The sequence below is a fragment of the Amblyomma maculatum genome, chromosome 3, assembly GCF_055883805.1.
Source record: "Amblyomma maculatum isolate TAMU_Amacu chromosome 3, ASM5588380v1, whole genome shotgun sequence".
Taxonomy (NCBI): Eukaryota; Metazoa; Arthropoda; class Arachnida; order Ixodida; family Ixodidae; genus Amblyomma; species Amblyomma maculatum.
In genome coordinates this window covers 14,525,880-14,597,968 of record NC_139346.1, presented here as the reverse complement: position 1 = coordinate 14,597,968, position 72,089 = coordinate 14,525,880, and the positions used below count along the sequence as shown (strand labels likewise).

Sequence of the window (72,089 nt, the reverse complement as noted above, 5' to 3'; positions counted from 1 at the left end):
TAGGTATAATTGGACGACGTCGTTAGCTTTTCGTAAAACTTTGAACACTTGAAAAAGCTGCGGACAGTGCTGGATGCCATCAAGTCATAACACTGACAATAAAATCAGAAAAGTGCTACTTCACCAACGAGGAGCTGTCATTCTTGGGCCATATCGTTAGCAAGAATTGCGTTCGTCCCTATCCGCAGAAATATCCTGCGATCGCCTAGCTTCCACAGGCCTCCGACAAGAAAGCCATGCGCAGATTCCTTGGGCTGTGCGCTTACTACCGCTAATTTGTGAGGAACGTTTCGCGCATCGCCGAACCGTTGACACAACTTACAATGCCTGATATGCCTTTCAGTTGGGGAGCGCCGCAAGTGGAAGCTTTCAAGCAACTTAAGCACAACTTACAGACCCCTCCTGTCTTCAAGCACTTCGTCAAAAACGCTGAGACCGACATACATACCGACGCATGCAGCGTTGGCATATGCGCAGTCCTCGAATAGAGAAATGATGGACAGGAAGTAGTTATAGCATACGCCAGCAGTTCACTGTCGAAAGCCGAAGCGAACTACTCGATGACTGAGAAAGAGGGCCTCGCGATCATCTGCGCTACTTCAAAGTTCCGTCCGTATTTATACGGCTGACCATTCAAGGTGGTAAGCGATCACCACGCTTTCTGCTGGCTGGCAAATTTGAAAGACCCTCCGGCAACCTTGCCCGATGAAGCCTACGTCTTCAAGATTTCGATATCACAGTCATCTCCAAGTCCAGCCGCAAGCACTCCGATGCAGACTGCCTGTCACGAGCCCCGTTGATGTGTCGCCGAAAGAAGACGACGAAGGCGCCTTTTTGAGACCGCTAAGCGCCAGCAGTTTCGCAGAATAACAGCGATCACACCCTGAGCTGAAAGACCTAGCCGATTCCATAGAAGGAAAAACCGCTTCCCTCCTTCTGTGTTCAAGCATAAGCTGTCGGCCTTTGCGTTACAAATCTTCGTCCTTCTGAATATCATTCCATCCAACAGAATGGCATACCTTCTTTGTGTGCCTATAAACCTCAGAGAGGACATCCTACATGCGTGTCAAAATGAGCCAACGGCAGGACATCTCGGCCTTGCACACACGTTGCACCAAATCCGGGATAAGTAATATTGCCCACCGTTAGCTGCCGTTGTTACCCATTACGTCAAAACCTGCCGTGTGGCTACCGGTCTTGTAGCCACTACGTGACTCGCAGGGTCTGTATGACTCTTGAATAACGCCCTTTTCCAGCATATCCCGAACCTGCTCACTGATGACCTGGCGTTCTGTTGGCGACACTCTGTTCGGCTTCTGTCGAATTGGGTGTGAGTAGCCTGTGTTAATGCGATGCCGGGTACGTGTCACGGGATGGATGGATAAAACTTTATTTGAGCAAAGGAGTTTGGGACTCGCAGATCCCTGGGCCCCCGCACGGCCCCACTGTACTCAAGCGTTCATGCCCCGAAGGTCCACGGGAATGCACCGTGAGCCGCTGGGCTCCGAAAAATCAATGATGGAAGAATACTTGACTAGTAAGGCCTCCAACACGTCACGCTGTTCACTAGTTAGAGAGCGGCTGATCATCCGATGCAGTTGTGAGTCAGGGGCTGGAGCGGCCGCGCTTTCGCCAGGTGCATCAGTAACCAAAGCCACCGATGGGGCGTCGTCTTGGCTGCACGTCGCAATCTTCATATTCACAGTCAAACCTACTGGTTGCGAAGAACAATTGACGGCCCACAGCCGTGAGCAGCCCTTGACCACCGACAGTAGGCAATGAGGAACCAGAATGTATTTCTTTGCACAGTTAGAATGAAGCGGTGCCACTGTAGCGTCGAAGGTGTCCGAAGCACGGCTGGGGCACAAACCTGGGACGCACACCATAGACAGGGCTGGCACATTGGTATCCTGTGTTACGCAGAACACATCCTCACGCACGTGTGGCTCCTCTAAAAGTCCAGAAGGAAGAGAACCATCAACGCAGAGTTCCCCAGAGCGGCAGTCGACCGTAGCGCCACACATTCTCAAAAAGTCAATACCTAGAATTATGTCATGCGTGCATCGCGAAAGCACTGCAAAATCCGCTGCGAATACCGTTCCACCCAGGGACACCGAAGCACTACACATTCCCAGGGGACACAACACCTCACCACCCGCGCCATGAAAATTCCCATTTCTCTCCCAAACAAACATAACTTTGCGTCCGAACCGCTTCTTAAACTATAAACTCATTATTGAAATGGTTGCCCCGGTATCCACTAAAGCCATTGTCGCCACACCATCCACAAGCACATAGACCGTGTTCTTTAACATAAAAACAGATGGAGGAATTTCTTCAGGCAGCGCACAGTCTCCAGCGGCCTGACCTCCAGCGGCCGCGCTGACTAGTTTTCCGGCAAAGGCAATGCCAACCGCCGCCGTGGCCGCGGTGACAGAAAGCGGCGCGCAGAAGAGGCAGGTGATAGTGAGAAACTTCGGTCGGAAGCAGAAGAGTGGCTGCGCGGTCCATTGGTCTGGGGATATTCATACGAAGATTGGGGCCATTGCCAAGGAGAGTCGTAGAAACGGTTACGTGGCGAAGCATTAGGACGGGCCGATCGTAACGGGTGAGTGGGCGGCTGCGGCAATATCGAGCTACGTGCCCCTCAATGCCACAGAGGCGGCCCACGGGGGTTGTGCGACGAAAACCTTGTTCCTTGGAGGGCTCCGAGGAGACAGGGCGCATTGGGTAGCGAAACTCAACTTCAGGCCTTCGGGCTAGACGCCGGAAATAGCAAGCAGGTGGTGGTTGAGGATGGTACTCATAGTGCTGGTCATATTGCGACAAGACGTTAGTCGGGCGTGAGTCTTAGCCAGGCGGGTGACAGGGCTTTTGAACCTTGGCGTCGGGCTGTTGGAGCAAGCGTCCGCGTGTGCCGTATTGATAGAATTCTCAACGGGCATCGAGGGGAGCAAGGAAGGAGGCCCTCGAGGGCCTACAACGTCAGAGGGCAAAGATGATGGAGACCGTACAGGGGGCTCAAACCGCTGCAGTTCCTCGCGAACTATTTGCCGGATCGTTGACGACAAGTCCCTGAAGCTGTCTTCAATGCTCGGCACAGATAGAACGTTGGCGAGCCGCCCACATTTTGGCGTTATGCGACAAGTCTTCAATGTCTCAAATGTGCGAACATGCCGAATTACATCAAAGACGGCTTTCAAGTCACGTTTGGCAATCAGAAAATTATTAACATCATCTGCGATGCCCTTCAGAAAATGTCCTACTTTATCTTCCTCGGTCATATTAGCGCTTGCTGTTTTGCATAGCTTCAGGACCTCCTCTATGTAAGTTGTGCATGTTTCCCCAGGTAGCTGAGCTCTGTGCGCAAGCGTGTGCGAAACGGTCCCAGGTGGTAAGCGAGTCTTCGTGGTTTTCGAACCAAACAAGAGCGGTGTGTGTTAGGAAGAAAACCACGTTTGCAAGCTGAGCGGCGGCGTCCCATCGATTGTAGCGGCTCACCCGTCGGTAGTGGGTCAACCACTCGTCAACGTCCTCGCCTGCCGCTCCTGCGAAAGTCCGAGGCTCTCGACAGTGATGCGAAGAACTGTTCGCTGCGCCCGCAGGCCGGTCTTCAGCTTGGATCACCGCGTCACCACGGGCTGCTTGCGGGTCATTGGCCGATTGCATGGCGCAGGTTTGCGGTTCGAGGCCTGCAAGGCGACGACTCCGGCGAGGTTCCAGCTGTATCGGTTCTGTGTGTAAGGCCAGGGATCGTCACCCAGCACCTCCACCACAATGTTACGCCCGTAGCGTCGTGCCCGAGACGTTCTAGCCGGTTCAGTACGCTAGGTACACACGGCCAGTGGGAAGGACACAAGTGCCACAAGACAAAGGTCGAACGGGCGCGCACACTTCTTCCTCTCCCTTCTTTCTTCCTCCGTGCTCTGTTTGAGAACAAGTCCGTAACACTATACATAGACGACGACACTGTGCTTGCCAATACGACGATAAACGTTTTGCAGTTCTTCGCCGATGAGCTGTAGCGCGCACACTTCAATCTCGAGCTGAATTAATCCAACTCGACATTGCGTTTCGCACAACGATCGCTTTAAGCCACCTGTCCTCGTTTCCAGCCCTCCGAACAACCCAATAAACACCGGTGGAAGATGCCGGGTACTACGCGTACTCGATGCCCGGGGAGCTCAGCAGCTGTATGATATTCATAACGACCAAGAAGGTAGACCAAAAGCCAATAGCAGCGCCGTCGCAGTCGATCTCATGCTTCGTTTTCGTTCGGCAGCAAGTCCCCGTTCTACACACGACTTCATTGGGCGTGAGACCGCTGTAGTTCACCGTATTGATACCGGTAACCATGCGCCTCTTCGCCAGCGCCCTTAGCGTGTGTTACCTTCAGAACGCCGTGTCATTACTAAGCACGTCATGACATGCTTCCGCGCTGTGGAAGTCAGCCTCCTCCTAGTTCGTGGTCGTCTCACGTGGTGCTCGTGAAAAAGAAGTATGCCTCCATAAGAATTTGTGTTGACTATTGCCATTCTGACAAAATTGCCCGTAACGACGCATACCCACTACCCTGCATTGACAAGGCCATCCATTGTTAACAAGCAGCCGATGTTTTTGTCCCTGGAATTTCATTTCGTCTATTGGCATCTGACCGCCTCAAGGTAGCCTTTATCACCCAGAGTGAGCTGTACGACTGCATTGTGATGCCTTTCGGCCTTTGCAGCGCTTCTTCTGCATTTGCACGAAAAGTGGACATCTTACGCGACCTCAAATGTAACATTTGCCTGTAGTATTTGTACGATGTCGTCGTTTCTCACCCGATTTTCTGACGCACCTTATGCGCTTACACTGGACACTAAGGTGTGTTACGGGCGCTGGTCTCCCATTTCACCTCAAGAAATATTGCTTTGGCTCCCGCAAGCTGACGATACTGAGCGATGTCGTGTGCAAAGACGGCGTGCTGCCTTATGCGTACAAACTACGCGCGCTAACTGACCTTCCCAAACCGACTTCTATTAAAGAGCTACGCAGCATGTTACGCCTCAACTCATATTTTTGCCTTTTTTTCCTAAATTTCGCAACCATCATTGCACCATTACGAAATTGCTCAATGTTCCTGCCGACTTGTCTAACCCGACCCCGACCGGCCACGATTCTTTCACTACGCTCCGACGTCTACTCACTTCACCGCCAGTTCTCCACCACTACGACCTCTGCACCCAACCTGAGGTGCACACTGACGCCTGCTTTATCGGCCTCGGTGCTGTCTTTGCTCAACGCAAACCTATTGTTTCCTAATAATCGAGTAAAACAGCGCTAGGGCAGACGAAATAGGTGAACAACAGACACATGCCCTTCTTCTCTTCTTTAGCATGTACCAACCAGCCTGTATTTGCCCTCTTCTAGTTTTTCCGAATATGTAAGCTTACGCTAGCCGGGCGCCAGCCAAAGGCAAATGTTATTGCATCGCCACACAGGAGTGTCCTGCAATCGTGTGGGCCTTAAAATAGTTTCGCCCCTACTTATATGGCCACTCTTCAACGGATCACTGACCACCATGCCCTCTACTGGTTGTCTTACCTGAAACACCTTTCTGGATGCCTCGGACGCAGGACCCTTCTGGTTCGAGACTTCGACTTTGATGTCATTTACCGGTCTCGACGCAGACCGTCTGACGCTGACAACTTGTTGCCCTCGCGCTACTCCCTGCTCCTGCAACCTCGCAGCCGACATCCAAACCTCTTTTGCAGCCCTTACTTCCCAGGACCTGCCTATGGAGCAACCCAGGGATCCCTGGATATCTCCACTCCTCGAGGTCCTCAGAACATCATTTGCGTCTTCATTCCCGCGAGCCCTTCGTCGTAAACTTCCCATTTTACGATCCGGAATGTATCACCCGGATGGCCGCAAATGGCTCTTGGCCATTCCTTACCATCTTCGCTCAGATGTTCGCGCGCATCGCCATGCCGACCCGTAAAACGCGCATACTGTATTGAGGAAGACATACGAGCGTCTCCACCAGCTGTACTACTGGTGGGGGATGTGCAACTTTGTCTGCCGCTATATTAGCTCATGCACTGCTTATCAACAGCAGAGCTTGGCTCGCGCCTATCCCCAGGCCCTTTACAGCCATTCCTTGTAAAGCTTGACCCTTCGATTGTGTCGGCATTGACCTGTACGGACCCCATCCATCATCGAGCGTAGACAACCGTCGCCGTGGACCACCTCATTCGCTACGCGGAGCATGCAGGCCCGCCTGCGGCTAGTGCCCGCGAAGTTGCCTCCTTCATCCTACGTCACTTATCCTGCGTCACGGGGTTTCTCACGAACTTCCCAAAGACCGTAACCACGTCTTCTTATCACTTACGGTCGAATAGCTGTTGAAAGTTTGGCACACAATACATCGAACCACCACTGCTTACCACGCTCAAACCAACGGCATCAGAGAAAGATTTAACCGAGCTCTTGGCGACATGCTCGTCATGTAGGTTTCTTGATGCCTCTAGTTCTTACTAGGTGGTTCTGTACGTCACCTCTGCCCACAACACTGCGTCTCAGGCTACGACTGGATTTTCCTCACTCTTTCTGCTATATGGTCGCGACTCTTCCTCTCCTCTAGGCACCATACTTCTCTGTCACTTAGACAGCTCAGAGTACACGTCTCTTTATGCTGTTGCCTGTACTGCTAAGCAGTCTCGCCAGCTGGCTCGCTCATTCGTTTCCGACATACAAGATCTTCGACGACATGAGAGCGATCACGGCATCCCAGCTTCTGACTTTCCTATCAACATTTTCATTTGGTTGCCTGTTCCAGATGATTCGGTCGGCAAAATATTATCATCCTTACGGTGTGCTGGAGCGTACATCTCCGGTTAACTACACCGTGGAGCCAGCAACGCCTTCTTGGGATCACCCGCGCGGCGGGGTAATATTACTTTTTATTGGGCTGACTTGCACCCGCAAAAGAACTAAGCAACTCGGCGGCGGCGATAGCAACAACCGTGCTCGTCGATCGTCGAACTAGGAATGCCTGTCGCACACGTCAACGCTCAATTTAAAGGCGACTCAGATCCATCTAGGTAGCGCCGCAAACTGTTATTAGCACAACCTAGAACATTGTAGAAGCAAACGGCAGCGGCCGGAATCTTCGAGACAGATCTCGACGCATCTTGCGCGACAAAGAAACTGCTAAAGGTGCGTCTCGCGACATCAAGCATTAATAAACAAATACAGAATTGATATGCATGCCAGAATCACAGTGATAAGGCCGCATGCCGGTGGCTGCTAAAAAAAGAGCAAATACAGTTGTGAAGGTTTCGAGGCATTTCCCCCTCTCCTTAAAAAACATCTCCTCGATGTTCCAAAAAAGAAAAAAAAGCAACTAGAAAGTTTAAACATCAAGGAATATTTAACACGTGTAATAAGGCTTCAGGCGAACAACATGAACGATATCTGGGTGCATCCGTCGCCGTTGTGGTGCTGCCGTTCCGTCGGGAATGACTTCATTAGATAGATTTAGCTTGCCGGAGACGTATTACGTTTGCCGGAGACGTACAGACGTAGACGTATCAGACGCCTACAGCGCATGCATGCAAACTGATGTGGACGTGTCAAAACACGTTTTAGCTGTACGATTCGCCGGATAGCCCACACGTCATGCGTATCGGCAAACATACATGCAGATGATGATGATGGCTATCCAATAAAAAACGGTAGAAGCTATTTGTAATAAACACTTCAAATAATGTCACAAAAATGTCACATGCAGATCCCCCGAAGTCATCATGTTGGCGTGTTAGCTGTGTTCGGAAAAATTATTTATTTCATCTCACTTTTAACGACTTTGCCATCTGCAGCAAGCCCGAACAATCCAAGCCTAATTGCATTAAATCAGTTTGTTTTGGTGCTCGCATGGAGGAAGGAAACAACTGCTCGTGCTTGCTGGTGTTCGGTCCTGTGCTAGAGTTTGCCCTTGCTATCGGTGCAACCGGCCCACGTTATGTTACATCATGCCGACGGCCTCCTTCATCCTTCAAGACAGGCAGCTTTTAAGCACCCTATCATGGGATGAAATTGAAGACATGCATCGATTTCAAAGGAAGCGCGACATTCCAGAGCCTCGGAGGAACTTACGTAAGCGTGGTACCCTTCAATATCGGCGCCAACAACAATACACTGTTCAACAGGATTTTTAGATTCTAGAAAGAGGATTTCAGAGAGCTGCAGTCAGCCCTCCTAATTCCAAATGAGGTCATCAGTGCGCAGCGTGTCAAGGTCTCCGGCTCCGAGGCACCTTGGCACAATTCGATGTTTACTTCGGTAGTCTACTCTACGATATAACATTTCACAGCGCAATCAAAAATACATATAGACATGAGAGCAAAAGCAGTGCTTACACTTCCTAAAGAATTATACGTACAGCAGATACAAAAAATGAAAAAATAGCAAATGAAGTGTTTGGACTTCTTGGAACGTTATACAATAATATTTCAATATAATATATTTCATTTCAATAATTTTATACAACCAATACACGCTAGCCCATTCTGATGCAAACAAAAGTTAATCAATCAAATTAATCAGTTGTTCCTCGGTCGAGTAGTGGTGTCAGCCCTTATTAGTCAGTGTCATTAATTTGTATTGCTGTAATATTCATTGCCTCATAAGAAAATTTGTTAATTCGTGCCTAAATGTGTTAAGCGGGGCAGTAAAGTCAATGTGGGTTTTAAGTTTATTATAAAGTGATGGTATGCGGTAGTCAAGAGTAGACTGGCCATAATTTATTCATATATGCGCGCACTGGTTTTAGTTGCAGCTTCCTTAGAGACTCCATTCGGGGTATTGCATAACGGGGGGGGACCCACAATGAAAAATTATTTTTCATATCTGACTTTCCTGCTTTCCTGCTTCCTTGTGTATCTGTGTGTATCGTAGCGCGAAAATACTTGAAATGGTAAACAAACTAGCCCCATTGCTGCTTTGCTCGAATGGTAGCTGATGTTTGCAATGTGATCATCCCAGTTAGATGCGGTACTTGGCGGAAAAGACTTTCTATTGAAAACTGCCGATCTTTAGTTCAATTCCTGGTCGAATAAACCTGTATCTCCGTCGTACAATCCTACGTTACCCATAAATACTATCCTTATTGACTGGAAAACAGCACAAGATACAAACACTCAAGCAGAGAACCGCAGAGAACCATAGAACCACAATAGAAATCCAGTAATCTCGTTGACCACGTCCGTGACTGTGAATCTTGTTATCCTTCACTGCACTAGTGAGATATTCTGTGCAAGCCCGCCTAACACATGGCCGACCATATGAGGAAAAACACAAGGCTGTGCATTAGTAAAGTATCCATGAAAGCAAGATTGCCTTCATCCTACACACATGTGCTTCGCTTCTTGATAGGGTGCTCACTTTTTCCACGTATTGTAACTTCCAGTTGTGAGAGAGCGCTCGTCCTGTGGTTCTCTACTTTAGTGTTTGTATCTTGCGTTGTTTTCCTCCACCAACTCGCCCGTTTCGCTATGTGTTGAATTATCCTTATACTTTGTTTAATAGCTACCGGTTGAAATGAACTCTGTCAGTAATAAAGCGTCCCTAGTTAATGGTGTCCAAAAAAAGCTGGTATTCTTTATCGACGATATTGCTCTGCTAGCTGTCTATCCTGATCGCTTCTGGGAAATTAAGTTCCGGAGCGCAGCGCTTGCTATTGCTCCCGAGACTTGGGCGAAGAGGGAAAGGGATTAATGAGGAAGCGCTGTTTAGAAATCCAATTAATTCCTCCGTTATCGTTTGATAGAATGGTTTCCTTGTTTCCTTAACTTTTGTTTTTCTATGCGGGATGAACGGTTGATAAAAAATTCGCCGGGAGGAGCCTAACACTTCACGCATGCGTAGGCGAAATAGGAAGAGAAGAGCGATAAAGCCGGAAACTCATTTAGTTTTCGCCTCAGGCTTTCCTTGTGCGTACTGTCGAAAATTAGACTAGAAAAAGTTTACAATTACATACTACTGTGGGCACATAAAACTTTATGGTTACTTTTTGCATGATCGCGCTAGACAAAAGAATGTGTCACTCATGGCGAGGAAGCGAACCGACGACGCATCTTTTTTTATGCATCTAGAATCTGGCAAAACAAAAAAAGAAACACATCGTAACAAACCAATCTATCCACAATCCCGCACTGTATCACCCGGAATAATTCTTTTTCCTTCCGATCCCGGCGGGCCAGAGGCCAAGAACGAGCGCAGCAGAAAAGGGAGCTTCCATGCGAAAAAGGGCAGCCATCGCATGCGCGATGGGCAAAGCATTTTCCGAGGCTGCTATCGGCGGTGGCCATCACAGGGGCTTGCCTTATGGCGACGCCTCCCATAAGTAGCGGGTCTTTCCGCGCCATCCGCGGGGTGATTTGTCGAGGAAGGAAGCTATTCCCGGGGAAGAAGCCTTGCGAAGCTGGCTCATATCGCGGGGCACAGATCACCTTGACGCAGCAGCGGTGGTTCTCGACTGATGATTCCGGAGAAAACTGCTGGTAAAAGGTCTTCTTAGCACAAGCAATATTGGGAACATACAAAAATAAATATGTCGAAACTGTGCTGATTGCGCACACCCATTACCATACAGTAGTTAAGAATGCGAGAAAGCGATACAACAGAATAAAAAGGCTCAAAAGAATGCAAGTTCGGTTTCCTGGGGGCACATCCTCGTATATATATATATATATATATATATATATATATATATATATATATTGTAGGGGTGTGTTTATTCGGTGAACCCAGGTGATTCCAGCCGCTCAGGGGAGACTCGCAGCGAAGCGTCAGACGTGGCGAAAGAGCAAGGCAGCGAACAACTTCTTCGTCCTTGAGAGCGGCAGCACGCGACGCATGTCAGTGGTTATATCGATGAAGATTACCACACTACAGTTTCCCCCCGGGCAGAGAAGGAGCCATCCTGGCGACTCATGGTGCCGAAAGGACAGACGGATCGTAGTAGGGCTTGATTCGGTCCACATGAACTATTTCGCGTCCACGGCGACGGAAGTCCGCAAATGGCGTAACCGGCTCAACTACGTAGTTCACAGGAGATGTTTTTTGAAGGACTCGGTATGGACCGTGATACCGAGCAAGAAGCTTCTTTGACAGGCCGGCGGTTGTGGCAGGAACCCAGAGCCACACCAGGGAGTTGGGCGCATATGAAGGCGCCTCACCAGTGTCACGATGGTGTTTTTGTTGCCACTGATTTTCCTTTGTAAGCGAACGAGCGAGCTGACGGCATTCTTCTGCGTACTGGGCGGCGTCCGAGAGTGGCGTCGATTCAGAAACATCAGGGCGGTAGGGAAAAAGCGCGTCCATTGTGCAGGTTGGCTCGCGCCCGTAAAGAAGAAAAAAGGGAGAAAATCCGGTGGTGGTCTGTATCGCAGTGTTGTACGCGTAGGTTACGAAGGGAAGAACGTGGTCCCAGTTGGAATGAGCGTCGTTGACGTACATGGCCAGCATGTCACTCAGAGTACGGTTGAAGCGTTCTGTCAGGCCATTCGTCTGAGGGTGGTAAGAAGTAGCGGTGCGATGAATGATGCGACATTCTTTCAGTAGGGCCTCGAGAGCGTCGCACAAGAAAACGCGTCCGCGGTCACTGAGCAGTTCCTTCGGAGTCCCGTGGCGAAGAATCAAGTTGTTGAGAATGAACAAAGCAACGTCTCTTGCAGAGGCAGAGGGTAACGGTGATGTTTCAGTGTAGCGAGTCAGATGGTCTACTGCCACAATAATCCACCGGTTTCCAGCAGGAGTAGTCGGAAGAGGGCCATAGAGATCTATGCCAACGCGGTCAAACGGACGAGCAGGGCAGGGTAACGGCTGCAACGAAACAGAGGACTTCTGAGGAGTTTTTCGGCGTTGACAAGATTCGCAAGCGCGCACGAAATGTCTTACGAAGCGGTACATTCCACGCCAGTAAAATCGCAGACGTAGGCGCGTGTAGGTTTTCAATACGCCACCGTGAGCACATTGTGGGTCACCATGGTACGCAGCACAAATGTCGGCACGGAGATGACGCGGGATGACTAGAAGCCACTTCCGTCCATCAAGCAAATAATTGCGGCGATAGAGAAGACCGTCACGAATGGAGAAGTGGTGGGCTTGGCGGACGAGCGCTTTGGATGAATGACCGGGAGTAGGACTTGAGAGAAAATTCAAAAGTGCATTGATCCAGGGGTCATTCCGCTGCTCGGTAGCCATGTCGATAGTTGTAAGAGTCGACAAATCGTAGGCACAGACGTGGTCAGACGAATTATCTCTAGGCAATGGCGAGCGGGAAAGAGCATCCGCGTCCGTATGCTTTAGGCCTGATCGATAAATGACATGAATGTCAAACTCCTGGAGACGAAGAGCCCAGCGAGCAAGGCGACCGGATGGGTCTTTCAGAGAGGCAAGCCAGCACAAAGCGTGGTGATCGGTCACAACGTAAAACGGTCGACCATACACATAAGGACGAAATTTTCCGATAGCCCAAATAATGGCCAAACATTCCTTTTCTGTGACTGAATAATTAGATTCTGCCTTTGTCAATGTTCGGCTGGCGTATGCCACAACATACTCGCTGTAACCAGGCTTACGTTGGGTAAGGACGGCACCAAGCCCAATACCGCTGGCATCAGTGTGGATCTCCGTAGGCGCAGCCGGATCAAAGTGGCGTAGAATGGGCGGCGAAACCAAAAGGCGGCGTAAAGTGTCGAAGGCTTTATCGCAGGCTGGAGTCCAGGCGGAAAGGTCGGAGCTGCCGGCAAGGAGCTGGGTCAGAGGAGCGATGATAGAGGCGAAGTTCAAGATGAAACGTCGAAAGTAGGAGCAGAGGCCGATAAAGCTCCGAAGCTGCTTCAGGGAGGTTGGCTTCGGGAACTCTGCAACTGCGCGAAGTTTGGTGGGGTCGGGAAGAATGCCGTCCTTAGAAACTACGTGGCCTAAAATTGTGAGTTTTCGGGCGGCAAAGTGGCACTTCTTCAAATTCAACTGAAGCCCAGCGCCGGCGAGACACGTGAGGACATCCTTTAGGCGGAGAAGGTGAGAAGAAAAGTCGGCAGAAAAAACTACGATGTCGTCCAGATAACAAAGACAGGTCTGCCACTTGAGTCCACGAAGAACAGTGTCCATCAGGCGCTCGAAAGTAGCCGGGGCATTGCAGAGGCCAAAGGGCATAACGTTGAACTCGTATAATCCATCCGGTGTTATAAAGGCAGTTTTCGAGCGGTCATTATCAGCCATCGGTACTTGCCAGTAGCCGGAGCGCAAATCCAAAGAGGAGAAATACTCGGCTCCCTGTAAACAGTCCAAGGCGTCGTCGATTCGCGGCAAAGGATAGACATCTTTGCGCGTGATTTTGTTAAGCCTACGGTAATCGACGCAAAACCGGATGGAACCATCTTTCTTGGTGACCAAAACAACCGGAGAAGCCCATGGACTGTTAGATGGTTGTATGACGCCCCGGCGAAGCATGTCGTCCACGTTGTCAGCAATGACTTGGCGCTCAGAGGCCGACACGCGATAAGGACGCTGTCGTAAAGGTGCGTTTGTACCAGTGTCGATTGCGTGCGTAACGACAGACGTGCGACCCAGAGCAGTGTGAGGAAGGTCGAAGGCAGAAGTGAAGTTCTGTAGAAGAGCAGCGAGTTGATCGCGTTGTGCGGGTGGGAGATCTGCGTCAATAGCTTGTTGAAGAACATCGAGTGGTGTCGAAGCGGTCGCTGTATCGCAAGAGCTGAGCACATTAACGTCTAATGAAGTAGGCGTTGCAGGAAGAGTATTTACAAGCTCGGGATCAAGTTCTTCAATACGACCGAGACACTCGCCGCGTAGCAGGACGGACGGGCACGAAAATGGATTTGAGACGTACATTGCACTAAGGCCATCTTCGAACTTGAGGACAGCAAATGGAAGCAGGAGGCAGGGATGGCGTGAAGCGGCGTCGGAAGGTGTGAAGAAGACAGTCGAACTAATAACGCTTTCACAGGAGAGTGGAACGAGGGCAGCAGAAAATGGAGGAATGTCTGTGTCACTGGCGACGAGGAGTTTTGCAGGCCGGGTAGGGACGTCACACAAGACGGTATCACAAAGAGGTAAAAAGGAAACTTCCGCGCGGGCGCAGTCAATAACGGCATGATGAGCGGAAAGGAAATCGTAGCCCAGGATGATGTCGTGTGAGCAGTGAGCCAGTACAATAAACTCGATGGTGTATAAGACGTCTTCGATGAGAACACGGGCCGTGCACGCTGCTGAGGGATGAATGCGCTGGGATGAAGCGGTGCGAAGCGAAAAGTCGGGTAGTGCGGTGGTCACCTTGCGAAGACGACGGCAAAGAGATTCACTGATGACGGATACGGCAGCGCCCGTGTCAACAAGAGCGAGTATTGCGACACCGTCGACGAACACTTGTATTACGTTAGCGGGAGAAGACGGAGGACTTGAAGAGTTCGAACCAAGCGCAGTTCTTGCCCCGGGAACTGCGACTGTTAGTTTCCCTCAACAGCGCCGGTAGAACGTCGGGGAAGCGGTGATGGTGAACGGCGACGAGGGGAAGATGATCGGCGAGAGGTATACGTTTGATTGTCCCGAGGAACGAACTCGGAACCGGGTTGAGTTCTCGGCGAGGGCTGGTCGGCGTCGTACGTGTAGTTCCAGGGGTCAGGGCAAGAAGGTGGAAGGCGTTGGCGGCAAAGACGGGCTACATGGCCCGGCAGCCCACAAGAGTAGCAAATTGGCCGGTTGTCTGCGGTGCGCCAAGGGTTCGTAGGGCGTTGGCGTACCCTTGGAATACGGACATGGAACGCCGACCCAGGCGATGGTGAAGGATGGTTGGAAGGGGCGGCCTGGTAAGAAACAGGTGCGGTTGGCATTAGCGGCCTGGCCGCAACTTGGGCGTACGTTAGTGGTGCCGTTACTTGCGGTGGCACGGGGCTGGTCGGAAGCACTGGGCTGGGCGAGAGCACGGAACTGGGCGAAAGGACATCAGCGATATGGTCTTGCACGGCACGCCGTATGGTAGGGGCCAAAGACGGAGCCATGTCAGGAACAAGGCGACCAGTGTCTTGTAATTGAGGGACCAGGGATAGCTGGCGGGCGACCTCTTCGCGAACGAAGGCTTTTATCTGTTGAATCAAAGGGCTGTCCTCAGATGAAGTAGAACCACCCAGTGCTAGTGTAGAAATGGTGTCGTCTCTAAAACCGGACCGCCGGGTAGAAGCGCGCTGCTTTCGAAGCTCGTCGTAGCTCTGGCAAAGTTTAATCACTTCACTGACGGAGGCAGGATTTTTCAGCCAGAGCATCTGACACGCGTCCTCGGAGATACCTTTCAAGATGTGTCCGATCTTAGCCGCTTCGGACATTACTGGGTCGACACGTTTGCACAGGTCAACGATGTCCTCTATATAACTTGTGAATGACTCTTCGGCATGCTGTGTGCGCTCACGCAAGCGTTGTTCTGCTCGGAGTTTGCGAACTGCAGGACGGCCAAACACTTCCGAAAAATTCTTCTTAAATGCAGACCAAGATGGCAGGTCTGCCTCATGGTTGCGAAACCAGAGGTTCGCCACGTCGGTCAGGTAAAAGATTACGTTACCTAGCTTAATAGTGTCGTCCCATCTGTTATAACTGCTGACACGTTCATACGCCGACAACCAGTCGTCGACGTCTTGGTCAGCCGTGCCACTGAAGAGGCATGGATCACGCTGCCGTAGAACGCCAGAACACAGTACCGTGGTTGGTAGGGGCGCCGATGTCGAAGGGGTCTCGTCTGGCATGGTGGAAGCAGTGGTCAACGTGCGGCTTCTAAGTTCCAGGGTGGATGGGAACGTACCCAGCAGCACCTGCACCAATTGTAGGGGTGTGTTTATTCGGTGAACCCAGGTGATTCCAGCCGCTCAGGGGAGACTCGCAGCGAAGCGTCAGACGTGGCGAAAGAGCAAGGCAGCGAACAACTTCTTCGTCCTTGAGAGCGGCAGCACGCGACGCATGTCAGTGGTTATATCGATGAAGATTACCACACTACAATATATATATATATATATATATATATATATATATATATATATATATATATATATATATATATATATATATATATATATATACATACATATGAAGGAAAGAAGCCAACAATCGGCGAGGCCAAGGAAAGCGTTGGGGATGGCACTTTATGTCATTTTTTATGTTTACTTGGATAATAACAGATATTAGTAATGTAATCTGTTTAGGGGAAAGCGAATTAAACACAAAGCAGAAGAAAAAACAACGTGCCGATGGTGGGAACCGAACCCACGACTTTCGAATATCGCGTCCGGTGCTCTTCCAACTGAGCTACATCGGCCGCTGTCCCCCCTGCTACTTGCTTGGGTATTTATGTTGTCTGTATACGAACCTTGAGAGTGTTGACCAGGGTGGCGCTGGTGAACACTCTCACGGTTCGTATAGCCTCTCACCAAACCTCTCAAAAAACGAACGTGATGCTTTATATGCCTTAAAAAAAAAACGAAGTGATATCACTATCAAGCCCGCAGACAAAGGAGGGGACATAGCAATTTTGAATACAGAAGAATACATACAGAAAGGAAACCGCGAACTTAATAATACCCAATTTTATAAATCCCTCCTTGCAGACCCCTCTGCCGAACATCAAAATAGTATAACGACCACTCTGAACCAACTAACCCAGGAAGGAGAAGTAACACCTGGAATAAACAAGGCACTTACAGTAGCCAACCCGTCTCCAGGCCGGTTCTACATGCTCCCAAAAGCTGATAAAGAAAACAACCCAGGTAGATTAATAATTTCCGGCATCGGCACACGCACGGAACCCATCTCCGCTTACATAGACTCACTAATCAAACACATACCCCTCACTCACCCGTCCTACATAAGCGATACTAGCCACTTTCTCGAAGAGTTAACTAAAGTAAAAGTTCCCGAAGGCTAACTACTTGTAACCCCGGATGTGGTTTCCCTCTACACTAATATTCCACATGATGATGGCATGCAGGCCCTACTCACAGCCTACGAAAAATACAGCAGCAAAGATTCCCCAAGCCCGAGGGCAATCATGACACTCACCAAGTTAGTATTGGAACAAAACTCATTCGAATTTAATAATAGCTATTACCTCCAAACGAGTGCCACGGCCATGGGAACTAAATTGGCACCAAATTACGCCAATATATTTATGCATCATATCGAATCAAATTTCCTTTCATCAAATCCGTTTAACCTGGCCTTTTACAAGCGATTCCTTGACGACATAGTCATGATTTAGACAGACACAGAAAACAATCTAAACCAGTTTATTGCAGCATTCAACAACGCCCATCCAACTATATCTTTCACACACACCTACTCCGCGCACAAAATAAACTTTTTGGACCTCACCATCCAAGTAGAAGGGGGCACACTACTCACTAGCGTCTACAAAAAACCCACTGACAGACAATAATACCTTCATTTTAAGAACTGCCATCCACGGCACTGCAAAACGTCCATCCCCTACTCCCAAGCCGTTAGATTTAAGCGCATTTGCTTACGCCCTGAGGACTTTGCGGAAAACGCCAACCGTTTGCGGACGGTCCTTAAGAACCAACACTATCTGGCTCCCATCATTAACGACGCTATTAATACGGTTACCAAACTGAGTCGTGAGAATATTGTCAGGAAACGTCAAACTGCACCTCCAAATCCTCACCCCTTAAACTTGATTCTAACTTTCACAAATAACGCCCTTAACATCAATAAAATTTTGAAGAAGCGCTTTAATATTATTGAACAGAGTGACGGACTCTCCAAAATTTTCCCAAATCCTCCACGCGGAACCTACAGACGGCCAAAAAATATACAAAATTACGTAGTTCACACTAAAGTAAACAAACCACCTCCCGCAGGTTGCCTACATTGTGGCAAAAGTCGATGCCAGTTGTGCAAACACATGCAGACAACAAAACAGGCTAACAGCACACATTCAGCTTTCAAACATGACATTAAAGAAAACCTTAACTGCGACTCGGGCAACGTTGTATGCCTACTGGAATGTGGCCACTGCCAGATGCATTACATAGGTCAAACCCACAGTCCCTTCAGAATAAGATTCAATAACCACCGCGCACACACCAAGTCACTACCTAACCTTCCCCTATCCAAGCACACTAATCAAACAGGTCATGAATTCAATAAACTAAAAGTTACTCTACTACAAAGCAACTTCACAACTAATCGTGAGCGTGACCAACGTGAGTCTTTTTTATTCATAAATTTAATACAGTGGATTGCGGCATAAATGAACTTCCGGGAATCCTTTCGGCCCTTCGGGGTCACTAACCTATCGAAGCATTCCAAGTAAGAGATTCACTGTGAAGATAACCCTAGCTCTGCGCACCTGCATTTAGTTACTGCCTTCTCGAAGAGACACAGCCGGCGCCGTCGTCTGAGACCATACCAAAAGTGTTCTGCTCATTTTCTCCCCGTTCCACCCCCCCCCCCCCTCTTGCTTTTCTTCTCCCCTGCCATCTCCTTTTTTTTTTTTTTGCTAATCTGATTGCCCCCACTTTCCGGGCCTTCAGAATCTTCATGCTCCTTGCATTTCTTGGTTTGGCCGCCCGCCCGTATTCATGTTTTGTCCCCTCTTTCCTAGCATTCAACAAATCCCCCATGGCCATCTTTCTTCTCCTCCTCCTCTTTTTTTTTTAGTGGTCCTTCTTTCCTGCGTCTGTACAATTTTCAAAACTTTAACACTGAAACACAAACAATGTAACCACAGTATTGAAAAAGACCGCACCCCGGTCGAAACGTCGACGAAGAATAAATGAAGTGTTAATGATCTTCGCTATTTATTTCTTCTGCAGCCAAGAACGTCTCATTCGCAAGCAGTATATATATATATATATATATATATATATATATATATATATATATATATATATATATATATATATATATATATATAGGATGGGAGAACATTTAACGCACTTGGCCGCTTCAAAAAGTATCGAGCGAATTGTACGCTTCATTTAAAGAATCATTTTATTGGACTCGAAGTTTCGACCAGAAGCTGACCTTCATCAAGAGTGCGAATGCAAGAGATGCGGGTAGGTTCGATATGCGAAGAGTGGAAAAAGAAATAGGTGGCGCAGAGGCGTGCAATGGCATTGTAGCGGTGGGTGGGGTAAAAAGCAGTACAGTTTGGATGAGTTTGCGGCCGGAATTCAGGGGGTAACTGAACTTTGAAGTGGAGAAAGAATACCGCCGCTCTCATTTATACCGACCTGCAGGGCATTAAATTTAAATATAAAGTACGATTCTCGTTGTTCCCGTTCGCGGTTGCTATGGAAGCCGCACTGGAGCAGGAAAACTTTAATTTGTCGAATTAGTCACTTTTCCGTTGCAGGTGTTTGGACAGGGGAAGGCGGGGGAGAGATTTCGTGTGCGCGCGATGGTTGTAGAAATGAATTCGGAAGGGGTTCTGCCCTATGTATTGTATTTGACACTCGCCACACTCGAGCAGATATACCACATTCCTGGAGTCACAATTCAAATTTCCGCGGATGGAATGTTTAAAATCAGAGTGTGCTCTTTGGTGTGGTCGTTATTCGCATGTGTTTGCAAACTTGGCATCTATTCTTTCCGCACAGCATACAACCCACATGATCTGCTTTATCGACAGTAGAGTCTACTACATCATTTTGTAAACTTTTGGTCGTCTGTATGTAACCCGCGGAACAACAGAAAACATTTTGGAGATGTTTTCGATGATGTTGAAGTGTTTTTTTTTTTAGTATTTTGTTGATGTTCGGAAGGTTGTTTGCGAAAGTTAAGATCACATTTGAGCGGTATTCATTTTGTGCTGCCGGCCGGCCTTCTCCAAATGTTTCATTGCGATCAGTTAATCCCTCTTTTCAGATGGCATCATCAATAATAGTTGGCGGATAGTGCTGGTGTTTCAGAACCTCCCGCATGCCATGCGGTTAGAAGTTTCCCCAAAATCTTTTGAGCGTGAGCAGATTCGTTTGAATCTTATTGCCTGAGAGTATGGAATTGATGTTTTGCAGTGGCTCGAGAGGCAGCTTTTAAAATGAAGGTAGTTTTGTCTGTCTGTGGGTTTTCTGTAGACATTGGTGATTAGTGCCCGGTCTTCAAATTGAATTATTACGTCCAGGATAGGTACGTGTGAATGAGATTTTGGGATGTATGTTGTTAAATGAGGTAATGAATTGGATGAGTTCATGCTCGTTTTCTGTCCATATGATAAATATATCGTCTAGGAAGAGTTTATAAAAAGCTGTGTTTTTTTTTTTTTTTGGGGGGGGGGGACGAGCGTAGGAAGTCAGACTCAATGTGATCCATAAATACGTTGGTATAGTTTGGTGCCATTTTCGTTCCCATGGCTGTACCACTGGTTTGTAGGTAATACGAGTTGTTGAATTCGAAGGAATTGAGTTTTAGAACCTGATTAGCGAGTGACGCGATGACGGTTGGGCTAGGGGAGTTTGGGGCTTTGTGTTTTTCATATGATGTGATCAGAGCTTGGATCCCGTACTCGTGCGGAATGATAGTGTAAAGGGATAACATGTCAAGGGTCACTGAAAGGGCACCTTTGGGGACAGTAAATTTAGATAACTCTTTCAGGAAGTGATTAGTGTCGCGTATGTACGATGTATGTTTGGGAGGGATATGTTCGATGAGAGAATCGATGTAGTTAGATATTGGTTCTGTGAGCGTGCCAATGCCGGATACGATTGGTCGACCGGGGTGATTTTCTTTGTGCACTTTCGGGAGCATGTAGAAACGCCCTGGGGACGGATCTGTTGCCTCTAGTGCCTTACTTACTCGCGGTAGTATTTCCCCTTTCTCGGTGAGTTGCTTTAGAGTTTCTGTTATAAGTGCCTGGTGTTCGGCAGTGGGATCTGATGGGAGTACTTTGTAAAAATTTGAGATGTTGAGTTGTCGATATTTGTTTAAAATTACTATACCACCCCCTTTACCGGCAGGTTTGATGACGATTTCCGTTCGCTGGCTAAGTGATGTTAAGGCGTTACGTTCTTTTTTCGAAATGTTAGAGGGTCCAGGCCTGTAGGTCTCGAAAGCGCGAAGGATGTCCCGCCGTACAGTTTTGACGTACAAGTCGAGATGTTTTTCCCTCCCAGATCTTGGGGTCCACTGTTCCTGAGACCGGGGAAGTGAGGCAGAATTACTGTTAGGTTTTTCGAAAAAATATTCCTGTAGTTTTAGGCTTCGTGAAAAATTGTCTAGATCCCTAAGTAATTTGTATTCGTCATATCGTCCCATATTTGGGCAGAATTTCAATTCACGGGATAAGAGTGCTGTTTCTTCCGGGGTAAGTGTTGCGTTTGAGAAGTTATGAATGTTTTGCTGAAAGTGTGGTCTGTCCGGTGTTTGGTTAGAAGTGTTTAGGTGGGTTCTTGAATCGTTTGCTTTAAGATTAGACTGATTGAAATAATTACTCGGTTGTGGTGTCGCGTCATGCTCGAGGTTTATATAAGAAGGGACGTTATCTCTTTTATATTTTTTACACTACTTAGTCCGAATTTCTGTAGTTCTCCTGCACTGGAAAACCTCAAGCTCGTTGCCCTCAGTTGTTGATAGTGTCATGTTGTGACGAAGCCCCCCCTCCTCCCGACTCAGTGATGCCAATGTCTCCTCGGAGTGATTTATGGTTGTTTTCAGAAGGTTAAGTGATGCATTGCGGAGTCCTTAGCTCCAAGCCAATTTATGGGCATTCGAAAGGTTGTTCATTGACGGAATTAAATCTACAGAAAGGCTTTTCCGTACCATATTCGACTGCAGATAAATTTTAGGGGTTTTTACATGGAGCTGGTGCCTGATTCGTTTGTCTAAAATCTTTCTTGCTTTTAAGAAATGCTTCGAGTGCATGGCATCATCTGAGGAGGGAGCAGTAGGCCGGCGAGCTCGGTCAGCTAGTCAGTCCCGCTTAATCCGCTGGGCTGAGCCACAGCGTCGCCTGAAGTCATACCTTTGTTTCGGTGTAGATGCGCTCTCTGGAAGGTCGTTTTCATTGGATGGAGGCTGTTGGTGTCCTGTTGTGTCTCTTGGAGTGCGCGTGCTGACGTCATTTCCGATGTCCTGCATGGTGGATGAAGCTTGTTGGGACCCAAGTGTTGCAGCTGAGACTGAACCCACCCGTGATCGGAGCCTCGTCGAAGTGGATTCCGGGATGTACCGCCTTGCACAGCGAGCGTCGGTAGTAGGGACGGGCGGTTTGATGATGGGTAGGTGTGGTTATCCGGTGTGGGATATTCTGTTATTTTGGATGGTTTGGCGGCGGCTGGAGGCGCAGTGAAATGTGGTGATCTTGGAGTTGGCAGCAGAGCTTGGCGAGGGGGTGTAGTTGTCGTCGTGAGTGTGGTGTAGCCTGAACCACTTGGTGGTAGGTTATGCGTGGTACTGCGGCATTTTAACCCAGATGTCCGTCCTTGGTAGATCAGATGCTCCGCTACCTCAATGGTAGGGAAATCTGGTGTTGTGGGTGGACTAGCATCTTCACTGTTTTGGGATATGACCCCAAAACAGCTGGCAGCTATTCGGGTGCTGTGCTCCATGGTGGGTTGGTGGGTCTTCTCCGAAGTTGGCAGGTGGTCTATTCATGGGGCCATGCAGTGCCGTTGAGCACTGAGGAGGAGGTTGAAGATATTCCAGGCGAGCACCGAAACACCTCCAAAACTTGAGTGCACTCCATCAGCAGCTAGAACTTTGGTAGCGGGAAAGGCCTCCAGGGAATGGTGGAGGTAGCAACAGTTTCCGCTTTGAGAACACAATTCAATGAGTCAGTTGTTGAACTGCATGGCGCGTTGATTAAATTGATTCACCATCCGCCAATTCCCGGAACCTCGTCGGCGGTTAGGGGCCTGCGGTAGCACCAAAGTGGCATATACTGCCTCGATTTCAGGCCATGTGGCGCGGATGAGTTTTAGCGCGCCCGCATAGCGCTTGAGGGCACCATCGATACTTGTACGGGAGAGGTCGTTGGTGTCCAAATGAAGAATGAGTCCACTTACACTTGGAGGCACGAAGTCCAGGAAGTTTGTTAGGTTGTTGATTTTAGCACCGGGTTGTGAAATGAAGGCTGGATGGTATCGGCTTGATGCATCGCAGTAGTTGTAGAGATGTTTCGTTTGGGAGTCGCCAATAAGAGCCCATGTTGGCGCGTGGAGTAGAAATTTCCAGAGGATGATTCTTGAAGCGGTAGTGGCGGCCATTGAAGAAGGTAGGATGTGAGAACATTTAACGTAATTGGCAGCTTAAAAAATTATGGAGCGAAAGGTGCGCTTCATTTAAAATAACATTTTGTTGGACTCGACGTTTCGACCAGAAGCTGGCCTTCATCAGGAGTGCGAATGCAAGTGATGCGGGTAGGTTCTATATGCGAAAAGTGGAACATGAAACAGGTGGCGCAGAGGCGTACAATGGCATTGTAGTGGTGGGTGGGGTAAAAAGCAGGTGCAGGCGGGGAGTGAAAGGAAGTGCAGGTGGGGAGTGTGAGAAAAAAAATATGGCACATGGAAGGAAGCAAAATAATAGGTACGACCACAGGCGACGAAAGCAGGAATTGTGTGACCTTCATTGTGTGTATGTTGGGGGAGGCTGGAATTCCTTCGGTCTACTGGCAGTAAGCTTGACTTGGCAGTCTGGGTGAGTTTGCGGCATAAATTCAGGGAGTAACTTAACTTTGAAGGGGAGAAAGAATACCAGGGCTCTCATTTATGCCGGCCTGCCGGGCATTTAATTCATCAAACCGCCCGTTCCCACTACCGTCGCCCGCTGTGCAAGGCGGTACATCTCCGGTCTCCACTTCGACGAGGACCCGATCACGGATGGGTCCAGTCTCAGGCTGTAACATTTGGATACCAACAAGCTTCATCCACCATGCAGGACATCGGAAATGACGTCAGCACGCGCTCTCCAACAGACACAACAGGACACCTACAGCCTCCTTCCAATGAAAACGACCGTGCAGAGAGCGCCGCTACATCGAAACAAAGGTATAACCTCAGGCGACGCTGTGGCTCAGCCCAGCGGATTAGGCGGGACTGACTGGCTGACCGAGCTCGCCCGCCTGCTGCTCCCTCCTCAGATGATGCCAAGCACTCCAAGCATTTCTCAAAAGCAAGAAAAATTTTAAACAAACGAATCAGGCACCAGCTCCATGTAAAAGCCCTTAAAATTTATCTGCAGTCGAATATGGTACCGAAAGGCCTTTCTGTAGATTTAATTCCATTGTAAGGTGTTTATTGGAGCACCAAGGCCGTAGGCAACGTCCGCAAACCAAAGTGACGGGGGTAGCGTTCGAACCAGCAGTGCAGTGCCAACAAGGCTCCGGCTCCACTTCGTCTACCTCTTCGGGTTGGCGCGCGAGCTGATTGCGATCGGGATTACTACAATACCCCCCGGCGGAAAAGGAGACATCCTGCGACGCGTGGCGAGGAAAGGGTACGGGGATCATAATACGGCTTGAGGCGGTCGACATGTACAGTTTCTCGGCCGCGGCGGCGATGATCTGGAGATGGGTTCAAGGGCTCTACTACGTAATTGACGGGAGAAGATTGTTCGAGATTGCGGTAAGGTCCATGATAGCGCGATAGGAGTTTGGATGAGGGGCCGGGTGCAGAGGAAGGCACCCAGAGGCAAACGATGGCACCTGAGGGATATGAAGGCGCTGGATTTGTAGAGTCCCGGTTATGCTTTTGTTGAGCCTGGTTCTCCGGTGTGAAGGAGCGCGCCATTGTCGGCATTCTTCGGCAAATGTGTGCGCTTCAGACAGTAGAGTGGTGGTAGGGTAGACGCGTCGGGGTGGTAGGGCAGGATAGTATCCATGGTGGACGTGGGTTCACGACCACATAAAAGAAAGAAGGAGGAGAACCCAGTCGTAGTCTGCGTAGCCGTATTGTAGGCATACGTTACAAAAGGCAGCACTTGGTCACAATTAGAGTGAGCGCTATCAACATACATGGCTAGCATGTCACTAAGAGTGCGATTAAATCGCTCAGTCATGCCGTTCGTTTGGGGGCGATACGCTGTGGTGCTCCGGTGAATGATCTGGCACTGTTTGAGGAGGGCTTCGACAATGTCGGAAAAAAACGCACGTCCGCGGTCACTGATCAATTATTTTGGTGCGCCGTGACGAAGAACGAGGCGATGCTGAATGAACGAAGCAACATCCCGTGCGGTGGCAGACTGCAAGGCCGATGTTTCCACCTAACGGGTTAGGTGGTCAACGGCTACGATGACCCAGTGGTTGTTAGCCGAAGTGGTCGGAAGCGGGCCATACAGATCGATACCGACACGGTCAAAAGGGAGGCTGGGGCAAGGCAATGGCTGCAACGGAGGGGCTGGCTGAGGGGGTGGATTCTTGCGACGTTGGCAGGCGGTACAGGATCGGATGTATTGACGAATGAAGCGGTACATGCCGCGCCAGTAATATCTCATACGCAGTCGAGAATAGGTTTTCATGACACCTGCATGACCGGATTGGGGATAGGCGTGAAAAGAGGCGCATATGTCAGCACGGAGATGTCGCAGAATCAGGAGAAGCCACTTTCACCCTGTAGGATGGTAACTGCGGCGGTATAAAAGTCCATCACGAGTGGCGAAGTGGTGGGCCTGACGACGAAGTGCACGTGACGGAGACAGCTCTGCGGACGGAGACAGGAATGTTAAGAGGGAGGATATCCATGGACCCTTCTGCTGCTCATATTTCATGTTGGTAATGTTGAGCGGCGACCTATCGTGGGCACAACCGAAGCCAGCCGTCGAGTCGTTAGGAAGCGGTGAACGGGAAAGGGCATCAGCGTCGGTGTGCTTGCGTCCAGATCGATAGATGACGTGGATATCGTACTCCAGAAGACGTAACGCCCAGCGGGCGATGCGGCCGGAGGGGTCTTTGATGGAGGATAGCCAACAGAGCGCGTGGTGGTCGGTAACAACGTAGAATGGGCGACCGTAAATATAAGGACGAAACTTGGTAATGGCCCATATGATGGCCAGACACTCCTTTTCGGTCACAGAATAGTTCGATTCTGCTCTCGTGAGGGTACGACTAGCGTACGCGACGACATACTCGGAATATCCAGGTTTCCGTTGAGCCAGAACAGCGCCCAGACCTACGCCGCTTGCATCAGTGTGTATTTCGGTCCAGCAGGCAGGGTCAAAATGGCGGAGTATAGGGGGAGAGACCAGTAGACGGCGTAGTGTACTGAACGCAGCATCACAGGCTGGTGACCAAGAGGAGAGGTTCGGGCCTCCGGCGAGAAGTTGCGTTAGAGGGGCGATGATACTGGCGAAGTTGCGGACAAAACGGCAAAAATACGAACATAGACCGACAAAACTGCGAAGTTCTTTCAAGGTTGTGGGCTTGGGGAAGTCTGCGACGGCACGAAGTTTGGTAGGATCCGGTAGAACGCCATCCTTGGATATGACATGACCAAGTATTGTGAGCTTGGTAGCGGCAAAGTGACATTTCTTCAAGTTGAGCTGTAGGCCGGCTTCAGTAAGGCACGTAAGGACACGCTGAAGGCACAGAAGGTGGGAAGGGAAATCTTTCGAGAAAACTACAATGTCATCTAGATAACAAAGACACGCTTCCCATTTGAGCCCACTGAGAATGTTATCCATCATTTTCTCGAAGGTGGCGGGGGCGTTGCACAGTCCGAACGGCTTCACATTCAATCATACAAGCCATCGGGAGTGATGAAGGCTGTTTTCGGGCGGTCAGCGGAAGCCATCGGTACTTGCCAATAGACAGAGCGCAAATCAAGCGACGAAAAGAACTCCGCTCCTTGCAAACAATCTAGCGCGTCGTCAATTCGTGGTAGTGGGTAAACATCTTTGCGGGTTATCTTATTCAGACAACAGTAGTCCACACAGAAGCGGATCGTGCCATCTTTCTTCGTTACCAAGCCTAAGACTACAGGAATATTTTTTCGAAAAACCTAACAGTAATTCTGCCTCACTTCCCCGGTCTCAGGAACAGTGGACCCCAAGATCTGGGAGGGAAAAACATCTCGACTTGTACGTCAAAACTGTACGGCGGGACATCCTTCGCGCTTTCGAGACCTACAGGCCTGGACCCTCTAACATTTCGAAAAAAGAACGTAACGCCTTAACATCACTTAGCCAGCGAACGGAAATCGTCATCAAACCTGCCGATAAAGGGGGTGGTATAGTAATTTTAAACAAATATCGACAACTCAACATCTCCAATTTTTATAAAGTACTCCCCTCAGATCCCACTGCCGAACACCAGGCACTTATAACAGAAACTCTAAAGCAACTCACCGAGAAAGGGGAAATACCACCGCGAGTAAGTAAGGCACTAGAGACAACAGATCCGTCCCCAGGGCGTTTCTACATGCTCCCGAAAGTGCACAAAGAAAATCACCCCGGTCGACCAATCGTATCCGGCATTGGCACGCTCACAGAACCAATATCTAACTACATCGATTCTCTCATCGAACATATCCCTCCCAAACATACATCGTACATACGCGACACTAATCACTTCCTGAAAGAGTTATCTAAATTTACTGTCCCCAAAGTTGCCCTTTCAGTGACCCTTGACATGTTATCCCTTTACACTATCATTCCGCACGAGTACGGGATCCAAGCTCTGATCACATCATATGAAAAACACAAAGCCCCAAACTCCCCTAGCCCAACCGCCATCGCGTCACTCGCTAATCAGGTTCTAAAACTCAATTCCTTCGAATTCAACAACTCGTATTACCTACAAACCAGTGGTACAGCCATGGGAACGAAAATGGCACCAAACTATACCAACGTATTTATGGATCACATTGAGTCTGACTTCCTACGCTCGTACCCCCCCCCCCCCAAAAAAAAAAAAAAAACACAGCTTTTTATAAACGCTTCCTAGACGATATATTTATCATATGGACAGCAAACGAGCATGAACTCATCCAATTCATTACCTCATTTAACAACATACATCCCAACATCTCATTCACACGTACCTATCCTGGACGTAATAATTCAATTTGAAGACCGGGCACTAATCACCAATGTCTACAGAAAACCCACAGACAGACAAAACTACCTTCATTTTAAAAGCTGCCTCTCGCGCCACTGCAAAACATCAATTCCATACTCTCAGGCAATGAGATTCAAACGAATCTGCTCACGCTCAAAAGATTTTGGGGAAACTTCTAACCGCATGGCATGCGGGAGGTTCTGAAACACCAGCACTATCCGCCAACTATTATTGATGATGCCATCTGAAAAGAGGGATTAACTGATCGCAATGAAACATTTGGAGAAGGCCGGCCGGCAGCACAAAATGAATACCGCTCAAATGTGATCTTAACTTTCGCAATGTCTTTGTGATCTGGGAACAAATTGTACAGCGAGATGTATTGCATTGCGCACAGCCAGTAAAATGCGGATGGCTGGTTCTCAAAGCATTTTAATTTTACATAATTTTTTAGCAGACCTGAATACAGCTCGGTGCGGTTCCCGGCAGATGTTGTTTAGGCAGTAGCTTTGTATCAGTATCGTATGTATGTTGTCTCCTTAGAATACCTATACGTAGTAGAATGAGGCTGAGCCGGTTAAAACCAAGCACGTTTGCTGTTTCGAGACGGGAGTTTTTGTTGAACAAAGTAACTAGCCATGGTCATGCCAAAAAATTAAATCTTGGAAGCCATCAAATCTTGCAAACATCACGCCTAGCTGCACACACAGTTTAGCCCTAACAGCAACTGCCGCATGCTAATTTTTTCAGTGTGGTTTTCGTGGTATTATGGAAGATCACAACAATATTGCCGCGAACCATTCAAAACTTTATTTCTTCTTTTTTCGACAGCCGCCTGCATGCGGCCTTATCCCTGCGATTACAGCGCATGCATTATGCATTTTTTGTTTTGTTCAATCATCTTGTCGCGAGAAGTAGCCTTATCATTGTATTTGTCGCGAAAGATGAACCGAGATCTGTCACGAAGATAAGATTCCGGTCACACGCGCATGTTTCTACAATGTTCCAGCTTATGCTAGTAACAGTTTGCGACGTTATCTAGATGTTTCTGAGCCGCCTTTAAATTAAGTATTGACATGTGCGACAGGCATTCGTAGATCGTCGACCGCCGAGCACGTTTGTTAATATCGCCGCCGCCGATTGCCAAATTCTTTTGCGGGCACAAGTCTGCCCAAATAAAGAATTTGTTTCAGTGCATCTCAAGCCTTCGCATTTGTCCCAGCGGGATGGTCACCACTAGTTGACAACATTATAAGTAGGCATAAAATCAAAGAAACAACTCGAAGTAGCTTGCAATATTGCAGCGTGCCTCTGCGGCCGAGGAAAACGAGGTCAAAGTAGAGTGTAATATGCGATGCCAGTTACATCATCATCATCATCATTTATTTACCCTTAAGGGCCCTTTTGTTAAGGCGTTACATAAGGGGGGGAACAACCGTGACATAATACATTGGTCGATAATACAATAATATAAAACAGAAATACATGGTACAGGGTTCATCTTGTAACTATTCTAAAAAACAAAACATCAACGTTAAACATCAACATAAAAGACACTGCTGCTCAAGAACAACCTGAAAAAACGACACGCACTAAGAAGCGCGGAAGAATCATTCAGTACTTGAAATGTACTGTTAATAATTGCCTGAATTTATTTGGTTCTGTTTCAGTGACAATGGCATCAGGGAGTTCATTCCATAATGAAATAGCGCTTGGTAGGAAAGATTTATTGAAAGAGTTTGTGGAGCCGTGTATGCGTTGTAAACTTAAAGAGTTAAAGAGTCGGCGTGAAGTGCGAAGCGGCGTGTGGAGGACAGAGGATCTTAGCTGTGGAAAGTTGTAATATAATTTGTGGAATAAACAAAGCTGTGAAATTTTACGCCGAAGTGCCATGGGTTGAAGATAGAGGGTTGATTTGATAACAGTTACGCTATGTCGTCTGTCATACTGCGATGTGATAAAACGGGCCGCGCGATTTTGGATGGCCTCGAGCTGATTGATTAGATAGGTCTGATAGGGATTCCAGATCGCTGAGGAATATTCGAGTTTGGAACGAATGAATGTTTCGTAGGAGAGTTGGCGGATAGAACGGGGTGAAAAGGCGAGGGATCGTCTGATGAAACCAAGCAACTTGGAAGCATCCTTACAAAGGTTTTCAATGTGCTCAGACCAGGTTAGTTTATTGTTTATAATGATACCAAGATACCTGTATGATTCTGCTTCGGAGAGTGGTATAGAATTTAATGAGTACGGATAGCTGAGGTTATTGTGCTTTCTTGATACCTGCATAAACTTACATTTAGAAATATTCAGTTGCATTAACCGTGTGGAACACCAAGTTTCTATGAGATTTAAGTCACGTTGAAGCAGAGACTGATCTTCGTTAGTAGATATGCGACGGTAAAGGACACAATCGTCGGCAAAGAGGCGGATACAAGATGAAATGTCATTAGGAAGATCGGTGATGAATATAAGAAAAAGGAGTGGTCCCAGTACCGATCCTTGAGGGACACCAGAGATAACTTTAGTATTTTCCGAACTGTGGTTGCCAATAACTGTATATTGTAGGCGGTCGCGAAGAAAGCAATCAATCCATGATAAAGTCAAAGGGTCAATGTGGACGGACGAGAGCTTTGCCATTAAACGCCGATGCGGAACGCGATCGAATGCTTTGGAAAAATCTAGGTAGATAACGTCAGTTTGAAATAAAGAATCTAGGTTTAAGTGAAGGTCTGTGGTGAATTGGAAAAGTTGGGACTCGCATGAATAGCCTGACCTGAAACCGTGCTGTTTTTCATAAAAGAAAGAATTATTGTCGAGGTGTGATGCAATCTGTGAGTATAAAATGTGCTCCAGTAGCTTGCATGGAATGGATGTTAATGAGATCGGGCGGTAATTGGAAGGATCGGATCGATTACCTGCCTTGAACACGGGAGTTACTTTACTAGTTTTCCAATCGTTTGGTATTTCACCACAAGAAATGGATTGGTTAAAAATAAATTGCAAGAAATGGCTTGAAATGCTCACTGTTCCCTTCAATATTTTTGCAGTTATGTTGTCCGGCCCAGGAGCGCTTGACAACTTAAGGTTGTCAATGAGTTTGCTGATACCCTCATGGGTTACAGAAACTGGTGGCATTTGGGAAAAATTAGTGGCAGGTATTGAGGGAATATGGAGTGCAGGTTCGCGCGTGAACACAGAGGAAAAATAAGAATTCATGACGTCTGCGCGTTCATCATCTGGGACATGTAAGCCGTCTTGGTTGAGTAAAGAAATGTTTTGAATAGCGCTTCTGCTTGGAGTGACCAGGTTCCAGAATTTTTTGGGGTTAACGCGCATGATGCTTCCAAGATCTTCATGAAAAAATTTCTTTTTAGAACGTCGTAGTAAGCTGCTTTTTGTGGTGCGCCTGTGTCTTCAACACCGGTGAGGCCGTTCGTCAGGAAGAAGGGGGGGGGGGGGGGGGTTAGCCAAGGTTTAGAATAAGAATAAGGCGCTGTTCATGTGACTCTAAGGGAGCGCTTGTGCAGTCACGTCTTTGACCTTCCCTGGTGGATGGTCGGCAGCTGACCAAATAACATATGGCACGTACCCACACCGGAGGATCGGCCAAGAATCGAGTATAAAGGAAATATTTTGAAGTATAATTTCATGTAATTAAAAAATAATAATAATGTGATTTCAGGGGTAGAGGAAAGGAAACGAAACGGGACATAATTGAAATATAAAACAAAAAGTGGTAACACACACGGGAGATTAACACTGGAATCGTAGAACAAGTGGTGTTGAAACATTTAGCAAGGCAAACGATTTGATTCCAGTAAAAAAGTTTGCATGGCGGTAAAAACAGACCTGTTACTTTGCCCAAGGATGGTGGCGCCAAATGAAAACAATATCGGGCTATTTAAACTGAGGCCAAGCTGTTGCAATGTCCTTTCCATCAACTGTCTTCTCAACGTAGCGAAGCGGCGGCAAAACAATAAAAATTGATCTAATGATTCCTGTTCACCGCAAAATGCGGAGATTGAAGAAAGTGCTCAACCAGACCTGTGAAGATTGAAATTTAAAGGTGGGATACGGCATGGCTGCCCTCTTAGAGAAATCTCAAGTTTCCCTGAATGACATAATTTTCTATTCGAAGAATAATTTAGGTGCAGGTAGTCATCAGATCTTAAAAGATGTCCAGTTTGCCTATTTAATAGAACGTTTCTCCTTAGCCTCGCTGCGGTGATGTACGCTGTCGCCGGAAGGATAGATAATAGGGGGCCATTGAGGGACTCTTTTGCCAAACTATCAGCATATTCATTTAAAGTCACATTGCTTTTACCAGTTACCCACACCATATGTACAAGTTTCAAATGTCGAGGGATCAGGGAGAGAAAGATTTTTACTATTGCAGAATTCACTGACGGAGAGGGATGAACACAAAGATAGAGAGTCGGAAATTAAAGCCAATTTAGAAAAAGAGGAGTCTAGTTTCCATAAAGCGAGTACCACAGCCACAAACTCCGCTTCAAAAATTGCGGTCAATATCAGAGTCGCCCTTTCGGCACCCAACAAGCTGGGGATGATTTGCAAGAAGGTAAACAACGCCGCGTTCGTTGCACAACGTTGCTCAGTTAGACACAAAAAACAATTTGTGCCCTGTCAGGAAAGTGTTGTTCGTACTATTCCGCTTTCTTGCGGTAAACAATATATCGGGCAGACGGGACGCCTCAAAGAGCGTCATTACAATGTGCACGAAGCAGTGAAAGGGCACCTTGGCATTCACTGCAGGGATTGTGATAATTGCACGCCACAATTTGAACAAACGAGAGTGATAAAGAAACACCGCAATCAGGTAACCCGTGAAATTCTGGAAGCCGTTGAAATCGCGAAGATAGAGGATGATTGTGTTAGTAGTGCTTCGGTGGCTCTAACAGCGAATGAAATGAGGTTTCTGAATGCAAGGCAATGACGCCGCTGTTGTCATCCGCAGCTGGAGATATTATGTATCTTTGGTTACCAGTGTCTTCACGTTTTCTTTTCTTTTTGTTCCATGCATATATTTTCGCGGGACAAGCAGTAAAGCGAGTTGAAAGTCAGCGCCCGTTTGTGTACTTCGTTCATCCTCGTCTTTTTTGCGCTGTTTACCCTCAAGCCCGGAAGACGAACATAAAAACACGTCTTTATAAATGCGGATAATATATACCCACACCCGCCTTTTCATTAGACTTAGATGCGTCAGTAGATATTGTTAAGCTAGTAGAAAGGCTTCTGCTAACATTATTTGGGAATATGTCGTCATATACAGTTTCAACCCCGGTCATTTGAACGGGTAGAATACTAGGGAGGAAAACATTTAAAGGCTCCAGCAAATATTTTACCATAACTACCAGCGCTGTGTGCAATTTAGGCCAATGGACACCGAAAAAGAAGGTCGGTTGACAGCAAAAAATAGACATAGATCGGTGAAACTCTGATTCATATATCTTTAGGTACGTCTGAACAGTTAAAATTTTAATCTCAAGACAGAAGGAGGAATCCGGGCTTCAAGGTAGAGCACATTGATGGCAACAAATTTTGGAAGTCCAAGACACAATCGAAGCACTTCTCCTTCCAAGAGAACAAGCGGCCGAATTTTATAAGCGGCTGAACCATAAAACAAGACCAAACCGAACTCTAAAATTAGACGCACATACATACCATAAACTATTAAAAGCACATCTCTCCGCATTCCAGACCAGAGACGACTTATTCGACGCAACATGCCCACGGCCCGACCCCCTTTCGTAGCAATATGGTTAATGTGGGGCTGTCATGAAAGATTATCATCATACGTGACCCCTAAATACTTTAATGATCTAACCTGAGGTAATATGGATCTTTTATATTGTCACGTGGTACTGGCCAGGGTCGATGACACAAATGAGTGTGTGATTGCACTGAAGAACTCTTTATTGGGCTGACTTGCTCCAGCAAAAGAACTAAGCAAATCGGCGGCGGCGATAGCAACGAACGTGCTCGTCGATCGTCGAAGAATGCACGTAGCGCTCGTCAACGGTCAATTTAAAGGCTGCTCAGAACAATCTAGATAAGGTCGCAATTGCAACCAGCACAAGCTGGAACATTGTAGAAAGACATACGAGTGACCGGAACCTTCGGGGCAGATCTTGGTGCATCTTGCGCTACAACGAAACTGATAAAGGTGCGTCTCGCGACATCGAGCATTGACAAACAAAGAATACGGAACTGATACGCGATCCAGAATCAGAGTCATAAGCCTGTATGCCGGCGGCTGTTAAAAAGCAACAAATACAGTTTGAAGGTTTCGCGGCATTACTCCCCCCCTTAAAAAGCATCGCCTCGATGTTCCAAAACAAAGCAACTTAAACACTACAAAGTTTAAACACCACAGATTCTTTAACGCGTGTAATATGGCTTCAGTCGTACAACTTCTACAATTTCTGGGCGTGCGCGTCGCCGTTGTGATGCTGACGTTCTGTCGGGAATGACTTCATGGTACAGTGGTCCGATGCTGCGAATGATTTTGTACGGCCCAAAGTATCGCCGCAACAACTTTTCCCTTAGTCCGCGGCGGCGAATTGGTGTCCACACCAACACTTGGTCTCCTGGATTGTACTCTGCGTGGCGTCGTCGTAAATTGTATCGTCGGCTGTCGGTGCGCTGTTGGTCTTTAATACGTAGCCGTGAGAGTCGTCGGGCTTCCTCTGCACACTGCAGGTAGGCGGCGACGTCAAGGTTGTCCTCGTTGGTTACGTGCAGCAGCATTGCATCGAGGGTCGTCGTGGGCTCTCTGCCGTACACAAGCTTAAACGGGGTCGCTCTGGTCGTCTCCTGGACTGCGTGTTATACGCGAAGATCACGTACGGCAAGATGGCGTCCCAGGTCTTGTGTTCAGCGTCGACGTACATGGCGATCATGTCCGCTATCGTTTTGTTCAGGCGCTCCGCAAGGCCATTGATCTGGAGATGGTACGCAGTTGTTCGTCGATGGCTTGTATGACTGTAATCCAGGATGGTTTGCGTCAACTCTGCCGTAAACGCCGTTCCCTGTCCGTGATGAGCACTTTTGGGGCGCCGTGTCGCAAGAGAATTTGTTCTGCAAAACATTTGGCGACTTCTGCCGCGGAACCATTGGGTAGTGCTTTTGCTTCGACGTAACGGGTAAGGTAGTCAGTGGCCACGATGATCCACTTGTTACCCATAGACGAAGATGTAAAGGGGCCGAGGAGATCCTCCCAATTTGTTGAAAGGGCAGGATTGGGGGCGGAATCGGGTTTAGTTGTCCTGCTGCTCTGATCGGCGGCGTCTGGCGTCGCTGGCACTCACGACACATCTTCACGTAGTGGAAAACTTGGGCAGGCAGTCGCGGCTAGTTGTACTTCTCCTGGATTAAATAAAACTTGAAATTTCTCCAACCAACACTTTTATTTTATAAAACCCGACGTTTCGGAGCCGGCTCGGCTCCTTCTTCAGGGGTGCATGACGCGGGGCTGCGTGCAGCTATGAGTAAAGGAATGGTCGAGGGGGAGAAGAAGGTGGGGGGGGGGGGGAGAATGGGGAGGGGGTGAGATGTGTGTGAAAGGAATGAGAAGGAAGGAGGGCGGTTTAGACGAGTGAGGGTGCCGCAGGTGCAGGTGTGCTCGCTGGCGACTTTTTTCTTTTCTTCTGTGAAGTGGCCAGGAGAGAGCGAAGACCTTGCAAGTATACAGCAGGGAGGTTGCCTATTGTCCGGTTGATGTTATTTGCGGTAGACTGTATGTGCCATGACTCGAGGAGGCGTCTTTTGCGGTAATTGGTCTCGGTCTCCAAGATGAACGTTTCTTCGAAATTTATTCTGTGGTCGGAATCTTCTGAATGTTCAGCTACGGGGTTGCGTTCTCTTGAAAAATTTCGTACATCGTTCTTGTGTTGCCGAATTCTTTCTTTTAGGTTTTTTGTTTCGCGAATGTAGCTAGCATCACAGTCGGCGCAGGGAATTTTGTAGACAATGCCTTGGGCTCTTTCTCTTGGTGGTCGAACTTTGGGGAACGGTAGCAGGCTCCCCAAAGTGTTTGAAGGCTTGTGCGCCACTCGAATTCCCTCTTTTCTTAGAATACGGGCGATGGTTTCGCTGGCGCCTCGGACATAGGGGACAGTGACGTACTTTTGAGATGTAGTTGTTTGCTGCTTGTTATTTTCTTCCCGGGGCCTGTCGTTGCGTTTTTGGCGGCGAATGATTTTCCGGATAAATTTTTTTGGGTAGCCGTTCATTGTTAGTTCCTTGAATATTAAGCGTTTTTCGTTTGCTTTGTCGGGCTCTGTGGTGCAATGTGTTTCCACTCTTTGTAATAAGGTCTTCACAACTGACGCTTTATGGCTTGTCGGGTGGTTTGAAGTGAAATGCAGATATCGCCCTGTGTGGGTGGGTTTTCGGTATACGGAGAATCGCAGGCAGTTGTTTTTTCGGGTCACCAGAACGTCCAAAAACGGCAGGGCGCCTCGCTTCTCCATTTCTAGGGTGAACTGAATCTCCGGTTGTATGGAATTTAGATGAGAGAGGAGATTTTGTATTTCAGATTTCTTAATAATTGAGAAACAGTCATCGACATATCCCAGAAAAATTTTTGGCGGTGGGCGGAAAGAGTTGAGAGCTCGTTCTTCGATGTGCTGCATAGTTATATTCGCCATAGCGACAGAGATGGAGGCACCCATTGGTGTTCCCTTAACTTGTTTGTAGAATTCTCCTCGGCATGAGAAGTATGTGTTTGATAAACATAGTTCCAGAAGGCGGCATATCTCGTCTACACTGAGTGGGGTTCGTGCGCTGAGTGTATCGTCGCGTTGTAGGGCTTCTCGAGTGGCGGCCAACGCGAGATTTACAGGGACATTTGTGAAAAGGGACACCACGTCAAAGGAAACAAGGCACTCGTCGGCCTCAAGGCTCACCTGGGATACGAGTTCGATGAAATGCCCGGCGTGTCGGACGTGGGTCGCGGTTTTTCCCGTGATTGGTGTTATGAGCTTGTGCAGGTATTCCGACAACGCACGGAGGGGGGAGAAACGGAAGTCGACAATTGGGCGTAGAGGAGTCCCAGGTTTATGGACTTTGGGCAGACCGTAGAAGGCTGGGGCTGATCCGTTGGTGCACGATAACTGCAGGTAGAGGTTTCGGTGGTTTGGGAGGTTTTTGAAAACTTCTTTTAATGCCTTGTTCAATTTTGCCTGGGTACTTGTTGTGGGGTCCTTCTTCAATTTTTCGTATTCTTGATTGTTGAGTAGAGAAGAAATTTTCTCGTCATAGTCCTGTCTGTCCAGAACGACTGTTGTGTTGCCTTTGTCCGCTGGGAGGATTACGATGGTCGTGTCTCTCTGGAGGTCGTTGAGCGCCTGTCGTTCATCCCGTGGTAGATTCTCTTCATTTCGGCGTGAATGCAGACCTTTCAGTACTCCGACTGTTTTGAGCCTGACTTCTTCTCGAGGACCTGTTTTCAGCTGTTGGAGGCCGTCTTCAAGAGCAGATACAATTTTCGGGAGAGGAGGTCCGTGAGCCTGAATATTGAATTTGTGTCCCTTGGCCAGAATTGAAGTTTCGGCGGGTGTTAGATTTCTGGAAGACAGGTTCGTGACCACGTTTGAATGGTCAGTAGGGGCGTTGTCAGGTCGAGGTTGTAATTCTGCCAGCTTCTTCATTTGCTTGGTGCGGTGTTTGTTGGCTTCGGAAGCTGCTGTCTCCTGGGCGAAGGCCTCAATGGGTGTTAGAAGCTTGGGCATCCTGTGCTCGAGCTGTCGACGAGCAAAAAAGGCGTCGGTTTCTTTTTTCTTGATCACTGTGCGGCACTCCCGTATCCGAGCAGTTACTAGGTGCTGTTCTGCCTTGTCGATGATGTTTCGTCCTTCCGGTGTGGAGACCGGGCGTCGGACACGTAGGCAGTGCGGTACGACCTTCGTATCCTTGCACTTCTGGTTGAACTCCAGGTGTGTTTGGTACACCGAGATACTCTTCATAGTCTTGACGTACTTCTTTGCAAGCTGCATAGCTTGCAGCCCGAAGTCTGCGCGAATAGATTGAAAGCTAAACATTTCGACAGATTTGCCTGTCTGGTTGGGTTGATAACTAAATAAAACTTGAAATTTCTCCAACCAACACTTTTATTTTATAAAACCCGACGTTTCGGAGCCGGCTCGGCTCCTTCTTCAGGGGTGCATGACGCGGGGCTGCGTGCAGCTATAAGTAAAGGAATGGTCGAGGGGGAGAAGAAGGGGGGGGGGGGGAGAATGGGGAGGGGGTGAGATGTGTGTGAAAGGAATGAGAAGGAAGGAGGGCGGTTTAGACGAGTGAGGGTGCCGCAGGTGCAGGTGTGCTCGCTGGCGACTTTTTTCTTTTCTTCTGTGAAGTGGCCAGGAGAGAGCGAAGACCTTGCAAGTATCATTCGCCGCCAAAAACGCAACGACAGGCCCCGGGAAGAAAATAACAAGCAGCAAACAACTACATCTCAAAAGTACGTCACTGTCCCCTATGTCCGAGGCGCCAGCGAAACCATCGCCCGTATTCTAAGAAAAGAGGGAATTCGAGTGGCGCACAAGCCTTCAAACACTTTGGGGAGCCTGCTACCGTTCCCAAAAGATCGACCACCAAGAGAAAGAGCCCAAGGCATTGTCTACAAAATTCCCTGCGCCGACTGTGATGCTAGCTACATTGGCGAAACAAAAAACCTAAAAGAAAAAATTCGGCAACACAAGAACGATGTACGAAATTTTTCAAGAGAACGCAACCCCGTAGCTGAACATTCAGAAGATTCCGACCACAGAATAAATTTCGAAGAAACGTTCATCTTGGAGACCGAGACCAATTACCGCAAAAGACGCCTCCTCGAGTCATGGCACATACAGTCTACCGCAAATAACATCAACCGGACAATAGGCAACCTCCCTGCTGCATACTTGCAAGGTCTTCGCTCTCTCCTGGCCACTTCACAGAAGAAAAGAAAAAAGTCGCCAGCGAGCACACCTTTACCTGCGGCACCCTCACTCGTCTAAACCGCCCTCCTTCCTTCTCATTCCTTTCACACACATCTCACCCCCTCCCCATTCTCCCCCCCCCCCACCTTCTTCTCCCCCTCGACCATTCCTTTACTTATAGCTGCACGCAGCCCCGCGTCATGCACCCCTGAAGAAGGAGCCGAGCCGGCTCCGAAACGTTGGGTTTTATAAAATAAAAGTGTTGGTTGGAGAAATTTCAAGTTTTATTTAGTTATCAACCCAACCAGACAGGCAAATCTGTCGAAATGTTTAGCTTTCAATCTATTCGCGCAGACTTCGGGCTGCAAGCTATGCAGCTTGCAAAGAAGTACGTCAAGACTATGAAGAGTATCTCGGTGTACCAAACACACCTGGAGTTCAACCAGAAGTGCAAGGATACGAAGGTCGTACCGCACTGCCTACGTGTCCGACGCCCGGTCTCCACACCGGAAGGACGAAACATCATCGACAAGGCAGAACAGCACCTAGTAACTGCTCGGATACGGGAGTGCCGCACAGTGATCAAGAAAAAAGAAACCGACGCCTTTTTTGCTCGTCGACAGCTCGAGCACAGGATGCCCAAGCTTCTAACACCCATTGAGGCCTTCGCCCAGGAGACAGCAGCTTCCGAAGCCAACAAACACCGCACCAAGCAAATGAAGAAGCTGGCAGAATTACAACCTCGACCTGACAACGCCCCTACTGACCATTCAAACGTGGTCACGAACCTGTCTTCCAGAAATCTAACACCCGCCGAAACTTCAATTCTGGCCAAGGGACACAAATTCAATATTCAGGCTCACGGACCTCCTCTCCCGAAAATTGTATCTGCTCTTGAAGACGGCCTCCAACAGCTGAAAACAGGTCCTCGAGAAGAAGTCAGGCTCAAAACAGTCGGAGTACTGAAAGGTCTGCATTCACGCCGAAATGAAGAGAATTTACCACGGGATGAACGGCAGGCGCTCAACGACCTCCAGAGAGACACGACCATCGTAATCCTCCCAGCGGACAAAGGCAACACAACAGTCGTTCTGGACAGACAGGACTATGACGAGAAAATTTCTTCTCTACTCAACAATCAAGAATACAAAAAATTGAAGAAGGACCCCACAACAAGTACCCGGGCAAAATTGAACAAGGCATTAGAAGAAGTTTTCAAAAACCTCCCAAACCACCGAAACCTCTACCTGCAGTTATCGTGCACCAACGGATCAGCCCCAGCCTTCTACGGTCTGCCCAAAGTCCATAAACCTGGGACTCCTCCACGCCCAATTGTCGACTTCCGTTTCTCCCCCCTCCGTGCGTTGTCGGAATACCTGCACAAGCTCATAACACCAATCACGGGAAAAACCGCGACCCACGTCCGACACGCCGGGCATTTCATCGAACTCGTATCCCAGGTGAGCCTTGAGGCCGACGAGTGCCTTGTTTCCTTTGACGTGGTGTCCCTTTTCACAAATGTCCCTGTAAATCTCGCGTTGGCCGCCACTCGAGAAGCCCTACAACGCGACGATACACTCAGCGCACGAACCCCACTCAGTGTAGACGAGATATGCCGCCTTCTGGAACTATGCTTATCAAACACATACTTCTCATGCCGAGGAGAATTCTACAAACAAGTTAAGGGAACACCAATGGGTGCCTCCATCTCTGTCGCTATGGCGAATATAACTATGCAGCACATCGAAGAACGAGCTCTCAACTCTTTCCGCCCACCGCCAAAAATTTTTCTGAGATATGTCGATGACTGTTTCTCAATTATTAAGAAATCTGAAATACAAAATCTCCTCTCTCATCTAAATTCCATACAACCGGAGATTCAGTTCACCCTAGAAATGGAGAAGCGAGGCGCCCTGCCGTTTTTGGACGTTCTGGTGACCCGAAAAAACAACTGCCTGCGATTCTCCGTATACCGAAAACCCACCCACACAGGGCGATATCTGCATTTCACTTCAAACCACCCGACAAGCCATAAAGCGTCAGTTGTGAAGACCTTATTACAAAGAGTGGAAACACATTGCACCACAGAGCCCGACAAAGCAAACGAAAAACGCTTAATATTCAAGGAACTAACAATGAACGGCTACCCAAAAAAATTTATCCGGAAAATCATTCGCCGCCAAAAACGCAACGACAGGCCCCGGGAAGAAAATAACAAGCAGCAAACAACTACATCTCAAAAGTACGTCACTGTCCCCTATGTCCGAGGCGCCAGCGAAACCATCGCCCGTATTCTAAGAAAAGAGGGAATTCGAGTGGCGCACAAGCCTTCAAACACTTTGGGGAGCCTGCTACCGTTCCCAAAAGATCGACCACCAAGAGAAAGAGCCCAAGGCATTGTCTACAAAATTCCCTGCGCCGACTGTGATGCTAGCTACATTGGCGAAACAAAAAACCTAAAAGAAAGAATTCGGCAACACAAGAACGATGTACGAAATTTTTCAAGAGAACGCAACCCCGTAGCTGAACATTCAGAAGATTCCGACCACAGAATAAATTTCGAAGAAACGTTCATCTTGGAGACCGAGACCAATTACCGCAAAAGACGCCTCCTCGAGTCATGGCACATACCGTCTACCGCAAATAACATCAACCGGACAATAGGCAACCTCCCTGGTGTATACTTGCAAGGTCTTCGCTCTCTCCTGGCCACTTCACAGAAGAAAAGAAAAAAGTCGCCAGCGAGCACACCTGCACCTGCGGCACCCTCACTCGTCTAAACCGCCCTCCTTCCTTCTCATTCCTTTCACACACATCTCACCCCCTCCCCATTCTCCCCCCCCCCCACCTTCTTCTCCCCCTCGACCATTCCTTTACTTATAGCTGCACGCAGCCCCGCGTCATGCACCCCTGAAGAAGGAGCCGAGCCGGCTCCGAAACGTCGGGTTTTATAAAATAAAAGTGTTGGTTGGAGAAATTTCAAGTTTTATTTAGTTATCAACCCAACCAGACAGGCAAATCTGTCGAAATGTTTAGCTTTCTCCTGGATTCGACGCAACGTGCGCGCAAATGCGAGATGGCCTGCTGTTGGCTCATCGTGCAACGCCTGCAGAATTTCCTGCCGTAGATTTTTCGGCACTAAAAGAAGCTGCGCGGTCTTGTTGGGTGCGAAGTTCTTCTTCACGAGGAGGCCATTGCTTAACACGAACGATGATAAATGTCGCCTGAGCACACCAGGAGGGGAAGCGGTCTTTCCTTCCAAGTAATCGGCTAGCGCTTTCAGCTCAGGGTCTGATCGCTGTTGTTCTGCGAAACTGCTGGCGCTTAGCGGTCCCAAAAAGGCGTCGTCGTCATCGTCCTTCGGGGGAGCATCAACGGGAGCGCGGGATAAGCCTTCTGCGTCGGAATGCTTCCGGCCCGACTTATAGACTACAGTCATGTCAAATTCTTGAAGTCGTAGGCTCCATCTGGCAAGGCGGCTGGAAGGATCTTTCAAGTTAGCCAGCCAGCAGAGCGCGTGATGGTCGCTTACCACCTTGAATGGTCGGCTGTATAGGTATGGACGAAACTTAGAAGTGGCCCAGATGATTGCAAGGAACTCCTTCTCGGTCGTCGAGTAATTGACTTCGGCTTTTGTGAGGGACCTGCTAGCGTAGGCGATTTCTTTCTCCTGCCCGACACTCTTCTGGACGAGAAAGGCTCCTAGGCCCACACTGCTCGCGTCAGTGTGAATTTCGGTCTCGGCGTTTTCATCAGTTGCCAAGTACAGGAGGGCATTGCAGGCGGCGCTTAAGTTCGTAGAAGGCTTCTCCTTGCAGCGCTTTCCATTTAAAAGGTACGTCAGCCTTTGTAAGCTGCGTCAACGGTTCGGCGATCCGCGAAAAGTTTCTGACAAATCGTCGATAATAAGCGTACAGCCCAAGGAATCGGCGCACAGCTTTCTTGTCGGCAGGTGGTGGGAATTGTGCGATTGCAGCTGTTTTCTCCGGGTCTGGGGGAATACCGTTCTTGCTAACGATGTGACCTAGGAACCGGAGATCTTCGTAAGCGAAGTGACACTTCTCTGCTTTTAGTGTTAGTCCCGATGACTTGATGGCTTCCAGCACTGTCTGTAGTCGTTTTAGGTGGTCTTCAAAGTTTGACGAGAAGACAACAACGTCGTCCAAATATACCAAACAAATTTGCCACTTCAAGCCTGCCAGGACTGTGTCCATTACTCGTTGAAACGTGGCTGGTGTGGAGCAGAGGCCAAAAAGCATCATCTTGAACTCATAAAGGCCGTCTGGTGTGATGAATGCGGTCTTCTCGCGATCTCTTTCGTCGACCTCAATTTGCCAATATCCGCTCTTCAGGTCCATCGATGAGAAGTACCTTGCATTTCAGAGCCGGTCGAGAGTGTCGTCGATGCGGGGAAGCGGGTAGACATCCTTCTTCGTTATGCTATTCAAGCGGCGGTAATCAACGCAGAAGTGAAGTGTGCTGTCTCTCTTGTTGACCAAAACGACTGGTGCCGCCCAGGGGCTGTTCGATGGCTGGATTACGTCATCACGCAGCATTTCCTCAACTTGATCGCGAATGGCCTGCCATTCTCACGGTGATACACGATAAGGGCTTTGGCGCAGATGTCGGTCGTGTTCGTCCGTTATAATGCGGTGCTTGGCCAGTGGTGTTTGTCGTACCATCGATGATGACGAGAAGCACTCCCTGTAGTTTCCAAGAAGACTGCGACTCTGGTTTTTCCTGCTGTGGGTCAATACTGGGTTGATGTCAAATGTGGGCTGACAGAATTGGTCCGGTGCGTCTTCCAGTGGTTGGTCGTGGAGGGCGAATACGTCTTTGAGGTCCGCTAATTCGTCGAGCCCTCAGTCCCCTCGGCCCTCAGTCACCAGCGGCTGCGGAACAACTGACCACGGCGGCGGTCAGACCTGTGACGCAGCAGGGGGTGCTAAGAAACCCTGGCTCCGCTGGACATGCCGCCATTGGAAACTGACCCTGGCAACGTTTAATGCTGGAACCCTAGCTAGTGAAGCTAGTTTAGCAGTGCTCTTACAGGAACTAGAAGGTATGAAATGGAATGTCATAGGGCTTAGTGAGATTAGGAGGCCCAATGAGGCATATACTGTACTGAAGGATCGGCATGTACTGTGTTATCGAGGTTTGCCGGAGAGGCGAGAACTAGGAGTAGGTTTCCTTGTCAATAAGTATATAGCGGGTAATATCGATGAATTCTATAGTATTAATGAGAGGGTAGCAGGCATCGTAATTAGGCCTAATAAGCGGTATAAACTGAAGGTTGTACAGGCATATGCACCTACATGTAGCTATGATGACCAGGCAGTTGAAAGCTTCTACGAAGATGTAGAATCGGCATTGCGAAAAGTAAAGACGCAATATACTGTACTAATGGGCGACTTCAATGCCAAGGTAGGGAAAAAGCAGGCAGGAGACAAGGCAGTAGGTGACTATGGCATTGGTTCTAGGAATAGCAGGGGGGATTTATTAGTTGAGTTTGCAGAGCGCACTAACTTACGAATCATGAATACCTTCTTCAGCAAACGGAAGAACCGGAAATGAACATGGAAATGTCCGAACGGGGAGACTAAAAATGAAATCGACTTTATAATGTGTTCAACCTCCGCCATTATGCAAGATGTAGAGGTAATCGGGAAAGTGCGATGCAGTGACCACAGGGTGGTGAGGTCCCGAATTAGCCTAAATCTGCAGAAGGAACGCAACACATTAGTTAGAAAGAAACCCATCAACGAATTAGCAGTGAGGGGAGGGCAGAAGAGTTCAGGATCTCGCTACAGAATAGGTATTCAGCTCAAACCGACGATGGCGACATTACCCTAGAAGCAAGGAACAATAATTTCAGAGATATCATTACTGAGTGCACTGTAGACGTAGGCGGTAGGACAGTTAGAGAGGATACCGGTAAGCTGTCTAAGGAGACGAAAGATTTGATTAAGAAAAGCCAGAGAATGAAAGCTTCCAATCCAACAGACCGGATCGAATTGACCGAGATATCAAAGCTAATCAATAAGCGCAAGTTGACCGATATAAGGAAGTATAACATGGAGAAAATTGAGCATGACGGGGGAAGCCTTAAAGCGGTAAAGAAGAAATTGGGCATAGGCAAAAACCAGATGTATGCGATAAGGGACAAGGCGGGCAACATCATCACGAATGTGGATAAGATAGTCAAAGTAGCCGAGGAGTTCTATACAAATCTCTACAGTAGCCAAAGTAGTCAGGACCGTAATGAGATTGGCGGTTGGGAAAAACATTCAGACGTTCCACCAGTGACGCAGGACGAGGTCAAGAAAGCATTAGAAACTATGAAAAGGGGAAAATCAGCTGGAGAGGATCAGATAACTACGGATTTGCTGAAGGACGGGGGGGGATATCGTGCTAGAAAAACTGGCCACCTTGTATACGCAGTGCCTGGTGTTATTGACGGTACCGGAACCATGGAAGAATGCAAACATTATCCTCATTCATAAAAAAAGGGACTCTAAGGACCTTAAAAATTACAGACCAATATACATAGCATTCATTGATTACGAAAAAGCATTTGACTCAGTTGAAGCCTCGGCGATGATGCAGGCATTGCGAATTCAGGGGGTAGACGAGCCATACGTGAAAGTGCTGGAAGATATATACAGTGGCTGCACAGCAACCATAGTTCTGCATAAAGAAAGTAACAAAATTCCCATAAAGAAAGGTGTTAGGCAAGGAGACACAATCTCACCAGTACTATTCACAGCTTGCTTAGAGAAAGTATTCAGAGACTTGGAATGGGAGCAGTTAGGGATAAGGGTAGATGGAGAATACCTCAGTAATCTGCGATTTTCTGAGGATATTGCCTTGCTAAGCAACTCGGGAGATGAACTGCAAATAATGATTGATGACCTAGACAGGAAAAGTAGAAAGGTAGGCTTGAAAATCAATATGCAGAAGACTAAGGTAATGTTCAACAGCCTCGGGAAGGAAGAGGAGTTTACATTAGGTAGCGAAATACTGGAAGTAGTAGGCGAATATGTCTACTTAGGACAGGTAGTAACCGCAGATCCGGGCCATGAAAAGGAAATAACAAGAAGAATAAGATTGGGAAGGAGCGCATTTGGCAAGCACTCGCAAATTATGTCTAGCAGCTTACCGGTATCGCTAAAGAGAAAAGTATATAACAGTTGCATCTTACCTGTACTCACCTGTGGCGCTGAAACGTGGAGGCTAACCAAGAGAGTTCTACTTAAGTTGAGGACAACCCAGAGGGCTATGGAACGAAAAATGCTAGGGGTAACATTAAGAGATAGGAAGCGTGCAGAGTGGGCCAGAGAAATAACTCAAGTTACCGACATTCTAGAGGAAATTAAGAAGAAGAAATGGACATGGGCAGGACATGTAGTGCAAAGAGAGGATAACCGATGGTCGCTTAGGGTAACAAACTGGATTCCAAGGGAAGGAAAGCGTAGCAGGGGGCGGCAGAAAGTTAGCTGAGCGGATGAGATTAAGAAGTTCGCAGGGGTCAAGTGGATGCAGCTAGCACAGAACCGGGTTAAGTGGAGAAATATGGGAGAGGCATCCGCCCTGGCGGGTGTATATTGTCACGTCTCGATAGAACGCCAAGGAGGACCCAAAGATAGGACGGGTTTAATAATCAACCTGGACGAGTCTTGTGCTCCAACTTCCTTCTCTTCCAGGCTCGCGCTTGTGGGGCCAGTCATCATCTTTGGCGTCGTCTTCTATGCGGCATTTGCCCCCTCCTCAGGAAGCATCGTCCCGATGAGCATAAAAGGGAGTAGGAGGTCAAGGTCAGTCCGAGTTGTACGGCTTCATGCGTACAACGTGGACGACGCCGGCTTGTTGCTGGCGTCGCTTTGAGGTCGACAGCCCGTCTGGCACCACCTCATAAGTGACGTCGGTTAAACGTCGCTGGACAACATATAGCCCGAAATATCGCCGCAATAGTTTTTCGGAGAGTCCACGGCGGCGAATAGGCGTCCAGACCCACACTTTCTCGCCAGGTTCGTACATGACATGTCGGTGTCTATGATTGTAGCGTCGTGCATCATGCTCTTGCTGATTCTTGATCCGCACACGCGCTAGTTGGCGGGCTTCCTCTGCACGCTGAGCGATTTCCTCGGCGTCCTGATCGAGATCGTCGGTGTCGGCATTCGGGAGCAACATTGCATCCAGCATAGTTGTTACTGGTCGCCCGTGAAGGAGGCTGAATGGTGTCATACGAGTGGTGTCTTGGCGTGCCGTATTGTAGGCGAACGTGACGTAGGGAAGAATTTCGTCCCAATTCTTGTGGTTCATGTCAACGTACATGCAAAGGATGTCTGCGATGGTTTTATTGAGGCGTTCCGTCAACCCATTGCTTTGGGGGTGGTAGGCTGTAGTTTTACGGTGACTGGTACCACTGAGGCGGAGAACGGTCTCCAAAAGTTCAGCCGTAAATGCAGTTCCTCGGTCAGTTATAATGAGCGCCGGAGCGCCATGCCTCAGGACAATGTTCTCCACGAAGAACCGAGCTGCTTTGGCGGCGGTACCCCTTGGCAGAGCCTTGGTCTCCGCGTAGCGGGTTAGATAATCGGTGGCGACAATTATCCATTTATTTCCGGCTGTCGACGTCGGAAATGGTCCCAGGAGGTCCATGCCGATTTGCTTAAAAGGTGTTGTTGGCACTTGAAGAGGATGGAGTAGGCCAGCTGGTTTTACAGGGGGTGACTTACGGCGCTGGCAGTCTATGCACGTACGTACATAGTGTTTCACTGTCGCAGGCAGTTTTGGCCAGTAGTATCCGTGCTGGACTCTAGCCAACGTGCGGGTGTAGCCTAGGTGACCGGCGGTTGGCTCGTCGTGACACGCTTGCAAAACTTCATTGCGGAGAACAGATGGGACGACGAGTAGATGACTGTTTCCCCCAGGGCGGAAGTTCTTCTTGTAAAGTACGTTGTTGCGAATAAAGAATGAAGAGATTACTCGGGTGAAAATCTTAGGCACAACGGTAGTTCGTTTTTCCAAGAAATCAATAAGAGGGAGCAATTCCTGATCTTCTCGCTGCTGTTGGGAAAGCGTTGCGTCATCTATGACACCTAAAAACGCAGTGTCTTCATCGGTCATAGTGGAAGGTTCGACCGGCGCTCGCGAAAGGCAGTCAGCATCCGTGTGCTTTTTTCCAGATTTGTAAATAACTGTCATGTCGAATTCTTGTAATCGAAGGCTCCAACGCGCGAGTCTCCCTGAAGGGTCCTTTAGATTCGTCAGCCAACAGAGCGAGTGATGGTCGCTAACGACTTGAAAGGGGCGAGCGCACAAATAAGGGCGGAACTTCATAACCGCCCATACCACTGCAAGGCATTCTTTTTCGGTTGCCGAGTAGTTCGCTTCTGCTTTAGATAGGGTCCTGCTGGCGTAAGCAATTACTTTTTCCACACCATCCTGGCGCTGCACCAGCACAGCACCTAAGCCCACGTTGCTGGCATCCGTATGAAGCAGTGTAGGGGCGTCGTCATCAAAGTGCGCCAGGACACGTGGTGTCTGTAAACGTCTCCGCAGCTCATTAAACGCTTGTTCCTGTTCTTCACCCCAGTGAAAGACAGTGTTGTCACGCGTCAGCGAAGTTAATGGCCAGGCAATTCGTGAGAATCCAGCAATAAACCGGCGGTAATAGGCGCAAAGACCCAGAAAACGCGCAATGTCTTTTTGTCCGTAGGTGTCGGGAACTTGGCGACTGCGAAGAGCTTTTCAGGATCAGGCCGGACACCTTCTTGGCTAACGACGTGACCTAAGAATTGCAGCTCCTCGTACCCGAAGTGGCACTTCTCGGGTTTTAGTGTGAGGCCCGCAGATCGTATGGCCTGAAATACAGCTAGCAGGCGGCGTAGATGCTCTTCAAATGTGGCCGAAAACACAATCACGTCGTCGAGATACACCAGGCATGTTTGCCACTTAAGTCCCGAGAGCACAGTATCCATCAACCTCTGAAATGTTGCTGGTGCTGAGCATAAACCGAACGGAAGGACCTTAAACTGGTACAATCCGTCGGGAGTGACGAATGCTGTCTTCTCCCGATCTCTCTCGTCTACTTCTATCTGCCAATATCCACTTTTCAAGTCCATTGATGAGAAGTAACGTGCATTTCGTAGGCGATCAAGGGAATCGTCGATGCGAGGAAGAGGGTACACGTCTTTTTTAGTTACTTGCTTGAGCTTGCGGTAATCTATGCAAAATCGTAAGCTGCCGTCCTTCTTTTTAACAAGTACAACGGGGGAAGCCCAGGGGCTCTGTGACGGCTGGATAACGTCGTCTCTAAGCATTTCGGCCACCTGGCGCTGAATGGCTGCACGTTCTTTCGGAGCTACACGGTAAGGATTTTGTCGAATCGGGCGAATCGAGTCATCCGTGATGATTCGATGTTTTGTCAAAGGCGTTTGGCCGATCCGCGATTCGGAAGCAAAGCAGTCTCGAAATTGATCTATGAGATCCAAAAGACGGTCCCGTTCTGAAGAAGACAAATTTGGACTCACATCGACGATGGTTACGGGCGTCTTGCACATTGATCCTTCCTGTTGCAGTGAGAAGCAGTGCTGCGCATTTGGGACGCTGTCGAAAAAGGCCACAGTTCTGCCTTTCGGAATTTGCTGACGCTCGTCGCTGAAGTTTGTAAGCAGCACTTCGGTCTGTCCATTGGTCAAGTTGACTAGCCCTCGAGCTATAGAAACACCTCGGCTTAGTACCAGGGCGACTGCCCTTTCGGCGATACCATCGCCGGTATGCGCCATGTCGCACTTCACTTCAACAAGAGAGCATGATCGCGGAGGTAATGTCACTGTCTCATTGGCGGACGCGTAAGGGCATCAGTGGTACTTCCGCATAACCAAGATCTTCATGATTGTTCGTGAAGGCAACGACGCTGTCACGAATGCTGATTACAGCCCCATGAAGACGCAGAAAGTTCATGCCCAAGATGAGATCTTTGCAACAGTCAGGGAGAATAACGAAGCTGCCAACAAACACCGCGTTTCCTATTCCTATCCGGGCAGTGCACTTCCCTGTCGGTGCCAATAGCTGGCCCCCAGCGCTTCTTATTACTGGCCCAGTCCATTCGGTTTTTACTTTGCGCAGCGTGTTAGCCAGTTTCTGGCTAATAATTGAAAAATCCGCCCCGGTATCCACCAGAGCATGTACCTCCAGCCCATCAATGGAAACGGCGAGGTCAGCGCTAACAACGTTATCTGGGTTGCTCGTCTCTTTCGGCATTTTCGGCGGAAGTGCGGCAAGGTCAGCGGTGTCAGCTTCGTCGTCGGGGCTGCTCATCTGGTGCGGCATTTTCGGTGGTAATGTAGCCGGCATTTTCGGCGGTAGTGCAGCAATGTCAATACTAACGGCAGCGTCAGAAGCACGGGGTGTCGGCAGTTGCGGCGGTGGTGAGGGTTTTGACACTTTTAGACTGTGTGCAACCTCCCCTCGCGAGGTTGCGGCTGTTAGTTTCCCCGGTGAGGGCTAGGGGACCGCCGTCCGCCAACGTCAGTATTGCCACGACGCATCGGCGGAGAATAACGCTGTGGCGATGGGGAGGAGCGGCGGCGGAAGCCCGGGGATTCGGTTTCCCTGCTGACCGGAAGGCCGTCCTCGGTTTGGGCAGTGTCAGCGTCGAAGCGGCGGCGAGCAGAAGCAGATGGAAAGGCCCGCCCCTCTTCGCGGTAACGGCAGTACCGATATACGTGGCCAGGTTGTCCGCAGTAGAAACAGAGTGGCCGGCTGTCATAACTGCGCCACCTGTCCGTTCGGCGTGGTTGAGAGCGCCTGGAAGGCGCCCACTGAGTCCCCTGGAAGAATCGCGTCTCCTGACGGCTTGGTGAGCTCGGTGAGGCGTGGTCTGGAGGCGGGCGACGTAGGACCGCGGCGTAGCTCTCAGTTTGCGGCTTGTGATAAGGTGCAGGAATGTTGGCCGTGTAGTTGACCGGTTGTGGAACGCGGTATGGTGGTTCGGAAATGGCTGCCGCGTTGTCGACTGGATGAAACTCGTTGCACTGGGCAGACGGTGATAGGGAGCACCGAATTTCATTCCTTACAGCCTGCACGAGGGCCTCTGACGACTGAGCTTTCGTAACCGTAATTCGCTGCAACTCCTCAAGGCCAATTTCTCTAATCATGTCTCGAAGAGTGGTCTGATCTGTTGCAGTCAGCGCCGCCGCAGTCGTCGGGGCACAGCTGGCTGGTCGGTTGTACTGGCGGCACCGATCTTGGAGGGCTCGCTCTATAGCCGTAGCGTCCTTAATGAACTCACTCACGGTTTTAGGTGGGTTGCGCACTAAGCCGGCAAACACCTGTTCTTTGACACCGTGCATGAGATGCCGTAACTTTTTTGGCTCACTCATATCAGGGTCGGCACGGCGAAAGAGGCGAGCCATGTCTTCCGCAAACATAGCCACGCTCTCATTCGGCTTCTGGACACGCACTTCAAGCAGGCGCAGCGCATTGTCGCGTCGATCAGTTCTCGCAAAGGTGTCTACGAGCTGGCGGCGGAAGTCATTCCATGTGGATAAGCTGGCCTCGTGGTTTTCAAACCACGTTCTAGCATTATCCTGAAGGGCAAAATAAACATTACAAAGTTTGTGATCTGCGCTCCACTGATTAATCTTGGCCACTCGTTCAAACTGGTCAAGCCAGTCCTCGACATCTTCAAACGCTTCCCCGCGAAAGCACTCTGGCACCTTGGTGTTCTGAAGAGTCACCGGCGTAGGGTTGGGATGTGCCATGGCTTGGGAGACCTGATGGACTTGGTCGTTTGAAGAGTCGCTTGGCAGATAGTTGTATTCCGGGGCTAGGCCTAGAAGGCGGCGGCTAGCGCGATGTACAGGCGTGTCGATGTCTGGGATTCGCTGTGGACTGCCGGAAGAAGTCTTATGCATACCCCAGCGCACTCCAAAAGTGTCACGTCTCGATAGAACGCCAAGGAGGACCCAAAGATAGGACGGGTTTAATAATCAACCTGGACGAGTCTTGTGCTCCAACTTCCTTCTCTTCCAGGCTCGCGCTTGTGGGGCCAGTCATCATCTTTGGCGTCGTCTTCTATGCGGCAATATTCATTCTGATTATGATGATGGTGATGATGATGAATTCGTCGAGAAAAGCGATGGTCGTGCCCTTGTTGAGATGCCAGTATTCTTCAGTGAAGTTTGTTACCAACACCTGAGCTTGTCCTCTCCGGAATGTCGCGATGCCTCTTGCGATGCCGATACCTCGTTCCAAGAGCAATTGGATATTTCCTTCGATGATGCCTTCAGCGGTTTCGATGTCTGTGCTACCTACGCTGACGGCGACGCTTGATCGGGGCGGCACGGTCAATTCTCCGTCGAGGATGTTTAGAGCGACGTGTTGCGTCGAAGTCGTTGTAGCAGGTATGGCTTTTTCTGCAGAGAGCTTGATGAGCTTGGATCGGAGGTCGATGATAGCCCTATTTTAATTTAAGAAGTCCATGCCTAAAATCACGTCGCGGGAACACTGCTGCAAGACCACAAAGCTGGTGGGGTAAGTACGCCCATTTACGGTTATTCTTGCAGTACATCGTCCCGATGGAGTAATCAGGTTGCCACCTGCGGGGCGAATCAGCGGGCCATCCCAAGCGGTTTTACCTTTCCTGAGATGGGAGGCTAACGGTCCACTGATGACTGAATACCTCGATATATCGAGGTATTATATCGTTATATCGTTATATCGTTATATCGAGTTAAACCTCGATATAACGAACTTCAATATAACGAAATCCTCAATATAACGAAGTTACAAGGCATATTCAACTTATTCCCCATTGGAAACCATTTTTTGCCTCGACATAACGAAGTAATATTGCTGCAATTTCATTACAACGAAGTCGCGTATCCTAAAAAAAATTTACCCGGAAGGAAAATGTCGCCGTGACGATGACGGCCGCGGGGAAAGCGGTGCTAGCGTGAGTGACTTGGGTAACCCACGCGGATCGGCCTCATGGGGCAAGCGGGAGAGAGAGAGAGCAACCCTCTCTCTTCCCCCCCGTCCGGGCCTGTCTTTATTTTTTTTTTTGCTCGGTCGCCGGCGACGGCGCACTCCTCTCCCCGCCCCCCCCCCCCCTCCTCCCAAGCTTCTTTGCTGTGCATGCGTCAGCTTACACGCCCGTCTCTCATTGGATCTGCCAACCCATGTGATTGCTTGCGCACTTGCGCGGCTGCCGTCGCCGCCGTACTCCTTTGTCCGCGTTGTCGCGTTGTTCACTCGCTGCTACCACACGTGCTGGATACATCGCAGGCGTTGCTTTGGTTGCCCTCGTGTATGCCCGCGTGCGTCGCCGCCATGAGTGGCAAGCGGAAAGCCCTTTCGCTTGAACAAAAAGAGGCGATTCTGGACGCAGTTTCGAAAGGCGAAAAGAAGAAGGACGTAGCGGCTCGATTCAGCATATCCAGGAGTACGCTTTCAACAATTTTGAAAGCCAAGGAGTCTATCCTCAGCTCAGTGAAGTGTGGAACGAGCGCCCAACGTAAGCGATTGAAGCCTGCTACGTATCAAGACGTAGATAAGGCTGTGTTCGCCTGGTTCATGGACGCCAGAGCGCAGAATGTGCCGGTAAGTGGCGCAATTTTGCAGCAAAAAGCAAAGGATTTCGGTTGCATGCTCGAGAAGGATTCATTCAAGGCAAGCAGTGGTTGGCTCCACCGTTTTAAGGCCCGGTACGGGATCGTCGGACGGCTGCTGTGCGGGGAGTCAACGTCGGCTGACGCGCCTGAAGCCGCTAGTTGGCTGGAGAAGGAAATGCCAGCAATACTGACGCGATACCAACCATAGGACGTTTACAACGCGGACGAAACTGGATTTTTTTATCAGATGCTACCGAATCGGACGCTAGGACTGAAAGGTGATCGCTGCCATGGTGGCAAACAGAGTAAACTGCGCATAACTGCTCTGCTGTGCGCCAACATGGATGGCAGTGATAAGAGAGTGCCGCTTGTGATTGGCAAGAGCAAGAAGCCGCAGTGCTTCAGAAACGCCCGGAAGCTGGAAGTGGAGTACACTTCTAACACGAAAGCGTGGATGTCCCGCGACATCTTCCGTGACTGGCTCCGGGCGTTCGACAAGGATAAGTTAAAAGTTAAATTGGTTCACAGGAAGGGAAAGGCGCAGTAACTGTCACTCTTGCTCTGTGGACACCCGAACCGCGCCGTAAGGGAAGGGAGGAAGGTGGGAATGAAAGTGGAAAGAGAGAAAGAGGAGCCGTAGTGGAGGGCTACGGAGTAATTTCGACCACCTGGGGATCTTTAACGTGCGCTGACATCACACAGCACACGACGCTTCTTCGTTTCGCCTGCATCGAAATGCAGCCGCCGCGGTCGGGTTCGAACCCGGGAACTCCGGCACAGTAGTCGGGCGTCTTACCACTGCACCACCCCGGCGGGGCTCGACAAGGATATGAAGAATGGCGGCCGCAGCGTGTGCCTCTTAGTGGAAATTGTTCCGCCCATCACGTCGACGACTTAGAGCTTACCAATGTCGAGCTACGGTTTTTTCCACCGAACTGCACGTCGCTGCTTCAGCCGCTCGACCAAGGAGTCATCAACAGCGTGAAGTGTGCGTATCGTCGCCGGTTGATCGACAAGCTGCTGCTCAATCTCCGCTTAAAACGCCCCACTAAGGTGGATATTTTTCAAGCCTTAGAGATGTTTTCCGCATCGTGGAAGGCGACATCAAAGGAAATTATCAAGAACTGCTTCCGGAAAGGCGGGTTTGAGAACGGCGTGGCAGCAGCAGCGAGTGCCTCCGAAGACAACAGCACGGAGGCTAATGAAAGGGCTCCGTTCGATGGCGAGGAAGGCGATCAAGCCGGCCTTGAAGAAGCATGGAGGTGCCTGGGGAGTCACGGGGCCGTTCCTGACGGTGTCGCTCTGGAAGACTTCCTCTACGCAGACTCTTGCGTCGTTGCCACCGAGGAAGTTACCGACGACTCCATCGTGCAGGATGTGCTAGGAAGCACGCAGGAGGACCCAGGCAGCGATATCGATGCTGAAGACGACGATCCCCGAGCAGCCGCGACGTGCTTGACGCAATTGATGTTCTGCGGCGCCACGCGAGTTCGATTGGGCAGCAAGATGCAATGCAATCCTTGTGGGCCTATGAACGCAGTGTGAGGCCATCTCTGATTGCAAAGCAGACGCAAAAGAAAGTCACTGATTACTTTCAGAGAAAATAAAGGATGAGTGCTTACAACTGGCAAGTGATTTGGTAATGTTTCCGCATGCTAGGTACGAAATTTCGATGCAACGAAATTTCATTATAACGAAGTGCCGATTTTTACGACTTCGTTATATCGAGGTTTAACTAACGAGGTAACGGGGAGGTTTGACTAACGAGGTAGTCAGCTCCGGTGTCTACAAGGGTGGTGACTCTGCGACCGTCGATATCAACTTCAAGGTCACTTGTTCGCGTCCTCGCATTGCGCGTGGGCCTTAGTGTCCGAACTCGGCTCCGTCGTCTCTTCAGGTCATGGCCGGAGCATACCGTTGTTACTTCGCTGGGCGGCGGTGTCTGCTTGCACTCTGGTCGTGTTGTCGTCGATGTCGTCGTGTGGAGCGGCGATGAAATGGGTGCGTCGTCGTTAGTGGTTGTCGGCGGCGGAGGATCTTCGTCTTTTCGCCGTTGAGCAACCTCACCTCCAAAGGTTGCTGCCTTTAGCTTCCCCTACGGGGGCTAGGAGACCGTCCTTGCACGTAACTGTGGCCCGGCGACGCAAATCTGGCGTCGTACGGTGATGGGGAGCGTGACAGACGCCTTGGCGACGAGTGCCCTCCACTGCGCAGGAATTCGTTGATTTCCTGTAGTCGCTCGCCAGGACGGGGTCGTGGGGAGTCGACAGCGAAACAACGGAGGCCGATCCGCCTGTACGGGCAGTGACGGAGGATGTGTCCTGCCTCACCACAATGTAAGCAGAGCGGTCGGTTGTTTGCTGTCTTCCAGGCATCACACTTTCTGGGGCTTGGGGGTCGTTGGTAGGCTTGGCGGGAGGGGACCAAGGGGCGGCTTTCGGAAGCAGGATGGTAGCGACGAGGGCTTGGGAGGTCGCGTCGGGGTGCAGGGCGACATAATGCAGCTGCATAGTCCATCGCTGCTGATTCATGCTCTGGAGCCGTCGGAGTCGTCTCTTTAGGAGCGCCCAGCGCCTGCTGAACTTCTTCGCGGACGACGTCCGCGAGCGTCGCCACCTGGGGTTGCTGCGATGATGGCAGCATTCGGCGGAGCTCCTCTCGCACGATCTCCCGGATGAGGTCCCGAAGGTTCTCTCCGCTTGCAGATGCGTTGGGGGTAGTGGGTTGAGCAGTCCGGCTGGTCGCTCGTAGTGGCGCATCCGGGTGGCCAACGTCTTCTCGATAGTAGACGCCTCCGTTTCAAATTCCGCCACGATTTTTGGCGGATTTCGGACAAGACTTGCAAAAAGCAATTCTTTGACGCCTCGCATTAAAAATTTGACTCCCTCACCTTCGGTCATGTTAGGGTCGGCGCGGCGAAAGAGGCGCTTCATCTCCTCAACGTATGCCAGGACAGGCTCGTCAGTAAGTTGAAGTCTTGACTGAAGGAGGGCCTGGGCTCTTTCCTTTCGGACGATGCTTGAAAAGGCAGTCAAAAACGCTTCCTTGAAAATCTCCCAATCCTTCATAGCTGCCGCATGATTTTCGAACCAAACTCGGGCATGTCCTTGAAGAGCAAAGTAGACCTGCCTGAGTTTCGCAGCGTCGTTCCAGCCGTTGAATTCTGCCACACGGTCGAAAAGGTCCATCCAGTCTCCAGCATCTTCATTCGGTCGTCCGTGGAAGCAGGGGGGCTCACGGGGTTGGACGAAAACAACCAGTGCTGTAGGCTGGGCCATTGTCAGCGTCGATGCCTTCCGAGATCGAATGGGGTGAGGCAGCAGACCGTGTTGGGTTGTAGGCCTTGAAGTCGGCGGCTGGCTCGGCGACCTGTAGGCTGGTCTTCCAGGGCGACAGGAACACGGCTTGGGTGTTCGCTTGAAGGATCAAAGGCACCACCTCCACCAGATGTCACGTAGGGGTGACAAGGTCGACGACGCAAATGAAGGGTCGATGACTGACTGAAGAAACTCTTTATTGGGCTGACTTGCGCCCGCAAAAGAACTAAGCAACTCGGCGGCGTCGATAGCAACAAACGTGCTCGTCGGTCGTCGGACAAAGAATGCCCGTCACAGGCGTCAACGCTCAATTTAAAGGCTGCACAGAACAATCTAGATAACGTCGCAGCTACCAGCACGGGCTGGAACATTGTGGAAAGACACCCGAGTGGCCGGAACCTTCGAGACAGATCTCGGTGCATCTTGCGCTACAACAAAACTGATAAAGGTGTGACTCGCGACATCGAGCATTAACAAAGATTACGGAACTGATACACGGTCCAGAATCAGAGTGATACGCCTGTATGCCGGCGGCTGTTACAAATACTGTTTTGAAGGTTTCGCGGCAATATTTTCTGTCTTTTAAACTAAGTGGCGAAAAAACAGCGCGAAAAAACAAGGACAAAGGAATACACGCAAGCACAGGACGGTCGCTGTTTGCGTGTATTTCTTCGTCCTCCTTTTTTAGCGCTGTTCATTCGCCACTTAGCCATGAAGCAGGTAAAAAACTACATTCAACACATTTCATTAACCTATATCGCTTTCTACAAAGAATGTCACAGCAAGTGCAGGACATCACTGAGACGTGAATGTGGAGAACATTGAAACATGCTCAAATCGCTTAGAAATGATTTATGCGGCGTTTTAAGGCAGTCGTCAAGTCCGCTGTTTCTGTGCATGTGGCCCGGCGCACTGGGACCAGTCACATAAATGTATTTTTTTTAAATAGCTAATACACCACCGTAAGTTTAGAGACGCAATATTGGAAGTTCCAAACACATATGACTGCTCTTTATGTGGTTCTTCGGGAAGACTGCGTCTGTTCGCTCTGTACCAGCTTTTTCCCTGGCCTAACTCAGTATTTGGACGCATGCTAGATCAACGGAGCATTATCAAATGTTAACAGGGAACCTAAAGTGACAAGAAATCATGAATCCTTGCTCTTTGAGGCGTATTCTGAATGCTGCTCAAGCTACGAACTGCTTCCAAGTGTTATCCAAGCGTTCGGCACGGTATGAAAGTGTACCAATGTGCATGTTGGTAGCAGCGCTGGAATTCTACCTGGAACCAGCGGTAGCAGCGTTATATTGTTTGAAGAATGCTCAGAAAGCTAAGATGAACTATAAAAAGTCTGTTTGCGAGGGAGAGTGCCATAAGTACGGAGCTTGTAGTCAGAAAAAAAAAAGTTCTTTTAGAGCTCCTTAAACCTACACTTAAACCTCCAGAAGGCAGGCGGCATTTTCCCGAAAAGGAAAATATTCGTAGTCCGACTTTCCCAGTTAATCGCGAAAAGTGCTTTCGAATATGTTTGCATCATTGGGTATTTGTTTACAGGCCAAATAGCAAAATACAATACGCAAGCATTAGTTTTTGACGCAAATAATTAATTTAGCGGTTATTGGCAGGCTTCAGGGTTTCGTTTTGCGGGTTTTCTATATTTTAGTTGGCAACACTCTCCAGTATACTACTATCACCTACTCGGTCCCCAAAACCCACTTCCTGGCATACACTGCAAGCGGGGAAAACGCGCATAACTGCTTGCTTCGAAAAGAGAGCAAACAATTCCTGCGGGTGCAGGCACACAACAACTAAGCGAATTTTCTCGTCCCTGGCAGGCTCCGGTCCCAACTCGTACCCAGGCATTCGTGTCCCGAGCCTAAATTGGAATACGGAAATGTGCACCCAAGGGAAGCGCTCCCAACGTCAGTTGATTAAAACTGAACAAGTTGCGAAAACAAGCATGTCCACGTAACGACCTTGCAAGATGTTATCTCTGTGTGTGTGCTATCCGTCGTCGGAATTTCCTGTTGGTTCACTGTTCAGGGTCACTTCAATGTCTGGATACGTGTAGAAGTGCCCACTCTGAAAAAAGGCAGGGAATTGATCACAAATCACAAACGCATTCTTTGACGCATTTGAATAAAGCACATTTTATCACGGTCCACCTCTTCCAGAATATTCGTCTTAGAGCGCCCACGAAAGAGCCATGCTGAGCTGTGCTTGCACTATCGCTAATTTTTGCTTCATCAAATTATGCATTGAAGTCTATTTCTGTAAAACATCTTTTTGAGGATCCATGGAACACACCACGAGCGCTCTTGCGCCCTTCCCTGTCGTACACTAATGAACCTCAAGCTGATTACCCACTAGCCCAAACCCTAATCCTTCTAAAATATTTTTTCTTCAAACCATTTTTTTCGTGTTAGTTTCTACCCATTCCCGAATCAGTGGTTTGAAATTGTGGTGAAATTAATTATATATGTTCTTTGCTTAATTTTTTCCTCTCGAACCGTACGTTTTTAATTTGAATGCACTACCGTGATACACCCGCCGTGGTTGCTCAGTGGTTCCGGCACTGGACTGCTGCAGCGATGGAAGCGGGACACAATCCTGGCCTTGGCGCCGGATTTTCGTTCGAGACGCAAAGCAAGGGACCCGTGTGCTGTGCGATATAAGCGCACGTTAAAGAACCCCAGGTGGCTGACATTTCCGGAGCCGACCAGTACGGCGTCTCTCATATAGGATGAGTCACTTTGGGACGCTGGCAGTCATAGCACAAACTAGCATTCATACTATAGCGTGGTGGTGACAATGCCGTATACAAACAGACAGGTGTAGCACTATAATCAATCTTGATTGGGGTGACGCGCCCGCAAAAGAACTGAGCAACTCGGCGGTGGTGATAGCAGCAAATTTGCTCGTCGTTCGTCAAACAAAGAATGTCCGTCGCATCCGTCAACGCTCAATTTAAAGGCGGCGAAGAAACACATTACTATCCGCAAAGCCCAGCATTGGCCTTGATTTTTCCTGACTCCTGACTGACCCACGCGATCGTTACGTTCCGTGCCACGTGTGCTGGCGCTCATAATTCAAACAGTGCTTTCACTGTTTGCGTGTGTGTGGCGCGTGTGAATAGGCGCTATTTTGATTTACATCGGCACTTATACATTATAATGAAACATTTCATGTATACGCAGTCATATTCATCTGAAATAATTTGTATGCCATTCTACAAATGCATTACATCGGTTATGGTTGACCATCTATTAGTGCGGATTACTTCATCATCGTCAACATCTTCCGATGGATTATAGCCACTCCCTGGCAAAGGCTTCTCCCATATTACTCCAACTATCCCGGCCCTGTTCTAGCTGCATCCAATTGACCTCTGCGAACTTCACAAATGCACTCAACTTTTTGCCGCCCCCTGCTACTTCTCTTTACTTTGGAATCTGATTTGTTACCCTTAACAACCATCGGTTATCCTCTGTTCGGACTACATCCCCTGTTCAGGCCTATTTCTTTTTGATTTCCAGTAAAATATCATTAACTCTGTAACCAGCTATGCATGCTTCCTATCTCTTAAAGTTGCAGCTACCGTTTTCTGTTCAATATATCTCTGTTTTCCGCAGCATAAATAGCACCATTTTCGTTATCATCCGTTTTTCAGCCCCACATATGAGTACAGGTAGGATACAAGTGTTATATACCCTCGTCTAAAGGGATACCGATAGGTATTAGTAATATTCTGCGAGTACTTGCCAAATGCGCTCCATATAAATCTTATTCTCCAAGTTTTTTCCCTTTCATGGTCAGTATCTGCGGTTACATTAACTATACATATTCGCCTGCCCCTCCAGTGTTTCGCTACTTATGTAAACTGCTGTTCCTTCCCGAGGCTTTTGGACATTATTTTAGCCTTCTGCATATTGATTTTCAGGCCTACTTCTCTGGTTTTGCTGGTCACCAATCACTCTTTGCAATTCCTCCCCTGAGTTACATAGCGAAGCAATGACTTTGCAGATTGCAGATTACTCAGTTGTCCTACACCCACCCTTATCGGTAACTGCTCCCATTCCAAGTCTCTCAATACTTCCTCTAAACAAGCTGTGAATAGTACTGGGGAGATCGTGTCTCCTTGCCTAACACATTTATTTATGGGAATTTTGTTACTACATATATACCACGGCCTCTCGATGTGATCTATATAAAGAAAAGCACAAATCAGGCGACGGCGGCGTCCGTGCGAGTTTCCGGGGCTATCGAACGCAAAATGGTAGGTGTAACCTTGAGATAGAAAGCATGCAGAGTGGGTGAGAGAAATAAGTTGAGTTAATGACCTTACAAGTGGAAATCAATACGAAAGGGGCATGAGCAGGGCATGGGCGGGGCATGTAGTGCGAAGAAAGGATCACCAGTTGGTCGCTAAGTGCACCAAATTGGATTCTAAGGGAAGGAAAGCGCAACAGGGCGCGGCGGTAAGTTATTGAAGGGATGAGGTTAAGGAGTTCGCCCAGGGTCAGGTGGATGCGACTCAAGCTAAATAAATCGAAAACAAAATTTCTTTTATTTCTTCCCAGAAATAAGTTCTTTAACTAACCCCAATATTTTAATTGATGGAGCAGCCTTGGAGGAGACAGAATCAATAAAATATTTAGGTATTACAACTGACCACCAGTTAAACTTTAAAGAACACATTACAAATGTGTGTTCAAAACTTGCTCTAGCTTGTTATATTCTTTTTCGAACACGAATATATTTCTGTACCCGTGTAATAAAAATGGTTACTTTGCCATATTTCATTCTCACCCTATCTATTGCAGCGAGTCTTGGGCATTCATATTTAAAACATAATTAGATTCCATCATTCGCCTTCAAAAAAGAGCCGTACCTTCTCGCACTGGCACTCATCTACACCTTTATTGTTCTTAGAGCTTCATATACTCCTTTTTACTCTCGCGTCGGAAATGAAAGTTTGCCGTGTAGTAAATTCCATTCTTCTCAATGCTCACCCTTAAGCAATTACATTATTTGTTACACCCAACAGGAACACCAGAAATGCAAGCAACATAAACTTTAACCTTCCAATCGCAATAAACCTTTACTGCCAGCGCCTAATGCAGTATGTCGGTGTAAAATTATGCAATAATATTCCACTTGAAATTAAAAAGGGAAATAACTTTTTATTTTCCATCAAACGATTTTATGTTAACACAATTCTAATATTATAACACCAAAAAAAAAAATAGATACGAAATGCTTACATTTCTGGCGCTACCAAATGTGTAACGTCTTGGTTGTATTCGTTTTCTTCAGATAGGGGACTGTATTCCGTGATCTCTCAGTTATGCAAGTCGCCTAAAATAATTTGTGTATGTGCATGCCTGCTTTTCATTTCTTTGCTGCAATGTACTGTATGTTTTTTTTTTGTACTTTACTTTGTGTTCTCATTGATTGTTACGTTTGCATGTGTATAAGCCTGAAAACATTTGTTACATGTCTTTTAGCGTGTCTCCACTGCTATGTATATGTATGTATGTATGTACGGGCCTAACTAGCTTCGGCTATTGGCCCAACATTTTTTGCAATTTGTATATTTTATTGAAATAACATGATTGATTGATTGATTGAAAAATACTTGGAGTAATATGGGAGAGGCCTTACCCTTGCAGAGGGTATAGTTTAGCTGATGATGATGATGAGGATGACTAACACCAGTAATAGGTTTCTTAATATTGCAACCAGTTAGACACAGTGCATTAGATGGAAGTCACTAATTATAAGTATTTTTTTATGACAATGGCAGTAATTTAGTTGGGAACTTTCATATCGAAAACCTATGTTATCAGCTTGGAGAAACTCCCTTCTTCCAGTGACAAAAAGCCTGAAAGAACACTCGGTAGCGTTCTTATCTTCCACTGATCCGACCGCAAGTAAATTATGCATTAGTAGCATGGATCGCACGCAAACAAGCTAGCAATAAAGAACAGTAACTGATTAAGAGAAGCAATAACATGCACACGAGTCAAATACTCATCTGATTCCGCAATTGACCTGAGGAAAAGTAAACGAATTGACCAGTTAGAAAGAAACGACTATGCCTCGATTTCCTTTGCCTCGCTTTGTAACCTCGAAATTCTTGTACCTTAATTATCACCTTCAGAAGCAAGACAGGTGCTTTCCTGTTAACTTGTTTTGCACGCACAGAGTGAAACGATTTGCTATTAAAATAGCGGAGTGCACGAGTAACGCTAACTGTTGTTTTGCAGAATAGCGTATAGGCACACTGTGCCATAGAAAATCCAATGTTGGCGTTCTCTTTTAGCGAGAAAATTAGCACGAAGCAAAAAATAGAAAGTTTTACACATGCAAAAAATCAAACTCGGTTAGAGGCACGGAATTTCTTATCAGAATTGTGGCGCAAGCGTTCTTTGTTTGAGGTGATCTCACATCATTTCGCTTGCCATTTAGCATTCATCCGCTAGTTGAGTTGAATGCTAGTTTGCAATAGGAATCAGAACCTACGCTATGTGTACTTTAGTATGCGTGCCGTTCATTGTTAATGCAGGCGTACACCGGGATGTAACAGATTCTGCGTCTTTTTTTCCCTCAAAGATAAACTTAAACAAAACCTATAAACCAACACCGTAAGCAAGGTGCGGTGGCGCTGCTGCTACCAAGCCTGGCTGACTGGGGGCATAGAGTTTAAGAAATAGTTTGAGTAATTACAGGCCAATATATGTTTCACCTTTCTTCTCCAAGGGACGAGAATGCATATACATTCTCGAGCCTATAATTTTCCTCTAAAACAACATTTCCTATATGACTGCCAATATGGGATTGCCAAAAATACGTCCACGGAGCATGCATTACTTGACCAAAAAGAATACATATTAGGCAAGATAGGATCCCAGAAACTCCCTCCTGAAGTTATTGTAGAATTCAGTAAGGCCTTTGATACAGTAAGTCATAATATCTTCTTTGCTAAACACGAACATCGTGGTATACGTCATCATGCCTTCAACCTTCTCAAGTCATATATTTACTCGCAATCCTAATATGTTGTTATCAATATTTGTCGCTCCGAGGTGCTACAAATTTCGAATGGCGTGTCACCGGGCAGTCTTATGGGTTCTATACTGTTTAACGTATATAAAAAAGATATTTTTAATAAACAATGAGAAAAAACAACACCAGCGTATTCTGCTCCTCCACTGATAATAATCAACTAACGAATTCTATGAAGGAATGGTCGTCCCTAAATTATTTGACGGTAAGCAAATAAAACACAAAGCCAATAATGTTTCATTCTAAGGGCAATGTAGCTGGGAATGCGCCACCTATATTTTTCGGCGGCTCAAGAGTCCAATACATCTAATCATTCACATCCCTTGGCATAGATTTTACACCCACAATATAATGGGATGCTGAGATAAACAAGGTAAATTCATAGGTATAATCTCTCGTAATAAATAGATTCTACCAACGAAAACAAAACTTGACCTCTACTATGCATTCTTTTTCTCATACTTAGGGTCTTCTCTACAAGGAACTCTTCTCCCCCAGTACGCCACCATGCTGAAGAAGCCGTCCTCGGCAATGGAGCCATGGTCGAAGGACACCTTGCGCTCAGCGCCAGCCCGTGTCACCACGTACGAGCCCTTCAAGTTGAACAGCGGTCGGTGGAAGGCCCAGAACTGGAAGCGCAGCTTACCCATGTCATCAGCCAGGGTTGTGACCCAGTTGACAACACGCTCGTTGGCCTATGTGATGAGCCCCTGGCCAAAGGCATGCTTGCCATCCAAGGCAAAATTGAGGATGCCTCGAACAGAGTCCTCGGTCATCAGAGTCTCCTCGTCCAGGTGCACGATCCAGTCGCCCAAGATGCTGACGTCGTCCTCGAGGCAGTACTGCAGAGCCCTTGCCTTGAATAAGGCGCCACTTTTGGGTCTGTAGGTGGATGGCACTACCACTTCACGGATGCGAGGGTGCTTCGGCAGGTTTAGAGGCTTGTCTGTGACGATTTTGACAATGAAGTTTTCCATACCAACCTCGGCACAGGTTTCAATGTTCCGCTCGACGTTGGCACGCACAAAGTCGGGGTATGATGATGATGAATAAACTTTAATTTCCACCGATTTAGGAGGCCCCCTACTCCCCGCTCCTGGCACGCAGGCCTGAGGAACGGGGGCTGGAACCTCCGCGACTAAGGACTGGCGAATATACATTGGTTATTCGCGACCTCAGCCGCCAGGCGGACTGCATTTTGCCGGTCAGCGGGGACGTCGCTTCGCAGCAGGGTTACCCAGGCTTCTCTACTTTTAATGTTGTCCCTAGTGCCCGGAGATTTAGGGCATTCCCAAAGTATATGGTCGAGGGTCCTCCTCGCTTCGCAGGCTTTACATTTATAATTTTTCTTTCATCTATCTGGGTGTGAAACAACCAGACAGGGTTCGGCGAATTTCCAGCTTGTAATCGCCGCCAGACTATGGCCTCTTTATTATTTAAGCTAGGATCCGGTGGCGGCATCGGACGTCTTCCTAATCTATAATTTTCGATTATTTCTTTATAGGTTTGCAAACGTTCGTCCATCGCCGGACAGTCGAGCGGCTCCGCGTTTGCCCGGAAGTAGAGATCTCGGACTAAATAATGGCCCGCCTCGTTGCCGGAGACTGACGTGTGTGCTGTGACCCAAATTAGGGTGGTTTTGCCATCGATTTTAGCTGCAGCTGTTAGAATTCGGGCGGCTTCTTGCGAGACCCTGCCTTTTCCGATATTCCTGAGAGCAGTTTTACTGTTGCTAAAGATCAATCAAGCCTTCGTTCCGACGCAAGCGATTGCTATTGCGACCTCTTCAGCCATGTCTACGTTTCTGCTTCGGATGGTGGCGGAGACGACTGGGATAGTCGCCACGCGTGACGAAGCGTATACAAATGAAAGGGGCCAGCAGAGGCAAGCCCTTGAAACGCACCTTCTCGGGAAAAGCGTTATACAACAGCAGGCCTAAGCAGTTGCAAATGCACTGGGGCAATGCTAACACCGCCAGTAGTCGCATCAGGTACAGCACGATTGTCAAGGGCCAGCTATAGTGCTCCACAGGGTCCAAGTTATCGTAGCTGAATTCCAAAGGTGGATGCTTCCCGTGAACACCTCCAATGCCAAAATCCGACCCACGCAGAAGCAACAGTGCAGCAGGTGCTTGGCGCAGCTACTCAGCTGCATCTTCGGCCATCGGACTGCCACCCGCCGGCATCGACAAAAGATGGTTTCGGCGACCAAACACTGCAGCCAGCGCTAAGAGTAACTTGTTAAGTTGAACACCGTTTAGCAGCGATGGCTGGCCGGCCCACTAGGCCTCACGGGCAGAGGCTAATAGAGGTTTGTCAAGAAAGCAACCTGACCATAGCAAATACTCATTTTCAACAGCACGAGAGGCGCCTGTACGCATAGACTTCACTGGACGGTCTGTACAGGAATCAGATTGATTACATTCTTTGCCGGCACCGATTGTGGCACCGATTATCTTCTTGTTGCCAAATTTAAGCTTCGATAGAGGAACACGCAGCAGCTTAAAGGGCATTTCAGGTATGATCTGGATCAAATTCCATCAGAATATGCTGTGGAAGTGGGGAATCGATTTCAAGAATTAGATCTAGAAGACAGAGAGCCTGAAGAGATGTGGACAGATGTTCGTGATATAATACAAGAAGTTGCTACTAAGGTAGTTCCAAAGCAAAATATGGAAGAAAGCAAACTGGTTATCTGAAGAGGGTTTGCAAATAGCTGAAGAAAGGAGGATGGCAAACATTATGGGGAAAATAGAAAGATACAAGGTTCTCGATGCGGATTTTCCGAAAATAAGAAGGAGAGATAACAATGCCTTCCTGAACATACAGTACCAAGCAGTTGAGGACAACAGCCAATTGAGGAGCACAAGAGCTCTGTATAAGACAATCAAAGATATCAAAGGAAGCTTCTCTGCTAAGCTCGGCGTGATAAAGGACTAACGAGGCAGGGATCACACTGAAGCCACAGAGATAAAGAGGTGGCAGGATTACACAGAAGAGCTGTACAAGAAACACCCTGATGTGCAAACCCAACATACGACGGTTGTGATTACTGATCTCGAGCCGGGCATCCTGAAGAGTGAAGTTGAATTGGTCTTAGCCAGCCTTGCTAAGAACAAAGCTAGCGGAATTGATGGCATTCTAGCTGAGTTGCTTCAAAACCTCAGCCCTGACGCCGTTAACGTTCTGTACACAATTTGTCAGCAAATTTGGACAACCCTGCAGTGGCCACAGGATTGGAGGAGGTCAGTTTACATCCCCATTCCATAGATAGACAGTGCCAACGATTGTTCCAACTACCGCACGATCTCGCCTATTTCGAATGCCAGCAAGGCGATATTGAAAATCCTTCAAGGTAGGCTGCAGCAGTATGTGGATCGGGAGCTTCGGGAGGTGCAAGCCGGGTTTCGCAAGGCAGAGGAACTAGAGACCAGATTGCCAACCTTCGCTGGATCATGGAAAGAGCAAGAGAGTCCCAGAAACCCATCTACTTCTGCTTTATTGATTATGCAATAGCGTTTGACTGCGTAGATCACAGCAGATTGTGGCAGGCTCTCCAAGAGATGGGAGTTCCAATTCACCTCATCTGTCTCCTCAGGAACTTGTATGAAGGGCAAGAGGACACAGCCAGAACTGGGCATGGTCTTACAGATTGGTTTCCAATTGAGAAAGGAGTGAGGCAAGGCTGCATACTGTCGCCCTGCCTATTTAACCTATATGCTGAGTGCATCATGTAGAAGACCGGTCTGGAGGAGTCTTCAGCTCGAGTGAAGATTGCTGGAAAAGTTATAAACAACCTTAGATATGCGGATGATACCACTTAATGGCAGAAAGTGAAGTTGAACTCAAGAGACTTCTGATGCGCGTACAAGAAGAGAGTGAGAAGTTTGGGCTTAAATTGACAATTAAAAAGACAAAGATCATGGCGTCTTGCCCTATCAAGTCCTGGAGCATCAAGGGACAAAAAGTGGAAGCTGTGATAGATTTTCTCTTCTTGGGCCCCAAGATTACTCCGGAAGGAGACTGCAGCCATGAAATTAGGAGACGCCTGCACCTGGGAAAGAGAGCCATGGCTAGCCTTGACCGCCTAGTAAAAAGCAGAGACATTAGTCTGCCATCCAAGATCCGTATAACTCTTGCTGTGGTCTTTCCAGTTGTGATGTATGGATGCGAGAGTTGGGCTGTGAAAAAGGCTGACCGCCGAAGAATTGACGCGTTTGAATTGTGGTGCTGGTGGAGACTCTTGAGAGTTCCCTGGAAGGCCAGAAGATCAAATCAGTCGATATTGTCGACCATAAACCCTGACTGCTCATTGGAGGGTCAAATTCTAAAGTTAAAGCTCAGCTACTTTGGTCATCTGATGAGAAGAGAGGAGTTGCTGGAGAAAGATTTGATGTTGAGATAGGTTGAGGGTCACCGGTGTAGGGGTATGCAGTGAACGCGGTGGTTAGATGGCATCCTCGAGGCGCTGCAGATGAAGTTATGTGATGTTAGGAAGATAGTGAGAAACCGGAAAGCGTGGCGTGATATGGTCCATAGGGTCACGAAGAGTCGGACACGACTGAACGCAACTGAATTTGGTATTGGGGAAACCACTATGTCCAATATGCAAAACCTTTTTTGTTCTGCAGAAGAAAATGCTACGCGTTATTACAAACTCCTATGACGACGCAACTGGTCCCATACTGATAAATACAATATAATTACAGTCCTCAATCTGTTCGAGTACAGGTTTGCTTGTTTTTATAGAAAGCATACCGCACGAAATGACCCATTTTTGCCCCGAATTGTGCATCTGGTGCAACGCAGCACGCCCTAGACTAAACGAAAACTAGAAATATTTGAGGCACCCAGATGTAGAACTATGGTTTTGCTGTGCTGAAATATATACAGCCAATGCGGTTGAATACTTTTATTTATAGCAACATAAACAAAATTACTTTTTTTTCCTCCGAGAAATATTCACTGATTAGATTGTATTATAAGAATTGCATTTGTCGACCATTCATATTGATTACTGTTTCCTTGTCATTGTATATCTTTTGTTCTGTATCACAGCACTGCCTACTTTTGCAATGCGTGAATTGTTCATTTTATATCGCACGAACTGCCGCGGCTGTTTATCTTCGACTTTACAGGTGGCGAAGCCCGTCAGGCGGTTATTGCTAACTGCTTTTTCTTTCGTCACTCACGCTTTTTGTACGACAAAAGCGGAATAAACAGTACTCTTAAGTAAAGGAAAAATTAGGGGTGCTGCACTTCAGCCACCATAGGCGCGCTAAGAATCAGGGGCCGGTGTGCCACTTGGTGCGGTGAAGTCGCATTTCTTTTCTGGAACAGAGTGGCGTTACTTGATGTTTCTTGCTCGACCTCGTCACTATATATCGAGGCGCAAATGTATACCACAAAAGCCATAGTAGCGAAGTCGCAAAAGCAGACGACGCCAATAAAAGGTTCCTGTTTTCCAAAATGCCACTAAATATCTTCCTAAAGTATTTGAGCAACTATATATATATATATATATATATATATATATATATATATATATATATATATATATATATATATATATATTAGAAACCACTTTTCTTTTTAAAGCGCGCCTATTAGGCGCGACATTGCCGCGAAACCTTCAAAACTGTATTGGTTGTTTTTCAACGGCCGCCGCCATCAGGCTTATCACTCTGATTCTGGATCGCGTATCAGTTCCGTAATCTTTGTTTGTTAATGCCCAATGTCGCGAGTCACACATTTATCAGTTTCGTTGTAGCGCAAGACGCACCGAGATTTAACAGAGCACGTTGTTGGGCTAGTCGGTCATACATACTTAAAAAAGGGGATTGCGCTAAAAAAGACACGGACGAGACGAGGACATGGACGGGCGCAAACTCGCGGGCGCAGGTCACGAGTTTGCGCCCGTCCATGTCCTCTTCTCGTCCGTGTCTTTTTTAGCACAATCCCCTTTTTTTAAGTATGCACCGAGATCTGTCTCGAAGGTTCCGGCCACTCGTGTGTCTTTCCACAATGTTCCAGCCCGTGTTGGTAGCTGTTTGCGACGTTATCTAGATTGTTTTGAGCATCCTTTAAATTGAGCGTTGACGAGTGTGACGAGCATTCTTTGTCCGACGACCGACGAGCACGTTTGTTGCTATCGCCGCCGCCGAGTTGCTTAGTTCTTTTGCGGGCGCAAGTCAGCCCAATAAAGAATCTCTTCAGTGCAATCACCGACTCTTAATTATTATTAAAACAATGCTAAACGCACAGGGATACAAGTCGGGAGCTCGACGCGTAGAAACACATGCAAGGAAAAAATGTTCGGGTCGCACTTTTGCTAACCAAAGTACTTCACGGCGGAAGCCTTCCCTGTGCGCCGCTTAGGCATTGACTGCTACATCGTGTGTGATTGACTAGTGCTTTATTAAATACAACTGTCTACTTTGCTTGGGGTGTTTGGCTTCTTTCTATCACACCTCTTTTTCTGCTCCACCAACTTCTGCTGTAACTATTATGACATCACCGCCGTACCTGTGCACGGCGCGTTACCGCCCACTGAACGCATACCTCGACAGCTGCTCCGCGCGACGCGTTCTCAGACGATGGCATCACCGCTGTACGCGGCGCGTTACGGTCCGCTGAAGCGTAAGTAGAAGCGCACAATTATAGGGGCACTTAGGACCCCTAGAGTGCGATGAGGCGAAAGTGTCTGTTGCGAAGTGGTCCGAAGCCTTCCATTGCGGCACCTCTTTCTCTTTTTTCATTACCACCTTGCTCCTTTTCTATACAGCTCGGTTAAGGTGTTCGCGCAAAATCGTGACAGATATACGGCTTTTCTTTGCTATCAACCAATTTTGAACGCCGCTGATGCCTGCTGTACTGTGTCTATTTCTATATGCTCTGTGATGCGGCGTTCAAGAAAGCTCCAAATGAAAGTCGCAGCACGGTCGCCTAGCTGGAACGAACGCCCGGAGGGGTCTGATTCGTATAGGCGTCTCTCTCCTGGTGACGTCATCACCAGTCACGACGTCATGACCGGATGTGACGTCATTGCAACTTCCGGTATTAGACATGACTGGAATTCCGGTCATGACGTCACGGCCGATGATGTCATCATGTTATGGCAACATAGTCATCTGTCATTATACTCATGACTATATAGTCATTACTGATGACTAATTAGAACTAATTAATGAAATTATTCATTAGTAGTGGTTAGTGACTAGCTAGCCATTAGTACTGGTTAGTGAATTAACCTGACTGGGTTTTAACTAATTAACTAAGTCAACCCTGACTCACTTTGGGTACTACCACACCAACCCTCTAATTGGTTTGGTTTGGTTTGGAGGGTTTAATGTCCCAGAGCAACCCAAGCTATGAGAGACACTGTAGTGGAGGACTCCGGCAATTTCGACCACCTGGAGTTCTTTAACGTGCACTGACATCGCACAGTTCAGCAATTACTAGCCAAAGTACAATTGGTCTATTTGAAGTTCGCGGCCTGTGGCGTCACACCTAAATCGACCAATTGAAAAGCGGGAAAAGCAGGACATTTTTGTCGACACATTCCTGCTGACAACGATGAGCCATTAAAGGCTTCCACCTTTAAACTTACCAACATAATTTCTTGTTTCAGCTCAGAGCACCAATAAACGCAAACGATAGTTAAAAGTCAGCGGATGTTTTAAAGAAAAGGTGTTGCAAAGTAAGCTACGTCCTTTTGAAGATAATTATTATAGCGGCTCGAAACATTTTCGTTGTAAAGACGGACATCGTCCTGAAGAAGCAGCTATTTGCCGGGTACTTTACGCAAGCGCACCAGCTCCTCATGCTGTCCGATATGCTCAGGCAAACCATGGCGGATGTAGAATGGTGGCGAAGGCTGGGCCCAAAAGCGGTTCAGCGGTACCGCAGCATAGCCACAGGTCGGGGGGCCAATCACTCAGAAAAATAAATTATACTACTACAAATTAAAAAGTATCAGTCAACACAAAAAGAATAAAGAGAGAACTTTTATTTGTGGGACAGTCGCTTTAGTTTCAGGCCGGCGGCATCTTTGGCCATTCGAACAATTTCTCTTTGGGCTGAGC

General features: G+C 48.3%; 1 pseudogene; it reads right to left on the bottom strand.

The window, feature by feature from the left end:
• Positions 1-58,942: 58,942 nt before the first annotated feature.
• LOC146194260 (glycolipid beta-1,4-mannosyltransferase egh-like) lies at positions 58,943-66,160 on the bottom strand (annotated as a pseudogene).
• Positions 66,161-72,089: the final 5,929 nt, after the last annotated feature.